The 72,089-nt window shown below is 39.6% G+C and overlaps 1 long non-coding RNA gene across 1 annotated transcript; it reads left to right on the top strand.

Annotated features, from left to right (window-relative positions):
• The first annotated feature begins 30,022 nt into the window (after positions 1–30,022).
• LOC134422088 (uncharacterized) lies at positions 30,023–50,756 on the top strand. The gene is made up of 4 exons (XR_010028727.1): positions 30,023–30,129; positions 33,084–33,242; positions 40,110–40,258; positions 48,356–50,756. It is a non-coding gene; the product is annotated as an uncharacterized LOC134422088 (long non-coding RNA).
• Positions 50,757–72,089: the final 21,333 nt, after the last annotated feature.

The raw sequence follows: 72,089 nt of genomic DNA, 5'->3' as shown, positions 1-72,089 counted from the left end.
ACACAACCATCCATCTTTGGAAGTTACACAGGGTGCCTGCCAGCTTTAAACTGGCCCAAGTTATCTAAACTTCATCTGAAATTGCTGTCATCAGAAGACTTGCTCTCTCTCCACCCTTATCTGCCCAAAACAGGTTCCCCTCATAATCTTATAACATTATAACACTATAAAGTATAAAGTATAACTAGTTCAGGCAATGGTCTTGGTTTCAAATGTTATTTCATTTGAATAGATGACAACTTCAGGGTACAAATAGTTCTCCCTCCTTTCCTTCCCCTTCATTAGACAGACTCTTAAAGTAGATGCTAGGTCTTAAATTAGTAAAATTTGTTTCTCTAGAGATGTAAGTAAAACTACTTTTTGAAACCAGAAGAGTTAAATCAGCAAAACCCCATAAGGATACTTTTGTTTTAAGCCAAATACTTTAGGAACTGTTTCAGCTAAGGTAAAATATATGCTACTCTTACAGCATGATCTAGGGGATATACATCTGTTGAAACAATTCCACAGAAAAACGTAAAATGCAGATGATGAAGCAATAGATGAGTCCTTAGTGCAGTTATTTTCATGACTGCCAATGTTGGTTCAGGTGGTTTCTCACACTGTAACTCTTGTTCCAGAGTACAAAACGATGTAGAAGCTTTTATTGTGGTGATGGGAAACCAAAGGAAAGAAGCCCGCTAAAGAAGATTCACAAGGAAAGAAAATAATTTCAGGAAAAAACTTAGGCTAAGGATTGTGTGGTTGCCCCCATTATGTTTAAACATTTGTCTGCCATGTGGGAATTTGAGAAAAAGGAAGTTTCACTTAGAGCATGAAATAGAAACGTTAATTGTGAACGATGTCCATTGTAAAGTAGGCCCATTCATTACACTTGTGACGATTAACTTTATAAGTGCCAGCAGCACATTGAGAAAATGCATGGAGAGGGATCATTCCCTCCAGAGCTGTGTCTCATGGCTCAGCTGTGAGCTGCTGAGCCCCACCAATCTGACACCTTGACTGAAACAGCTGTGGGTGAGTTTGAGGACTTGCCCTTGCCAACTGGTGCTGGAACTCAGAAATAACACATCAAAAGTATGGGTTGAAAAACTGGAGAAAAAGGAGTAAGAGCAAAGAAAATCCTACTAATATCCTATACTTCTTGCTCATACTTGCAGCATGGTAATAATATTAAATGCTGCAAATTAAGAAAATACATATAAATACATTCATTTGTTTGTGGAGAGAGATATATTTAGTCTAAGTTTTAGGAGGGAAGCCCACAGTCAGGAAAGCACTATAGCTTTTAAGTTTAAATATGTGTTCTAATGATCAATATTTAGCAAAGCTTACTGCAACACACCAGGTGTCCCAGTAGTGTTGACACAGACTTTGTAAGTTTCTGATCTAAGTGTGTGTTTAGCTGACCTGAATGCATAGGAAGATAAAGCTTGTAAACAGGCTTAGGGAACATAACTTTTAGTGGTTTAGTATAAAAGAACACATAGAAATGGAATTAAATTTGTGTTCAGTTTAATTTGGTTTTTGGTGATCTTTACCATAAACCTAAATGCAAGATATGTCCATATACACAAAATAAAACAAAACAAAAACAAAACCACAAAACAAAACCCCCCAAAAAGGTAACATGAATTTGAATTAGAACATTTCTTCCAGACTTCTCTTTGAGGCAGGTTCTTTGCTCGTGCAAATTTCCATAATTTAAATGAGTTACAACTGCTTACACCAGCTAGACTTGGACCCATCTATCACCTCTATTATATAGATAATGTGGAAAATAATCTGTTCAGAGCTTTCATTTTGAAAACAATGTCATGTTACGATTCTCAGCAGAGTCAAAAGGCTCCCCAAAGCCATGCATGAAAAATAAACTGTAACCTTTTAAGATTTCCGAGCTGTATGATAAATAATACTGAACTAATAATAACTCAGAGAGAAAGAGAAGCACTGTTTATCTTATTTTTCTGCTTTAGGGGAAAGAATCTAGGTAGCAGATTTTGTCATGATTTTATTGCTCATTTTCTGTTCTGCAGGTTTCTTTCTTTGTGCTCATAGATGGTAATGACTTTTGCAAGAGAAATAAATTGTATTTCCATGGGAGCCGGGGCGTTAGGCAAATTGCAAAAGATGATGATGAAATTTGGACTAAGCTCACAACACGCTCTAGGTCCTGATGATTTAAAAACATTCCTTTAGCAATAAAAATCAAGTCCTTAAGTGCAATCCTAGCAGCCTGCATGAAAACAAAAACATACACAGGATTATTCTGGTTTGATTTATAGTGCTTTTGCCTACTGGAAAACTTAATGCAAGAAGCTTGCCAAGGTCAGTGCTTCTGCTTTCAGATTTCTTTATGAAAAAGGAGAAAGCAAGCTGCATTTTCAATTTTTTTTAAAGGCTCTGGCACAACGCCAGCCACTAGGCATTCAAGAGGTGTTCTGTAATCCATTCAACTGTAACATAAAGTTTTGTAAAAGGTATGCTAGCATATTCTGCACTGGCTCTGCTAATCAGTAATGTTCCATTAAATTGGCCACTGTCATATTAAAGAAAGATCTACACAGTTTGTGCCCTCTTGTAACAATAATATTTGGCAATAATTATAGTGATACCAAGGTGTAGGTGGTCCAGTTGGCAAGAATAGCACAATATTTCTCTTTAATAGTGACTTGATCAAACATGTGTGGGTGCTTTGTTGAGGCTTGAAGAGGATTATAATAGCTGAAATAAGATGAGATAATTTGCTGACAAAGTTGTTTCTTCTTTAGGAGAACACATCCTTCTGTGCATGTGTGTGTGTACATGAACATCCCCCCACACAACCACCTCCCAGAGAAAATAACCCTTAAGCAGCTGTGCACTGAGAATGCTGATGGGGTGGAGCACTGTGCCAGAGGGAGAAGGGAAAGCATGCCAGGCTTTGTCTGTTTGGGAAGAGGCTTTAACAAACAAGGACACAGCATTTCTGCCCTCAAATGAAGAAATGGTGAGTGTGACATGGCAGATATTGTGCAAGGACAAATTTTGTTTAATACCACAGGGCCACCTCTCCCAGCTCTGGACAGTCGTGTCTGCCACATGCTACAATTTGCCATACATTGACTGCACCAGCACAATAAATGATACGATCCAGAGTGCTGGAATGATCCCCTTTAAGACAGGAACCCTCTCTGTCCTCACTGCTTACAGAACACAGGAGTGAGCCTTCAGCAGAAAGAGCTCCCATGCCAGATGTCCTCCCCCCAAGCATCCAAATTATCCCTTCCTGAAGGGCCACATTATTCACTGGGCCAGGGAGCTCTACAGGGCAGCCCCACCAGAGGCTTGGGGACAGTTCTTACCAACAGCTCAGCTCAGAATTCTTAGTGCTGCTCTTGACAGGCCATTGTGCAACAATGCCCTTCTGCATCTTTAGTCTGCCTTGGCATGACTGGTGAGGCCAGTGAAAAATGGCAAAATGAGACATTGCTGCTGATGCTGGAGTAAGCAGTACTCAGGAAATGGTCAGTGGTGGGAGCTGGAGCAGTGGTTTTGATGTTGCAGATGTGTAAATGTGTGTGCAAAATGAAAGAAGACTCAGGTTTCAGAAATAAGTCTTTGACATGACACAGGAACACAGAATGCTTGGGGTTGGCAGGGACCTTGGGAGATGATCTAGTTCAATGCCCCTGCTCCAGCAGCACCAGCTAGGACTGGTTGCCCAGTACACTGTTATCAGGTTTTGAGTATCTCCACAGCTGGAGACTTCACAACTCCTCTGCCCAACTTCACTGTTCAACCACCTCCACAGTTACTGCTCTTTTGTGTTCTGGTGGAGTTTCACACATGTCAGTTTGTCCCCATTGCCTCTGTCCTGTCTCTGGAACATACAACCTGAGCCAGATGAATGATCTGTCAATTCACACTGAATTCTGAATTCATGGAAGTCTGCATGGACACAGCAATCAGCCTAATCAAGAAACCTGTGCAATCTCTCTGAGGGGAACTGTATTTTTTCCTTCATTTCTCTCTACTCCTTTCCAGTATCCTGTCCAGTTTATCAGGAAAGCTTAATGTGGACATCTGCAAAGATGACAACTTCAATATATTGGAAGAAGAGAAGGGGGGCTGTGGGGTGGTTATTCACTGGTGCAGCATGGTAAGGATGTTACCTGGGATATCTGTGGAAGTATCACATTTTCTTCAGCTGTACATGAAAGGTGAAATAACAAATGCCTCAGATTTGAACTTGCTTAGCCAGTTTACAATCTGGAATTCAATTTTACCATGATGATTTAAATAATTTGGTACTTTCTTCTTTTGCAAGAACAATAAAAATTAGTATTCTGTCAATTTCCAGATGTTTTAGTCCCTTCTTAAAACAATAACATAACTGAAACTGACTGCCCAATTTCAATGAAGCCCTGTATTCAATCCCTGGTAGTGTGTACCCACTGCCTCTAGCATTTTACAATTCAAACCAGTGGTTAGCAATCAGAAAAGAAGCCAGAGCCTGGACTAGTATTTCCCATTGCACTTACTGTGATACCTTATGAGGTTACTATGAGATAATGCACAAGTTCCCTGTGGTTTCCCCTCCTTTGCCTCAATGTCTCTCTTGTGTACCCTTTGTGGTGCTCAGAGGACACCATGCTACCCCAGCAGGAAAGCTGCCCCCACACAGAGTGATGCATTATGACATTGATCTAACACAGATGCAGGGCAGGACAGCAGCTCCGTGCTCCAGCCTGGCCACCAGCCCCTGGGGTCCCAGTCCAGCTGCTGATGTCCTGATGCAGCACACCAGGCCACACAAGATCTCAGCCTGAGCTAATACAGCCACAGGCAGATTTTCTGTGATTGTTTTGTTCCTCACTTCCACCTTCACTTCATGCTGAGAATACTTTAATTTGAGTCACTAGCAAAGACTGGCAGACCCCAGAAATCACCTGTTGCAATTTCTGCTCTGACTTTTCTCAGGGAGGACAAGAAATCCCTTATGGGGTATAGCTCATTGCTCCCCCCTCCTACCCCTTCAAATCTGGAAAACCTCCCTGGATAACTTCCAGCAACTGTCCCATATGTCAGAATAGGCTTTCCTCTTTGTTCCAGAATATGTTGAAAAGAACTGACAACAGCAAATAAAAGAATTAAACAACTAGCAGAGAAACTAGAGAGAGGAAGCAGTTGCTAGTGAAGGATATTGCAAGATGGTCACTAGTTCAAACAAACAGGCCAAGATCTAGTTAGTCTTCAAAAATTTAAAAGAACTGCTTTACAATACTAATACTTTATGGTCAGTAAAATGATTTATGGAATAAATAGATAATTTTGAGATACAAGTTATTGTCCTGTCCTTGATTCATTAATTCTCAATAACCAGGAGGTGTGAGCAGGAATGTTATTAAAGCCACCTGAAAGCACGTAACTGAATTTCAATTAGATGATGTTATAATTGTGTACTAATTCAGACAAATGCTTTGTTGACTTGTCTCTGAAACAAGAATAGAAAAAGAATATTTTGTTTAAATTTTAGTGTTTTGATATAGTTTGTCAGCTCAGTAACCCCAGCTCATGTTCCTGCTCTGTGTATTATCTAGAGATGAGCATAAAAATAAGTGGACATTAATTTCCATAGGTATTACTATAAAATAGTGTGAGAGAGATTTTCATCACATTAAATAAAGTAACTTTCCCTCTTGCAAGACAAAACAAATCAACAAAACAGTTCAATATTTATAATTTGGAAGAAATATTTGGAGAGGAATCTGTTTTAGAATAAAAAGCAGTTGTGAATTCTTTCTTCCTTAAAGGTCATACCTGCTTTAGTAGGCTAATTTTAAATACATCTGAGACACTATTCTAAGTAATGAGACCAGAGCTAATGGGTTCATTCACCCAATCATGAAAATCTCATTTTTCTGTCCTTAATATGCATGCTTGGAAAAAAAAAAAATCAGGGTATTTGTCATCCAAAGAGAAGCTAACAGCGAGGATGACAGAATAAGCAGTTCTCACAGAGGAGCAGATAGTTTGATTTGGCCTATCTGACTGCTCAAGGCATGAGACATCCCCTCAGCTAAAGGATGCTGGAGCCTCCACTCATCACATCACTGGCTATGTTTGCATGGGTGGTTAAGTGCCATGTGAGCATTGAACAGTCAGCAGCCCAGGCACCCAGCAGGTGTGAAGCCTCAGCACAAGCAGGGGAGCACCCTTTATGTGCCAGCAGAATCTGCCTGTGCTGCAAAGTGAGAGCAGCTCAGCAAGTGTAAGGCAAAGCTTCTCGGGAAGTTTACACTGGTTACTTCAAAAAGAGCCAGCTGGCCACCATCACTGGAAGCTGAAGCCAACATGCAATTTAAATCAGACCACAGGCAGAGATTTATCTGAGCTCCATCTGTAATGTGGGGATGAGATCGAACTGTGTAACTTTGTGTTTGCAAGGTACCTTGAGACTGGGTGGAAGGCCAAAGGGAGTGCCAAAGATTCTGTTATGATGAAAAGCCATTCAAAGATAAGCAAATGTTGATGTTAGCAAAAGCATCAACTTCCAAAGCCTTTTTTAATTCTTCTATGAAGTAAATTAATTTACATATGAAATACCCCAAATGTATTTTCTTTGGTAACGGCAAATTATCTTCCTATCAAGTAAGTACAGATTGCAGAAACCTAATTGGACTTTAACAACTTGTGAAAAATTATGGATGTTGTATTTTATACATGTAAATGTTTGATTTTGTTTAAAAAACAGTCCCTTACCAAAGGAAAAAATCAATACATTTCATGTAAATGAAGCTAAACATAAGTGTCCCTATTGTAGCCTCAATTTGTTTATGTAACTCCATTGGCAGCAATGGATGCTGTGTACATATCCAACTGAGTGACATATTGTGTTAGCAAGAATCTCACAATTACAGACAATTACCTTCTTTTTTGCACCTGGTGCTTACAAGCATTCTTTGTTAGCTGGATTTCTTGAAAAAGGAAAGATTTTTATGTAAATTTCTAATGTCTCCTGAAGTTAAATAACCCCCAAACCAACCACCACGACCACCAAAAACCCCAGAACAACCCCAGTAGAACTACAAAATATTACAAACAACTCTTAAAACACCACTATGTGATGATGATGGTTTAAACTACACAAAAGTAAAAAAGCTCTAGGTATAAACAGCTCCTCTGTTCAGAAAGAAACAAAAAAGGAATACTGAAATAATTAGCAGTAGTCTAAGTCTCTGGATTATGCAAACATGTACTGCAAGAAATCCTTTTCCACCCAATCTTCTGCACATGTGCCTCCTGCAGCACTTCATATAAAGTCAAATCTGAGTGCTCAGGTAACACAGGAATTACCCTTGTTCTTCAGAGCATGAAAGAGGAAGATCTGTCAAGAGGTAGAGACCCTTATTCCCCAGATGCTGTTGCACAGAAACAGCAGCAGTCCCAACACCCAGGCTGAATAATAATTTCTGTTGTTAAAGAAATGTGTGGCATTTTTGAAAGGTTGTAACTTCCACTACTGAAGGTAAAATGCTGAAAGCTGACAGTGACAAATACCTATGATTAGAGGCATGTTTTTTGCCTAGATATTCCTCTTTCAGTTTGGATAAGTTATTAACTTCTGAACTTTGCCACTTCCTTTACAGCATTTGCAATATTCCAGAAATGTTGAGTGCTCAGCCAAAACCCTAACAAACATGACAATGTTAGGCTCATACCTCTGCCAAAGCATCAGCAGTGCCACATGGACAGCGATGCAGCAGAGAGAAACAGAGTGAGAAATAGAGAATGTCTCCTCCCCACCAGAGCTTCTGATCACGTCTCTACTCTCTGACACAGCTGAACCTGTGGGCTCTGCTACTGCTATGATGGAGTTCTCTCTCTCCACCCCTCCAACAAAATGAGAAATTTCCTTTGGATTTCCTCAGGGAGCATCCAACACCAGACCCCAATACCAGAAACGAATGGGTCTCTTCAGAATCACAATTTCTTCTGCAAACCAATTTCAGATTAATTGAGCTAATTTCAACTCAATGGAATATTCTCTCTTTGGAAAAGTACAGAACTGCATACACAAATGTATATTTAAAATAACCTTTCTAAAGTAAGTTTAGGTACTTGAAATGCACAGAGTAGCAGATCAGTCTGGCACTTGACCTCAACTCAGACCTCTTGCATGTACAGGGTATGATGCAGTCTTTAATTATATGGTTACATAATTATATTTCCACAGAAACCCAGATTTCTTTGGTGGAGTGGGGTATAGAATGAAAGCATATGGCTTTAAAAATGTATTTATGGTAATTTAAAGAGATTAAAAAACAACCAGTACTGAAAAGATCATTTATCTCAGCAGTAGCAGATGGGGCTCCTGCTGAGATCAGGACTTCATTGTGCTCTGCTCCGTACATGCACATTAGATCAGACAGCAGTTGTTCCAAAGACTTTAGAGTCTAAGTAGGGCAGTCAGGCAAAACTACAGGAAAAGGAATTATTTCCTTCATGTTACTAAGGGGGAAGTGGATGTACTGAAGCACAAATAAGTTAAAGCAAGGTCAAGTGACTGAATTCAGCTTTGCTAAGGTGAAACCAATTCAACCCATTACTACTGGCCTCCTGATCTTATACTGGTTAGTGCTACTGCTCTGTAAGAGGAATATAGTTCTAGACACTCACAGATTTAGAGGTTGGGAAGACTAACCGTGAGCTAGGTTAGTATTAGTAGTTCCCCATTATTCCAGATGTCTCTAAATATCTGAGGGAGGTGTCAGAGATGGAGCCGAGCCCAGCTCGGTGGTGACAAGCAATAAGAGAAGATGAAATGGGCAGAAACTGATGTACAGGAAATTCCACCTGAGCACGAGGAAGAAATTCTTTACTGTACAGTGACCATGCACAGGAAGAGGGTGTCTGAAGAGGCTGTGGAATTTCCCTCACTGGAGATATTCAAGAGCTGTCTGAACACAATCCTGTGCCCTGTGCACTGGGATGGCCCTGCCTGAGGAGAGAGGTGGGGCCAGGCTCACCCCCTGTGGTCCCTTCCAACCTGACCTCTTTCCTGATATGCTGCTGTACTTGTTATCAGTGTTGCAACGGTAACACTTTTGCTTTTCCCTTCATAGTCATGAAAAAAAGCTGCTCATTAGCCTTGCCCTAGTAGTTATATTTGTTATATAAAATTAAAAACTATCAACCAATATTTCCTCTTAAAAGGAAAAGTTCAGAAATGGCTTCACAAAAGAAACTAAGATTAGCAGCCTTAGAATTAGTAACTAACTGGGTAAGCATGTTACACAAGTGTGACTTGTTTTAATTAAATTTACAAGTTATTTGCAAAAGAGAGGCAAAGCACTGCTAACAGAGTGCTGAAGGTCAGGACTAGAGATAATTTGTCTCTTCCAGAATCAATAGTGTCTAATAAAAAAGATGCAGTGGTCTAGACCTAGTACAGAGGATTCAAGAATTTCAAGGTCTGAAAAAATCTGATGAGAAAGGATCACTAAAGTTTTGCTTATCCAGGAAAAGTTTTGTTAAGGAACAGAGATTTCCTTTAGGCTAGTAAAACCCTTCAGCTGACAACTCCTAGACAGCCTGCCTAAAGATTTCTTAGTTCTCCTTCATCTGCTTTCTCTCACCCAAATATGCTGCAGAATAGTTTGTTAAAGGGAGTTCTTTGGAAGGGTGCATGTGGTTTAGGGAAGACTTTGAACAGAAAATCAGTTAATAATGTAAGGTTATTTCAAAAGAATACTATGCAGTATTACAGAAATACAGTGTATTTCTTCTTCTTTAGGAAAGTTAAAACAAATATATTTTTATTACATGCATGTGTGTATAAACTAGTAAGATGCAACACATTATTCAATTAAATTAGTATGGTTAAAAAAGTTTTGTAACACAGACCTCACATTTCCTTTACACATATGAATTTCCAAAAAAAATTTCATCTATAAACCGACATGAACAGCTTCAGTGCTTTTCAGGCCTCAATGATACAGGCAATATAGAGAATATAACTAAACTCATTTGCTGAAGCAGAAGAATCAGCCTCTCCTATTCTGCATGCATTCAACCATCTGTATGACATACCTGAAGAAATCTTGCCATTGTAGTATTCTATAATTTGTAAATGTTACTACATATTTCAAAACTGAAAACCTGTTTTAGTGCATAAGGAAAGCCTTTAGTCTGAACAGACTTACTCAGACTTTTTCTAATCATCTTTATCAGACCTTGACTCAGAAAGAACAGTCCTAATACAAATGTCTTAATGAAACTCTTAGAAGATTCAGGGTCAAGCCTCTGAACCTACAAGGTAATCTTGAAGGCCAACTCTTTTTTCTCACAGCTCTTTGCTATAGTTTATGGCAATAGAAGTGGCAATCTTCTCTTACACTTACCCTGAACAGCTCTGAAAATGAGACTAGGTGGTTTAAATAGAATAGGAAATGACGTGGGGAGTGTAGAAATTCCCAGTGTTGGCAAGATCCCAGCATTTATAGGATGGGTATATAAAATTGTTACTTCTGGTGCAAAGTGTTGCAATCAAAAGCAGATTTCTGAAGGCAAGAAAGGGACAAAACAATGTTTGGCATCTTGCAGCTGATACACAAAGAAAGATTAATATATAAGAATCAGAAAAGGCAGAGACAATTATGATGCATAGTATTTCAAAAGACTTCTAACACTGAGTCATCTTGAAGCAGCATTAAAACAAGCAAAGAAAAAAAAACCTCTCACCACCAAATTAAGTCCCTTATCTGTTTTTTTTATATGTTAAAAAAACCTGAGCCTGGAACTCTTGTAATAAGAGGCCTCCATTGTTACAACAGAAGTTGTAACAATTTTATTTCTTTGTAGAATTGCTGGGCTAGAAATGTCTGTAAAATATTAGAAAATACTGTTCAATTGCTAAAAGTTACAGAGCATTACAGCATAGTATTGTTATGCACAATGCAGTTATATTCTACAAGATATTCTTGAACAAGAGTGGTTGAGCCTATCCCGCAAAACTGAGTTCTCAATGCAAGCTTGAAAAATTTAGCAAGAAAAACACGAACAAAACCTTCAAGAGAAAAGAGATACATCACTGTCTGAAAAAGTTGGTCACATTATTTTACACAGGTGGTTAATTTCCCATCACATAAAAAGAAGAGATAACACATTCTACTTGCAGAGCAGCACAGTGACTGTCTTCAAGTAATTTGGAACTAAATTTAGTTACATGTATATTTACCTATCACAGTGAAACATCATCATGGTACTACTTTGGTTTTTACTTTGAAATTTCTGCTGATTAAAGAACTTGAAAGACTATATTTGTCTTCTCATAGGTTTCTGTCTTTCAGATTAAAAAAAAACAAAATAAAAACTGCTTATGATTCATATGTGTTTGATTCAGAACTATGTTACTCTTTAGCAGGTAATTAGATGTAAAACAATAAAGGCTGCTCATCTGGCTGAAGTGAGGAAAATACTATCCTGAAAAAAAAGCTTGATGAGCTTCTTGAGTAGCAGTACTGGATATGAGCAGAGAAAGTCAGCTTCGCATAAAGAAGCAGAGACAGTATCATCACAGTTAAATCTTCAGAATAAAGAAATAAAAATGCATCATCTATTAGACTGAATATGAATAAAAAAGAACTCTTTTATCCACAGTACAACTTTGGCTGTCTAGATAACCCCCAGCACAGTCTCCTTTACAGTGTATTTAGTCCATATCTGTACCTGTTTGATCAGCCTCTCTACCAGCCAAATGTTTTAGATGGTTTTCAAAGGAACACGTCTGCTCATGGACACAAAGTCACATCTCCTGCTCTGATGAGGACAGTGGTGCTGTTAGAGCCAGCAAGCAAGTGGCAACCCACAGCTGATGCCAGGAACTCTCCCTTGGGGTGGTCACACCAACTCTCTGAAACAGAGAATTGTTTGTTTTGAGGGAAGTCGGGCAGGTGGGGGGCTGATGCAGCAATCCAGAGAGAAAATGATGTGAGTTCATTTGTGATGCCTTAATCCACATTAACTATGCCAAGAGCATAAAATGAAATGGAGTGAACCTTACTTTTAGGATATCTTTTTTTGGTCAGTTTTGCATCCTGCTCTGTTTGTACTATGGGATTTTATTTACTCAGTAATGTGTTGATAGTTGTGCTGGTTTATATAACTGCTGCCCTTAGCTGCTCCTTGCTGCCCCTGTGTTACCCCTCTCTCATGCCAGCATGATCATTTCTGCAGCTGATTTTCTCAGTTCACTTTACTGTGCAATCTGGCTTATAGTTAGCAAGAGAAAATGTGTTTTTTTCATGAACCAGTTTCCTGAACTTTTTCACTATGAATATGCAAAGAAGGAAAATGCTTCTGAATACCTAAATTCTTCATGACTGCAAAGGGAAAGAAAAGCTTTTCTAGTATTATCCTGAAGGAAATATTCCATATTCAAAGTAATAGCCAGCCTGCAGGACTGACTCCTGAAGCACTACTACCTTTAACAGGCACACAGAAATTTTGCCCAGTACAAAGCCATCTGAAGGGGTAATGATTGTCACACCAGTTACAAGGGGAGCAGAGCCCACTCTGTGGAGAAGAGCAGAGCCTCAGTGGAGCTAGGTGCCATGCCACACAGAATGTGATGGGACATCTCGATTTGTACCAGCTCTGGATCCAAGCCTGTATAAGGGAAGGGAAAGTTTATCCTAGGCTGGTTCTAACTTTTATCTGCATGAGATTTCTCAAGTAGAAGAAGAGCCAGCTAAGCAGTGAAACATGACAAAATGCCTAATTCCAAAGCTAGCACTGCTAACCCACCAGCAGAGCACTAGTGAAAACAATCTGCTACACTTGGCTATGTATTCATCCTAATATTTGGAAGACAGCATGCAGGGGGCCTTCAACAGGAATAAGCCCTTTCTGTTTTTTGCCTGTTTCTCATCCCAAGCCTCAGCTCTCAAAGATCTAATTTCTCCTGCTAACATAGCTTAAAAACATGTCTACAGTGTTTTCCTTAAACTAAAATTAATTTTAAAAACAATTTTCTGTCTAAAAGTCAAGGTAGATTTATTTTTCTATTGAAAATTAAAGTTTACTTTTGGCAGATGATGAGGGAGAAATGGGTTAGTGGAAAGCAAAGACATATTCTACCCTTGACTTCTTTTGTCCGGTCATCTTTCCTCCATTTGCCAGAAATTACAAAGCTGTTGAGTTCAAAGGCACCACACATTGGGAGTCAGAGACTGGATTTCCAGCATGTTTATGTTGGATGTATTTGCGTAATGGTTGTAGTGAGCTCTGTGGCCCTACACCAGTCAGACATGCCTGCACTTCCATAGCAGCCTTCCAGCACCTGGGTGAAATAGGAATTCCTTGCTGGGTGGGACTCCCTCACTCCCTGCATATTCGGAAGAAAGCACTTTCATATTGGCATAACAGATTCCTCAATAGTGATTTTTCTTAGCACACGAGACCTGGGCCAGACTCTGGGCTGTTGTCTGTGCTCTGAGCCCATCTCAGGCGGCGGGGCAGCATGGCCGGTGCAGGCAGGCATGGAGCATGGGGCTCCTGTCCCCAGTCCTGCCCCATCTGTGCCAGGACAGGCTGATGGAGCTGTGGAGCTCCTGCCCCATCTGTGTCAGGACAGGCTGATGGAGCTGTGGAGCTCCTGCCCCATCTGTGCCGGGACAGGCTGATGGAGCTGTGGGGCTCCTGTCCCATCAGTGCCAGGACAGGCTGATGGAGCTGTGGGGCTCCTGTCCCCAGTCCTGCCCCATCTGTGCCAGGACAGGCTGATGGAGCTGTGGAGCTCCTGCCCCATCTGTGCCGGGACAGGCTGATGGAGCTGTGGAGCTCCTGCCCCTATTCCTGCCCCATCAGTGCCAGGACAGGCTGACGCTGCACAGCCTCGGCCCAGGACCATCCCAGCTGCTGCCAGGGCCCGGGGGAGCGGTGTGGCAGCAGGACTGTGCCAGGGTGAGATTAAGCCAGACTAACAAGGAGCCTCGCCCTGCTCCCCGCCCCTGGCACATACCTCTGAGCCAAACCTTGCACTCTCTAACCCCACAGTGAACCTGCTCAGAGCACTACACTGGCAGAAAACACCCTACCAAATGAACAAACAAAAACTTGACAACGTTTCTGCCAGATTTCCTCCCTCCACCACTTCAGCCAAGCGCTGGTGCTGCAGCAGCCAGCCAAGGGGCAAGGAATGCAATGTACCATTAGCTGAGTCCCATTCTGATAGCAGCCATCAGCATCATTTTGGTTAACGTGTCTAATCACATCCTGAGGTGACACAGGCGTTCTTAGCCTGCTGTAGGCCTTAATAAGGGGATGGACAAACATAGCCTTGAAAAAGCTGCCCTGACAAGATTTAAACATATAGAGGACATTCAATCTGGTAGATAAGTTCTGCACTTCCTTTCTAAGCAGGGGAAAACCCAAGTTCTTTTGAATAAATCAGAAGGCTACAAATAGAGGGGGTGCTCATACATGACAACAGATGCTATGGCAAGGCCATTTTAAAGAAGCTTTCAAATGTTGAATTTTTACAGTTGTATTTGTGCCCCAAGGATGCTTGAGAGAAACAAGAAGAAACGACAGATGCAAAGAAAACAATAGTCAGAAGTGCAACCCCAGGGAAGGGCAGGGAAGGAGGGCTCTGTAGCATGAAAGTAGCTGAGGAAGTGAACATGGAAGCTGAGAGCACAAGAGTACCCATTTGTGGCACAAGACACTGTTCTTTAGTTTTGGTTGATGAACAGACCCACACAGGAGAGACACATACATTGTGCACACAGAATGCTTCCTCTCTCCATTTAAAAGGCATGCTTAGGTCAGGAGCTCTCTCTGGGCTAATTGCCTGAGAGAGTGGCTAAGTGCCTGAAATGGCACTGCTGATGTCTGGGAAACTGTTTCTATTTATTATAAGCCTGTCTGTTCCCCAGGCTGCACCAGCACAGACTCCACAGGCAGGATCAGACCTTTCAGGAAGGGCATGTCATGCTGCAGTGCTGGGCAACCGATGCCACTGCCTCCTCTGCTTGTCATCCAAGGAAAGCTAAGGCTCTTGTTTCAATTATTCTTCATGCAAGCTGCTTGTGCTAACCGGCTGTCATTATTTCAAGTGGAAAATGTGGTGAGTAGAACAGGTTAGCAACTTGTGTTGTCCTGTTTCTAACTGGTATCATGTTATCACATGCTAGTGTCTGCAAATGTGGACACAAAGGCACCTGATGTCAAAACACTATATTAATATATGAATTCCTGCATGGCAGCAATACTAAAAAATAAAGCTGCTCTGTCTCTTTATAAAAGACAGAAGGAAAAAGAATCAGTGTGGGTCAAAATCCCCCACCTCTAAGGTTTTTCTTTTCTACCCTGATAATATTTGTGTGTGAACTATAGTAGCTTTATGTATTGAAAATTGGCCACTCCTAACAGATGAGCTCACTGCTGTTTGCATCCTGAAGAGACATTAGGGCAGAAACTCAGCAACAGCAAATCAGTTGCTTCACTGAAGAAAAGTGAACAACAGTGATTTATGTCAGCTAAGAGTCAAGATTCATCCTGCTTAAAGACACAGCTTGTTCATGTAAGGAACCTCACTCAGCTTACAGGGGAGGGATGAAGCAGCACTTAACCGGGTCAAAGAGCATGTGGGGAACCACAGATATTTCCAAATGTACAGTGAAATAAAAGCCCCACCACTGGACTTGAAAGATGTGTAGTAAAGAAATCACTGATTTTACCAGTACACTAGTCCTGTAGATTTTTCAGGAGGAGGCTCACACAGGCCAGGGCACATTCGATTACTTCATGTTGCAAGTGCAAAAACACATGTCCAGAAGAAGCAGCAAAGGCACAGCTCCTCAGACAGCAAAATGCCTCCTGGAGTGCCTTGGTACTGGTGGAGTGAGCAGCTCAGGGTGGAGTGACTGCAGATTTCTACATTTACTGAAGGGGTGCAGGGCTTTTTGCCCCACAGGGGCAAAGGAACAGGTGGAGGTAAACTCTTCTCTTATCAGCTGTCTGCTACCCCTCCCCTTTGGAAGTCACACCTTGTTATCAGCTCCATCTCCCCCCTACCCAAAATGCAGATGCTGCAGTTTGTACAGATGCCATGTGGTTCATGGCATAAGACCTTGGGGGAAACAGGAAACAATACATTCCTGTTGTTCACCTGATGTTCACTCTCTGTGCTCACTGCACTCTAAGAATCCTTTCTTGGATCAGTGATGCCATTACTGCAAATATCAGTAGAACTACAATAGACTCTCTCATTCCTTCCTGCACTTGAATTTCATCTTGGATTGGTTGGTGCAACTTTTTCCAGGAGGCCACAGCTAGTTCCCATTGTTTTACTCAATACAGTTATATTGGTATTTCTAACTGTTTCAAGACAGCAAAAACTTGTTGCTTTTATTTCATCCCCCTCTTACTTATGGATGCAGTCATAGGTTTAAATGTGCTATGGCTCACAGTTGACAGCTGTGTAGGTTTCTTTTCCAGTCTTCTAAAAATTACAGTTTGCCTTTCACAATTTCTACTACATGCCACTCCTACTGCTCAGCTGTTAAGCAACAAAGCACACTATAAAAAAAAAAGGGGGGAGTATTAGAGGGTGTCAATTCAGTTTAAAAGAAAAAAATCCACTGAAAAGCCACATCACTTAATTCTGATTCAGAAAAGATGATGTTCATACCTGTGAACAGGTATGAACATTGCTACAGTGTGCAAGGACTCTGTGAACCTACACCACAAATCAATATTTCCTTGCCATGCTTGCAGGGAAATACCACGACATACTGTTAGGCAGTCATGATAAATGTATGTCTTTGAAAAGTTAGTTTCTTTTTGAAAAGTTAGTTAAGTTAGTTTCTTCAGCAAGTAGTTTTCCACTAAAAAAAAAAGCTAAGAATTTGGCATTTTCCCCCACATTCTAGGAATATTTTGATTTTTTTTATTTGACAGTTAATTAGTAATTATTCAAGTCTGACATTATGAAAATTAATGTTATTCCATAGTATAAACTATCTTCAGAGGTAAGGTGGGAAAAGAAGATATAATGGTGTCTTTGAAATACACTATTTATCATTCCAAATTAGAAAAGAAACACAACAATTAAAAACATGAGAGTTCTCAGAGTAACAATTTTGCCTTCTGACTGATAATCTGTTTTTAAGACCTCTGCACTTTTTGCTTTAAGAATGATCTGCTGAATGGCCTTGTACAAGTCACTTATCCTCTTTATGCCTCAGAGCAGATACAGCTGAGAGAGATACACACCTAGCTATAACCATGTGTCATTATGCTGGGGCAATGCAGTGTGTCAGCCTATTATCTTATGCACCTTACATGGGGTGCATCCATGCAGATTTGGCTTACCTAGACAAGTCTCCCATTTGCAATTTCTAATAAATGGGGTAAGGAACATATACTGCAACTGCTCAGAGTTTAGAGAAATAACTCCTCTCTCCCTGCCCCAAACAGCAACAATCATTTTCCCCTCTGTCTCATGTGACTGCAGTTCTTGGAAGCAGAGCTGCATACATGATGCAGCTAAAGGCAATGGGTAGCTGTTTTCAAATATCTGAGGTACTGCTTTCAGCTGCATAAGGTGTTGTGGTCTCCTGTTCCATGACAGCAAGAAAATTCAATGCCTGTTTTTATGCAATGGCAGAGAGATGTGATTGAAATGGCAATAACCTTGAAAAAGAGCAGCCACATCCAAGGAGGGCAGGGGGCACAAGTGTGTGGGCAGCAGCCCTGGGGGTGGGTATCTGAGTGGCAGGACCATGTAAATAACATTTTCAGGTGCATTACTCTCAGCTGCCTCCATGATTGTCAAGTTGTTACACCTCTGGTTGCTGCAGCCAAAATGCACCCTGTAGTTATGATGCTTCCCTTCTGAGGAAGCTGCAGGTTTAGAGGAACTTTCTAGCTTGAGTGAAGACCTTTCCTGCTAACTACAGATCTATATATGTGTTATCAATTGTGCCACCCTGGAAGCACCTAATGTGTTAACAGCAGAGTGCTAGAGGATATTACTGCACACAAATGCAAAGTCAGAAAGATTATATTAAGCACACATTAGGATACCTGACATTAACTACAGCATGTTTACATGGTATATCTTCCCACAGCTTATATGCTTTAAATGCCTTTGCTGAAGTGGCTAGTTTCCATTCCACAGTTACCTGAGAGAGATGTGAGTAGGAGGAAACTCTTGAAGCTGCAGCTCTGTGCTAGCCATATGTTACTTGCAGATGCAGAAGACTTTACCTATTGAAATTCAGAGCAGCTGTGTTCAATGATAAAATGATAACTAGTATCAGCTCTTTCTCCAGGGAGCTGAGCCACCATCGTCTGTGTAAGGGAAAAACAGTAAACTGGATGGAAAGTCATGGAAAGCAAAGGAAGGGCACAGAATCCCAGGAACTGGTTATGTTTACAGTATTTATTCCGGTCAGCTCATGAGGTGAGGAGTCCTTAAAGGACCTGCACACCCCACAAAATCAGACCTATTCTAGTATATCCTTAGCACTTCCTTCACTCTGTTTGCATAGGAAGCTCCTTTTTAAAGTTGTCATTCCTATTAGAAGCACTTTTTATAATCTTATCCTTCTAGTTTCAGCCTCAGCTCAGCACTCACTATTTAACTGGCAGCTGATCCTCTATAGCTGTGTGAGCAGCCAACAAAGGTCTTCCCACTTTTTATCTGCTGCTCTTTATTACAACTGGAGCTGAAAAATGAGATGACACATCAAAAGGATTTGGTCTGGATTTCAAATTTCACACTATTCAGGGTTTTGTTGATTCCTTCATTTTGGATTCAGACCACTTTAAAAAGTCAATCACCAAAAGTCAATCATTTCACCTCCAGATATCTAGTTCCCTCACATAAACTCACAGTACATCTGGCTACACAGCCCTAACCTATTTTACTCTGCATTGCCCCTTACATGCTGCCCCTCACCCTGATGACAGGTCTCTGGTACCATTTGACAGTGATGTCCACTATTTACCCTTACTTTGCTCTCACAATTGCCCTTTCCAAAGCTGGCCTTTCTGTGGCAACAAGAGAGTGTTGCATGGGCCAGCTGATCCTTTTGTGCTGGGCTGCATGCCCTCCACACTTCTGATCCATCTTCTCTTGAATGATGTTGTTTTCATTAAGGATTCAAATCCATTAGTGGAAGGAGGCTAGGGACATAATGCATCTTCAATGTTTCTTTCTTTTTTTTTTTTTTTTTTTGTGAACACTTCTTTTTCCTTCTCTCTTGTAATTCTTACATTTACTTTAATTAAGCCCTGAAACAAAATCACTCAGGCTTACTCAGCAAGTGTGAGTGGTGTTCTCAAGATGAGAGTAAAGCACAGCCAGTAAATCTACAAGCATACAGCCCAGTGGGCACATGTGTCAGCCTCCTGCCAGGGTAGCATGGGCTGTAAGGGTTGGAGGAGTAAGCAACAAATTCCTTTTTTCATAGCACTGCACATAGGTGCACTCTTTCCTCTGAGATTTCTGATGATTTTCTTATTTCTGCCCCTTTTGGGCAGTGAGTCCAGGAAGGGGTAGCAAGAAAGCAGAATGAGTTCTCAGACTTACTCCCTGCTTTGGGCACAGCAGTCTACACTGTCCCAGTGCACAGAACACCTCCATTTAGTTTTCTCCAGGATCCAGACTCCTGCTGGGGGAGGTCTCTGCCACTTGTGTCTCACTGTGAGCTCCAGATCCAATGATGCCCTCAATCAGTGCCTGGGATCATTAAGTCACGATCAACATGATTTTGATCAGTGCTTTATCAAGTGCAAATCTAAAGTCTTGGAAATGAAAGATTTCCCCCGCATGCTGTGCTTTTGCATAAATGCGAAAGGCTTCAAGAAACACAGCTAGGGATGGATGGCTGCAGCACAGACAAAAGTCTGTTCCCACAGATATATTGTATATGCAGGGCTGCTGCTTTTTAAAATTCCCTTCTCGTGTCAGAATAGGATACTTACACGCCTTTTTTAATTTAAATATGTGTTGTTGCCACCAGATTTCTAAATGATAACTTAGACCTTTGCCTATTGATAGTAGCATTCCAACCAAGATGTGAAGGTGACACACTATCCTCTGCACCTCTTTATAGAATATTTTTGTTCATTGGTTTCAGCTGAAAGCTGGTGTGGTCAGGAACCTTGTTTCACTGGTCAGTCAGTACCTCCCAGTGACTGAGAAGTAATTTGTGACTGGGAATAATGACAGTTTTTCTCCATCATGGATTCAGTGGAATTGCAGCATGGTAGAGGCCAGCAAAGATGTTTCAGAGCAAATCAGAGCCATCACAAATAGGGGCATACCAGAAACTCTACCAGAGCCCCAATGCTATCACAACCACAAGCTCTTAGCAGTTCTTACACTTGAAGGCTGTTCAAGCACCCTATGCCAGTTTTGTGCTATAATTTACTAATGTTTTGTTATTATGAAGATCAACAGCTTTTCCTTCATAAAAATATAGACCCTTAAGCTGTTGTCCACACCTACTAGCCTTACTTTTCTCATAACCTAGGTAACAATTACACTTCTTCACTGTTAACCTGGAGACATCCCTAGTTTTTGTTCTTGTAACTGCTCTCTACAATTTGTTCTGTCCCCTCAGAAGCTTCCAACCTACATAATATTTCACTTAACTCCCACCCCCTCCTTGTAAATATGCCTTTCTTCTGTGGTCTTGTGCCAACACACAACCTGAAAAGTCCATGGTTTTTGGTTTTCATAGCAAGTTTTATCACTTCACTCTGCCCTTACCAAACAAGCAGTGCAAGAAAATCTTCATTTGTGCCCTCTGAGACAGGGCTCAGTACTGTTGTCTGTACAGAGTCACTATCTGTACAGACAAGCCATAAAGGAGCAAGACAGAAGGAACCACCGTGTGCATTTAAAACCAGGGGAGGAATGAAAAGGCCAGTGGGGTGAATAGTTAAGGCTATCTTCTTAGTACAGAATCTGACCAGTTTTTCTATTCAGCATTTGTTTCATGTATGCTTAAAAAAAGTATTAATTTCTATTAATCTGAGAAAATTCTAGTAGCTGTTCAATAGTATGTTCAGAAAGTCTTTTGCCTTGCAAGCTTAGAAATGTTCCCTCCTCCTCTCAACACTGAAATATGAAACCTGAGAAATTGCAGATTTTTAGATGCTACTGAATCACTTCAGAGGCAGAGGCACAATGCATCTTGCCTCTGAACAAAGTTGTAATAACCACAAGAAACTCTACAGAATTTAAAACTAACATCTGCAAGAGCAGGCCATTTTTATTATGTTAAATGTATGGGAACTGTTGGTTTTGGTTTTGTTGTTGTCATTTTTAAAAGCAGGTTCCATATAGGAGAAATTCATATTTCCTTCTGAGGCACAACTAATCCAAAAGTTAAACTTAGAGGGCACAGCACACCAAGGAAGATGGGACAGGAGCCTTGCTAAGACCACAGTTACACAGAAGCAAGATGAAAATATGGAGAAAAGGGAAACTCACTAATTATTTCCATTTGCTTTCTCTTTTTCAGGGATAATCATAGAAGATAGTGTTGGAGATGGATACATTTTAAAAATCATAAATGTAAGGTGCAATGAGGCAGCAATCCACAGTTGCAGAACATAATAACACAAACCAAGGAAAACATAAGATAAATTCCTATGCAACCAGTGAAGATAGAAAATATTAAAACTGTAAATAGGACAAAGAGTGGAAGAACATGGATTACTAAATCATTAATGTGGAGTAAAACTAATTTTCATATCAGTTAAAATGAAAGTTGAATTTCTCCAATTGCCATTTTAGTTTTGTGTGTAACTTGATTAGCAGTAGCAATTGCTGCTTTAAAAAACCAAACAAACAGCTGTCCCATCTCCCCCAGAAGAAAAAAAAAACAGACCAAAAAACTCAAACAAGCAAATCTCAACAACCAAAACAAAGAACCCCAAAGGCCATCTAACCCTCTCGTGTTTTAGCATGATCCCATAAAACAGTTAAGTTTTATGATTAGAAATGCAGCCCTTACTTTTGATTATAAGTTCTCTTTCATAAAGTCCATAGAAGACACTTAAAGTCTTGGGAAGGAGAGAAAAAGAACAAATCAGCTATTGGTGTTTCAGAGAGCTCTGGATGTAGTCGAAAGATCTTGCAGTTCAGACACAGAAGAGTTTAGAGGTGAACTTTTTGTTTGCTCCTGGAGATAGTCTGGATTGTTTAGGAGCAGAAATTTATTACTGGCAGTGAGGATGCATCTGATTTTCCATTACCTGCTATTACTGGGCAGAGGAAGGGTCATAAGCAAATAAAAGCTTTCCAGTCTGCCACATCTCAGGTGGGTTAACACCAGCTTGAGTACGTGGATTTTCAAGTTTTGAAGAAGACCAATAGCCTTGTGGCCTCCCCTAGCCCTGCATCTCCACTTCCCTGCTTGTGCGACAAGGGCAAAAATGAAACAATGCATCATTATCACCCAGGGTGAGGAGCAGAGGCTGAGGCTCAGCTACAGAGCAGGAAAGGAGACCCATTTTATGCAACTGGGAAGCCACACACAGTGAGCCCAGGATGCAGCATGAATGATTTTGTTTTCCTTTAAAGAAGCAGCCAAGTTCTTTTATAAAGAACATTTGCATCAGCCAGCAGTAATAAACTCCCAGGCCTCAATGCATGGCTGACACTGTCCTTACCCCTTTAAACAATGGGTCCCACTCCAGATCCTCTGAGGAGAGCAGAACACATTTGGAGAAAGGCACAAGGGCTTGAAGCCACAGGACAGAGCCTATAAACACAGCAGTAGGTGCTAAGGCTGCTGACAAGTGTCCAGGCAGCACTGAGAGCTCTGCTCCCTAAATAGACAAATCTAAGTTACAAGTCTGATGTTTGTGTTTGACAGAGCCCTCGATAAATGGGTCTCTCCCATAAGCAGCACAGTGAAAATCAGAGCACCAGCTGAACACAAAAATTGCTGGTAAGGCAGGAGATTGCAGAGGTTTCTGGGGATATTTTCCAAATGAAATATTTTCATGTCCTCTATGAACCTGGCTCACCTCCCTATCGCTGAACATGAAGACTGGCTTTAGTCATCAGTGACTTATGTGGTTTTAAATTGATCCAAAATCAGTGGCCTGGAGCTTTTCCTGAAAGATCATTTAAGTACCACAACTATGTTTTCATCTCTGCCTTTAGTCTTTGTTCATCTCAGACAGACAGTAAAGGCTTTCAGTAAAATGTCTTCTGGGTAACGGGGAAAGGAGGAAATAAGCTCTGCTATCAAGGACACAATCATCAAGTCATAAAAGCTTTTAGATTGAAAGAGACCTTTAAGATGACTGAGTCCAACCATTAACCCAACATTGCCAAGTCCACCACTAACCCATGTCTCTAAGTGCCACATCTACATTTTTAAGTATTTAAAAAATACTTCCAGGGACAGTGCCTCAGTGAATTTGCCAAGCAGCCTGTTTCAATGTTTGATAAACCTTTTCATACAGAAACTTTCCCTAATATCCAATCCAAACCTTCCCTGGTGCAACTCAAGGCCATTTCCTCTTTCCTTGCGACTTCTTACCTGAGGGAAGAGGCTGACCCTCACCTGGCTACAACCTCTTTTCAGGTAGTTCTAGAGAGCTATGAGGTTCTCCACCTCCCTATACGCCCATAGTAATTACAGCTGATCTCAATTTGTCCAGCTTAAATTAATGAGCTATGTGCATAAAATGTGAAGTTGAACAATTTTGAGTACACTTGTTTACTAACTGAGACAAGCAAGTCAAAGTCCAATAAAGGTCATAACAACTTTATGTTTTAAATATTGAGTTACAACATTTGCATCCATCATGAATTCCATGTCTGTGTTCAAGTACTCATAGGGGGCTGAGATAAAGCTTTTGCATAGGATTTAAAGAAAACCATTTTAAGCTTCCAGACTCTGAGAGCTAAGAAAATTCTCTGCCTCACACTACAACTTGTTATACAATTAATTTGATCTAGGAACAGAGTATTTACAGGGTAATTTGCAATATGTAAACTGTTAAGCACAAAATGGCACTCTTTAAGTCATTAAATACAATTCACCTTCATTACAGGCACAGTTGGGATCCAGGGATTTCTTTTTTTGTGAGTGAGAGCAGAAAAAAGGTTGTTGTCAGAAGGATGTCTTCTGTAGAATTTAATCAGGTCTAATACCAAGTATAAGTGATCACAATTATGTTTGATCAACACAACTCACAAAATATTTCTTCTCAACAAGACTCTGATATTACGTTTATTAATGCACTCAGGAATTCACCTTTAATGTGCAACTCTAGGAGCACAAAGCAGTTAATGTGATCACAGTCAAATTGCAATTAGGTTTCATCAAGACTGATATAATGGTATTTTCCTTCATGCTAGATAAACTGTTAGTTAAGGGACTATATCATTGTTTCACATGCTTTCTGGTTTTAATAAGTATACAGACTTGAAAAAGCCCAATAGTGGCTGCTTTTTAGCATGTTTTAATCATCCCAGTCATTCCTAAACAGAAGTCTACGACTACATACAGATTTAACTGTTTGACTGAGTGGTTTTAAAGATTCAAATTCAGTTTTTCTTCCTGTGATTTATATATCTGTAAGGGCAAATAACATTTTCCTAATGATCCTGGGCCTAATTAAGTATAAATTACCTTTCCTCGTGTGAAATTCATGCTGATTTCTACCAGCAGAAAGTTTGGGTGCAAGAACCAAACACTACAGTCTTGTCTGTAACTTTAAAAAGATGGCAAATGGGCAGGTTCATTCTTGTGTGCAGTTTCCAGGTGCCCTCCCAAACTAGATACATGCAGCCTGGGCATGTGATTGCCCATCTGCATTCACAATCTAAAGAATAAATTCAAAACCACCATTGTTTTGTACAAACAGGAACAACTCCAGTGTCAGTACTTGTGTAGAAAGCAGCTGAGCCGAGTCTTACTCATGTGGATGACAAGAAGAAACAAGAAAAGTGTTTCTGACTAAAGGAAACCCTCAAAAACTAAATTAAAGGAAACCCAGGTCAAGTCAGTCTCCTGCAAGAACTCAACAGACTTTCACACTGGAGTGTAAAAGGTATAACAAGAAAGTAGAATTTTCTTTCCCTGAGAGATGTGAAGCTGGATTCACCATTGTCCTACCATCTTATTTAGATATCATCTAGTGAACCTACAGCACACAACTCAGAGAACTGACAACTGCTAGGGATTTTCATTAAGAGAAAGAAATAACTTATTTCTCAGTATCCAACTGAAATATAATTCTTAGAACCTGGACTTTAAGAAGTAAGAGTAGGTTTCCAATATTCTCCTTGATTATTTTTTAATTTTAGTTGAACTAGATAATGTGTCTTGAGGTGGTATTTCTTAGACTACATGATTATGGCAAGCTTTTAAAAATATTTGTATCCTAGCTCATAGAATTATTCACCTAACATTTTTGTTCGATGTATAAAAATTAATATAATGACCCAGATTTTTTTAGAATTCCATATAAATTAAAATCACAGAAACACAGGACACAAAAAGGATCTCAAGAGAGCACTTAGTCAAACTCTCTGCACGAAGGAACAATCAAGAACACTTAAACATCCTTACCACAGTTAAACTGTTCTTAAAATTGCTGGTTAAAGAGTTTACTAAAATGTCTCCATGTAAACCACTGCAATTTCTGAACACACAGAATTCAGAAGTTAAGCACATTTATTTTTGATATCATTGTAGGCCACTGAGCGTAAATATTCACAAATTAAAAATATCTGGCTTGTACGTGAAAGTTCAATTTTTTTGGTAAATATTTTGCTTTCTGGGATAATTAAGCAGTGTTTATTCAAACTTGCTCATATGCTATGCCTTATAGACATCTTATAATTTTTCTATATGTAGACATCTTCTGTAGGGTGTGGTGTCCAAAATTATTTACCGCCTCAGCCATGCTTATCACAGCGATACAGATACCTCTTATTTCTAATGTGACATTTCTGTTAGTATACCCCAAAAACAGTTCTTTTTTTTGCAACACCATCCCATTCCCTGCTTATAACTTGAATTTTCTACCTGCCCTATTTCTGACTGCACCTATTGATTTTACTTTTGTTGACACCAAACCATTTATCAAGATGTCTTTGAATTACTGTTTTGTCTCTCAAAGTGCTCACGGACAAACCCTTTTGGTGTCACCCCCAAGTCATGTAACTGTATTCTATATTTCATTGTACAAGATATCAGTGAAAATAATATAAGAGCTGAGTGTAGAACTGGTCCCTCTAGATATCCACTTGAAATTTCCTAGTATTTGAGAGAATCTTTTAACAAGCTGTGCATTCCCATTACAGTCATCACATCAGGACTGCCCTTTTGCAATACCCCTTGAGAAAGCAATGTTAGACAACACCAGATTCTTTATGAACGATATATCCTATCTACCATTTTCCTCTGATTCACTTATCACAATCTGATAAAGAAGGGAATTGTATTGCTTTGATATGATTTATTTCCCACAGATATATCCACCTATATTTTAATAATACTATTGTCTTCCAAGAAGAAAATAGCTCCTTATAAGTAGGTAATTCTGGAATATTTGTGGAGATTGATTGGTCTATATCACTCATATCTTCACTTTTCCATTTTTTTATTTTTGAAAGAAAGATTCCATATTTACTCTTTCCTAGTCTCTCATAAACTTGCCAGATTACTCAGAGGTTATTTTGTTTTGCTTTCTTGGGTAGTCTAAAATGAACACACTGGTCCCTCACAAACTAGTGATTACAAGAGTGTCTTTCAATTTTCTTGTCTGGTTCTCTCTGGTCCTGTAGAAATTCACAGTGTAAATAAATATGAAATGGCAAATTGTTTAATACCTATATAATGATATATATTTACACTAATGACTTGTGTGACATGGTGCAGCAACTCATGAAGCAAAATTACTCTTCAATTCCTATTTTACTGATACAACACCACTTGTCTGTGGCTGAGAGACAGTTACAAGAAAGGTAAACTAGAAGTCAGATGTAGATGGAGTGGAACAGAAAATTGTAGATTGTTGTTGCTTTGCACTGCAGTAAGAGCACAATAGAAAACTTAAAACATTACTAGTTGCAAGTCCACTTATCTGCTACTAATAAAATAGTTTCAGCTGATGCATTTGCCCTAGAATTCCTTGACATGTTTTTGTACTGCAACCACATTTTTTTCTCTCTTTGAAACCAATTTTTTCCTCTGTGGTCCTCCTGTCCCCACCTTGAACCAGAGGGAGTACACTCACTGACTGAACACGGAAGGTAGAAAAGGTGGAAAATTTGTCATGCAGCAATTGTATGGAATCTCTTTTTTACCAGCAAGCTAGAAACTTCATTAAAGATCGAAGAACACAGTTTCTATTCCCATTCCCACTTGCAAAAAATCCCCATGGAAATTTCTGGACTTCTGCTTAAAGGAAAATTATTTTAACTCCTCATACTTTTTGTCCTGGAGATATACCCTTGATAACTGAAAGTTTAGTCTGAATGTTAAAATGTTTCTAAGTGTTACAATGTTCCTTATTAAAAGACAGTTAAAGTGCCAGAATTTCTTTGCCCAATGAGTAGAGTACAAATGTGCACAGGTAAGAAGTGGACAGTTTTGTACAAAAAAGATTTCTAGATAGTAGAGTGAAAGGGGAAGGAAAGGCAGGAAGGACTGACACTGCATTGTGCAAATTAAGGAAGATGGACTGACACTGCATTGTGCAAATTGAAAAGAAAAATACTGTCTTCTTCCTTTCAAAACCAACCCAAAGTAAAACCAAAATTCATGACAAAGAAACACTGCCAGAAGTGTTTACCAGCATTTTTAAATACTTGTTTCCCAAAAATTATCTGTTCACTTTTTATATATCTGATTCATAAATCTCTTCTTATACTGTACACAGTATATTCTGAAATCTAGGACCATATGTGGGGCCTAATGATATCAATAAAGCTGTGCTTCCTGTGGAATTACAGTTATACTACATAGACAATAAAACTAGGGATGTTTTTTCAAAGTAACCAGAAAATGTAAGCATAAAGTGTTTGGTCACATACTCATGAAGCTTTGAATGGCATGTTCCTACTTTCAGTCATGTACTCCTCTGTGATTTGCCATAAAATAGCAAGTTTGATAAACCTAGAAGTGGATATATTTCAGATGAAGAAAAAAGCTATACAAATATAATTCTCTAAGAAAAGATGGAATCCTAGGAGTACAGAAAGGGATATCAGCATTAGAAATTATTTCAAGGCCTAACATCAAAATATCACAGATATTTTAGACACTACAGACTTCATAAATTGTTATAATTTCAAAAACCTCCAAATATTTCATGAGTTAAATTGTATAATCTGGCCAACATTTACTGTAAACCAAATAAGTAACTAAGCTGCCCATTAATTCAGAGAGCAGAGTGTGATAATAAAATTGCTCTTAAAAATGGGAGTCGTCATGAATGACTGCTTTTAACGTTTTAATAAGCATCATTAACTTCATATGAAAGGTTTATAAACATTTACTTTGCAAAACTTCTCTACTAGCAATAGGATAGATTTCATTGCTTGTTCTTACAGAGGTTCCTTTCTTAAATCATGAAGTGTAAGCAGGCAATGTGCAGCCCAAAGTTCACTGCAAACCTTCAGACCGTATAAAATATTATAAACCTTCTCCCATTCCTGAGATCTACTTCCAACACATACCATAAGATGGTCACTTATATTCTACAGAGCTCACTTTTCTTTGGATATTTTCCTTCTTTGTCTGTTTCACTTCAGGCAAAACCTCCCTTCTCCCCATATTTAATGGAATAAACCTATTAGCAGTCAATCATTAATTCCTAGGGGCTCAATTCAGTAAAGAAAAAATTACCTCCACAGTTGTCTGCTATGAGATCTCTTGATGGCTGTGCAGATGAAGAGTCTGATCAAAATAGCTTATGTGGAAATAAGAAAATGAATACATTGCAGTTACATGGTACTTTCTGACTTAAGAACCTTCACATATTAATTAGGAAACTTCACAACACGCATGTGAAGCAGGTAAAGACTGTGAATGCTTCACGAAAGGATAACTGAGGTATGATGAGTTGAACAGTACTTCCAAGGGAAAACAGTAAATTGTTGCTATATCAGGGATTAAAGTTACTCAGGAAGTCACTTGGTCTGTCTATGCAGTTTCTCACACAGCACTGCATTTCTGCAGGTAAAAGTTTTAACCACACACAATTCTCCTTTTTTCCCCTCTGCAATGAATGCCAGCTCTTCACTGCTCTTTCCTATGCCCCTCTGTCACCCACGCCCAGCTGAGGGTACGTGCGTTACCCCTGATGAGCAGAGGAATGTCACCAAGTGTGCTTGGTACAGAAGTCTAAATATCATATACTCAGCATTTCCTGACCAGTGTTATGGAAACAGGAAATTTCAAAGAACACTGGGTGCTTTGTGTGCTGGGCTGCACTGGAAACAACTAACACAACTAAGTTTACTGTCAGAGAATTTCTAATGAAGTCATTGCTCTTATTTGTTCCTTACAGCGTGGTCTGTTACTGCTGGGGAGGCATTTTATCTGCTAATTAAAATTTGGCCTGGAGTCCATTTTTACTGGTAGCAAGGACATGATCCTTAAAGAGATGTAAGAAATACTAGCAAAAGTCTAACTGCAGAAAAACAAATATCAAATTAAAGGCACTTTTGTTGGTATAACTTATTTGCTTACACCACCCAGTACCAAGTATACTGTCAAACCCCTTCTTTTCAGCCGGGTTTCTAAGGAAAAGAATAATGAAATCATGCTACCAGCCTGTCAGCCCTGACCCTAATGATCTTGAACATGCCAGCCAATTTCAGCCACATCTGACAATGCCTTCAGGACACAGGTCTCAAAAATCTTCCTCTCCTAGGAGCTTAATGAAAATGGGGCGTTGGTAGAGGAGAGAAAATGGCTGTATTATTCCTTTCTCTGAGGAAAAGACACGGAGAAAGGAGGCTTTCTTTATTCACTTGGCAGCAGCTAGCTGGGCAGCCGCATGTTGTGTGGACTGCCTGATCAGCACAGCTCGCCAGTCAGCACAAATATCTGCGCTCCGGGTCTGCAGAGCAGAGAGAGCCACAAGGTAAATAGAGGGAGGGCAGGGAGAGGGTGGGAGTGGCACAGAACTGCAGGGAGCCAAGCAGAAAACGTGTGACATTGCAATAGGGAGTGCTTTTAGGAACAAGGGATGGAGGAGGGGTACGGACAGGGATTTAGGAAATGGGGGAGGGGTGGGGAGGGGGGCAGATTGTAACCATCTTTGGGAGAGGGGGAGGAAATGGGGCACTGGGTTTGTGGGGGAGACCCGCAGATACTGTAGGCAGGGCTGGCTCACCGAGTGGAAGAGATGTAGGTTAATTAAACCTGCTGCTTCTGGAATCATTTATGAAATTACCTGCAGCTTCTTCACTAGAAAGGTTGCTGCTCTACGCCTGGATAGCATATTGTTTAGGACAGGCCTTACACAGGAGTGGCTTTCAAACACAAGAGGGACATTAAAAGGACTGTGCTTTTTGCTTTTTTCATGGTGGGCAAATAGGCAATGAGTCAGTTCAGCTAAGGGGAATGATTTAGTGATTGATCTAAGTGTCAGGTTTGAAATCACTGCTGTAGACTCCTTGAAGTTACAAGGTCATCTCAGCCCTTCATTGTTCCAAGGAAGAAAAATTAAGTGCCACACAGTTACCACATCTGGCCCTGGCCTTAAAAAATGAAAGCCTATTTGTTCTACACAGATTTGAAAGAATCTGAGGAACCTGCTCATGTTTTCACACCCCCTAGTGCTATGTAGCAACCTGTATAACACAGATTTGTGTGTTTACCTACATCCAGCTGATAAAGTACATTACAGATAGATAAAATATATACATATATATTACAAAAAGACCTCTAATGCAGATTACAATATGAATGAGCATACATTTTGCACTGAAAAATGAAAGAACACTATTAATACCAGTGCTAAGCATCATTCTGTGTGAACAGATTTTTAGATGACTGACAATTCACCCCTGCTATGGTACACACATAAAATTATTCTCTTTTCTTACTTTACTCAAAGTATCAGTATAATGCTGAAGTCAAATACAAAAAAAATTATTTTAGGACAAGCTCCCTGCCACAACGACAATCATAGAGATTCAGCAGAAGTGAACATGCTCACAGGGTGTTTTATTTAAATTTTATCTAGATCCAGATATTTGGGTGTTCATGAACTATCCTGTTCAGGAGAATATCTTGACTGAAAACACCCAAACAGCTCCTCTTCATCAGCTCTGCACTGACTCTGTGACAGCTGAGCTGCACACTGGCCAAACATGGAGCTGAAACCAGACCCTTACTACCAAAGGTTACCTCGCCACTGTCTGTTCTTACTTCTTGTTTGTTCAGCACACAGAGGGCCCTCCCCCATGGCTGAGAGTACAATGTGCTGCAGAAACTGTACCTGCACTACAGTACTGATCACAAACACTGGCCTCTGGAACTGTCAGTGCATCAACTTTCCATCTCAGCTGTACATTGACTACTGCCAGATTCTCAGTTTTAGAGAAAGAAGTCAGATTCAACCATTTCACACTGAAAACTAATAAAAAAGAAATAACCTAAAGTGGAAAAATTAATTTCATGCCACTTTTAAAATAAACTTAACAGAACAGAGAGTAAGCCAGGTAATAGCTACTTGTGTTTTCTGTAAGCTACTTTGACAAGAAATCAAATCAAGTCAGGGAAGCATGTTTCTCCAATATTGAGAATGTAGCTGTAATAACTGTTACATTAGCTAACACAAATTGAGAAAGCCTCCAAATCTGTGACTTGTCTCCACATGTCAAAAGGAGCATCTGGTCCTGTGATTTGCTGAGAATGAAAAATACAGCTCAGTGTAGGGGGAGGGCTGTAAGTGACTTCTGAACAAAGGACACAGCTATCTGAGTGCAGAAGGTGTCTGGTTTAAGTTCAGTTAAATCTTTGCACTTTTGCCTTCTTTGTTTGAATGTATCCCTTCAGATGGGGGAGGGAAAAAACTCTAAATGAAAGGAACATCAGGTACTGTTGAAACTCATTTAAAGTGCAATCTGCAATAGGCACGGACTTAGGCTGCTGACAGAATTATAGTGTCTGAGGGGCCTGGAGAGAGGGGCCTTAGCAAAAATGTGTGTGCTTTCGATCACAGATAAGCCTTGGCTTTTTTCTTACATGGTCTGTGCTCTGTAAGAAGGCCTTGCTCCTGAAAGAGATAAACTCATAATAATGAGCTGGGCAAGGCACAGAGCAGACAAGGAATGTGCAAACTAACCACACACACAGAGGCCTGCAGGGAACCCGAGCTGCTCCCACTCCATTGCAGCCCAAAGGCCCACTGAGCTGCCCTGAGCTCTCCCTCTTAAGGGGATGGGTGACATGAGAACTTTCACACAGTTTTACTCCTGAATAGAGTAAATGTACTTCAGTGTATTGCCAGTTTATCCACAGAGTACTTATTGTCCCTGGATTTCAAAACTCATCTTGAAGTATCTCTCCATATTCTTCCCAGTCTTGTATCACTTAAACCCCACATTTTATTATTGGCCTATAATTTCTTTGCATTTATAGGACTCCCATGAATAATGGTTATTGATCCTACCCTCTTTTTTCCCACTTATCTGCAAAACACCTTCTCCCCTTCCTATTCCAGACCACTGGGCTAGTTCTCATGTAAAACTTTCCTCTTTGCTTTAACCAAGGACTGGCTGATCCTATTCATCTTTCCTTTCTCCTTCCTCTAGCTTGCAGAAATCCTGCTTGCTTGCATTTTTGCTGTTTGAAAACTTATTTTTCTTTCCTCTTCCTTGACTCAACTTTCCTCTTGAGATGTTTCTCTACTTCTGCAAAGTTGAACTATGATGGGATTAGATCTGCAGAAGCAGTTTAATTCACTCACTCATTTTGTGAAGAAACGAGATCTCTGTCCCTTACAAAGTTGGTGGGATAAAAGGTAAAAAACAAGGGACATGTAGAAACACCCCATATGGAATATAAATGAGGAATTCATCTTTCAAGGAAAAGAAGTCTGGAGCGTCTCTGCCAAGAATTCAGAGTATGTGGAAAGCCCCAGAAAGATGGATGCAGTTGATTTCTTCAGTAAAGAACACCTTCAGTTTTACAAACATGGACTCTTCTCATGCTATTTTCTAAGAGAGGAAAAACAAATGTGGCAAGGTATATAATTACTAATTCTCAAAATCCTCAGCATATCACACAACTCCCTATCCCTGCATTTTCCAGCATATCAAATCTCCTCTAATTCCATGTGTTTTTGACTCAAAGCTAAACTCCAAATAAAACAAATCTATGCATTCTTTTTCTGCTGCCCTCATCTGGTTATCTGTCCCTTCCCACAGCCTCTTGGACGTCAGACATCAAGACTTCAAAGTTTAGCTGTAGCTTAGCTTGTGGTAAGTATTTATTCCTCATGGTAAGTGCAAGGGCTAATACTGAAATTCTTTGAGACTGAGACTTGGAAGATGCCAGAAATCCTTCAGTGATTTGTAAGCATTGTTCCACTCAACTTTGCTCCCAATATCCACAATCCTAAACATGCAATTGTTTTTATTAAAAGTGCTTCTGTATTGTTTATCCATGTTGTAATTTCTACTGATTCCAAGTGAGAGATTATAGAAAAAAGGAGAGAGAAAGGAATACACATCAGATCTTGAGCTGGTTTAAATAGCTATTGATTTACTGAACCTTTACTGAAGCTGATGAAGCCCAGCTAATTTACTCCACATCAGGATCTAGACCAAAACTGTGCAGGGCATTCCCCAGCTGAGTGTCACTGAAATCTGGGTGTTTCTGGATGTGTTTTGATATGGACAGGAAAATATTTTATGTGCAGTGAAGATATCACAACTTGAGAAAAACGCACACATAATGATTTTAGAGTTTAGATGTAAAACCACTTTGTGGCCTCATTTAGGTAGATTTATTTCAGTGCTGACTCCCTTCCTGCACATTCAGTCTAATACTATAAAGATCCAACCTGTCTTATGGAAAGATTTGATGTCCTCCAGAAATATCTGAAAAGAAATAAAATTAAAAAGTTCTTCCCTCCTCCTAAAGAAAATAGAAAATGAAGCCTATTTTTAAAGATTATTTTTTACTCAGTTGTAATAATTGTTTTTATAGCATCCCTTGTGAATAGTAAATTTTATAACAGATGGTTGTTAGCCTGTGTCAGTTTTGAGGGGAAAAGATAGTGCAATCTAACCTCCATTAAGTTAGTAAACATCTTTATGCAGAAAAATAAGACAATCAAAAGTAGAAAAATTCAATGGAGTGATGCTTCTTGGTACATTTTGGATATGCATGGTAAATTATGGATATACATTTGGATATTACTTTGTCTATACATTGATTGCCTTGAGCCAGGGCATGAACAATTACCCTGCATCCAAGGCACTGTGAGTAGTTGGTATTCTTACACCAGCATGTTATTAATCAGTCAACATAATTTAGAAATAAGGCTCTTTGTTTGAATATATTCTCTTCTTTTTGGTTCTGCCTGGACAAGCAGCTTCTCACCTAAACAAGTGACCTTGAGACCTCTCCAATAAAATGTGCCCCAAGCCAGGTCCTTCCAGGATGCCACAGGATGCTACATGTGCTGCAGAAAGTGCTCTTCTGGCTGGGGACAACTGGCCAGAGAAGGGGAATTCAGTACTGAAAAGCATCCAAGTGAGACCTGAGACAGACTATTAGTCCTCACCTCAGCTACTTCAGCCCTATGTTCATGACAGCAATTAAGCACAGGAGTAAGGTGAAGGTGAAATTAAGGTGGAATATCTCTCATCTTGAAGTCAGCGTCAGTTTTGCCTTTTCTTGAGTAAAGACACAAGGAAATACTTTTTAGTATACTTTTTTCACCACAAAGTATACTAAAAGTTTAATAGATTCTGAAAGAATTTTCTGAGTACTTGCCTTTTTTGGCAAGTGCAAGCCCTGCTTTTTAGATTTTGGTTGTTTTTTTTTTTTAAATTCCCAATAGGGGATCTATTTCTGAAGCCTCAGATTCATGATACTGCTTTTGTCATTTTCTGGAAAGTTCACATTTATCTGGAACATAGCTAGCACTGAGACTAACGAGAAACATCTGAGAAATGCTGCTTTCTTATCACAGTAGAGCCAAAAAACCTTAAACAAAATAAACTAGCTCCTTTTTTGGGTATGGAGTGTCCTCTTTCATAGGAACTGTTTCCCATTTTATGTGTTGAATGGAGCCAGTCAAAAAATCCAAACAGATAATTCATTTGATAATTTGAGAGAGAGCTAGCAACCACTTTTTAAATATGCAAGTAAAAAGCAAATAGATTTCATATGAATAGTCACTGTAGCTTCCTCATTGCCAGAGCAACAAAATTGATTAAATATCTAAAATAATGGAAGTTAAAGAAAATAAAAAAATGCTATTTCCAATATTTCCACTTACTATTTCCAGCCTACATGTTCCTGCTACCTCAAATCAATTCCTTTATCCTTTAATTCAAATAAAGAGCATTATGCTGTTCCCATACTATTACACAGCCCAAAGTATTCTTTTAAAACCTGAAGTTCCATCAGAACACATGCTAAAATAATCTTAATCAAGAGTAACCCAGCAGGATCTTGTACCCCAGAGGATAGCCAGGCCTGCAGAGCCTTGCCACACATTTTGGAATGCCTTTGATGGGGCTGGAACACCCCAGTGCAGCAGCTCCCACCTTCCCTGCACACCCTGGCTGGGCACAGTGGGGTCTCTGGGCTGCACAGGGAGCAGCCAGGCAGAGGCTCCCTGTGTCCCCAGTCTCTTGCAGGGCCAGGGCTTTCTATGGCTCCTCATTCATTCCCTTTTGCTTCTGACATAGCCAGTAAAACCAGTGAGATCTGTACTTAAAATAATTTTTAAATAGGCTTCAAGACTTTTTCAATTAAAAACTTTGTATTTTTCTATTGCATTCTTTTGGGGAAAAAACCCTACTTTGCTGCTTAAACTGGTTAATGCTAAAACCAGATGAATTTGAAAAAATCAGTGAGGTGTGCTCTGTAGCTTTCAATGCAAAACCAATTAAGTTCCTACTGAGTTCAGTGGAGATTGTGTCTAGCCTACAAAACTTGTCCCCTGCTAACCAGTCTTCTTTCCAATGTGAGCAAGGGCTGCTTTTTAGAAAAAGAGCAGTCTTTTCTTAACTTTAGAAAACGTCCAATATGGTGAAATAATTTATAGTTTTGTTACACTTACTATTAAAATTTCATATTTATAACCACCAACCTTTTCACTCCACAGGAGGTTCAAATTTTTCTGTCCCACATTGTACACACACACACACACATATGTATATATTTCTATGTATGAGCCTAAAAGGTTTCCTTCTGTGCATGGCCTGAGGCCATAGCTGTCTATACAGTGGACTGAAATCAATCAGAGGCTGTGTGATTCTCATTTTTTCAGCAACTGTATTTAATTTCTCTGGAAAATAGAAAATATTTTAATTTTATATCTTCTAGTCTCTGCAGCCATTGATTTGTCAGTAGAATGGAATGAAAAACACTATCAAGCTCTGGCAGCAGAACTGCAGTGGTGATGAAAGGTTGCCCTGCTTTTACTCTTTTATTACACCACTCACTACCTTTCCAGTGATGATTTGTCTGCACTATTGTTTTTATTAGCTTTGGTGCAAAACAACGAATCCTCTTCTCAGGTCATAGTTAGAATGGAGAAAAAAAGTAATCCTTTCATTTCCATCAAGGAGTTTCCATAATAAAAACAGTTGAGAAGGACAATCCTTCCAATTTGACGTCTATTTAATTTCTTCCCTGGCTATACTACACTTAAAATATAAATTATAGCCAACGTTATGGATAAATTAGGCAAGCTGAAAAAAGGGGATGGGGAAAAAAAGCAACTTTTCACCCTGTTCTTATCAATATGTTGTGTCCTCAGACCTTGTGACTATCCCTTAAAACTTAATCAATTTTCAATTAAAAAACCTCACATATCCCAAAACACTCTGTGGTAGAACACTTGCTTATGTATATTTTTCATGCAACAGTAGCAAGAGAAAGAGTTGGGAAATCATTCAGAGTTGTTGCAAGTAGTCCATGTCCATAGGGATCAGTAATAATCTCCCTGCCTGCAGCTTGAGCCAAAGCTGTTCTTTATTTCACTCTGCATCTCTTCCAAATCAGAGTCTCTTACTGAGCATTTCAGGAATGTAGCAAAAACATAGGTTTTGGATTGATTTGTAGACTAAAATTGCTTCCAACTCTGAAAAGGTCTTTATTTCATACCGTATTTATGGACTTTTGGGGTGTGGGCAGGGACATTGTGCTCAGTAGGAGAAGGAGGAGGGGGAAAATCCCCACTCCACATAAAATTATTAACAGAGCCTGATACTCTGGGTCTGTAGCCTGGGTATTTACTGATGCTGGGAAACAAGGAGAAAGGCATAAGGTTTAAGGTCTACTAGGCTAATGTAGATAAAGCACTCAGTCATGTCAGGATGAAGTCATTGGAAACTGTACTCAAGAGAGCAATCCCAGTGAGTGCAATGGACCTGCTCAGAGGAGTAAAGCAACCACAGCTCTGTTTTTGGGCTCAGACCCACACAGGATTCCCACACAGAATAGCTGATAGGACAAAGGCACACGTGCTCAGCAACAACTGATAGTGCTTAATGAACACCAAGTGTATTAATAGGCCTGAGCACAGGAAATGAGAGATTTCCCCCTGCTCTTCTAATGATGTCTAAGAGCAAGTTCTGTGTAAAGAAATATTTCTTTAGGAAATAGCTGACTGGCTGGAATTCTTACGAAAAAAAGAGAGAGATTTCCATTACTTTTTTTCTTGGATTAGAGTTAGTCTTGGTTTATACTCCCTTCCCAGATTTCTTAAAACTGTTTTCCAGACATTCCCACGGTGCTAATGTCAGACCAACATCTAATAACTTTTTCCTGAAGGCTGATACTCTAGCACAGTATCTTTCAGCTCAGAGTGCATAAGCCAATTACGTTACTCTACCAGCCAACACTCAGGACACACAGAAATACCTTCCTGCTTCTGATTAGTAGCAGATATGGTTTTGTAATGGATTGAGACAAAAGTTTCCAAGTGCTAACAAGTTTTCAAGACATGTTACCCATATATATGAGTAAAATAAAAAGTCTGATCCATGCAATTAGTTTATAATGTAAATTCTTGAGCAGTCCAGGTTTAGTACTACCGAAAAATATATTTGTTGTTCTTCACAGTTAATTATTGAACAGAAGTCGGAATGTTTATTCTTCTACAATTGCCTATTATCACAAGTAAAACTTCAAGTGTAGTCATAATCTTTTACTGTTATTTTTTTATTGCTCTATCAACATAACCTGATTTCCTTGAGATGTGTCACTGCACTACCAGGAATTAGATATAATTATATAAGGAAAAAACCCAGCAAGTTATTCCCAATTGCTTATTTATTAGACAGCACATCAAATTTCACTAGCAAATAAGACAACTTATTTTTGTTAAGCAAGGCTGTGCACAATATTTATAATGCCACTACATATGCAATTTTTATGTACCTGCTAATAAAGAGATCTTGAGGGAATCCAAAAGCCTGTGTAGCACATTCTTACATATAAAGTGGCATCTATCTTGGAATACTATTTCCTGTATTAAGATAATCTTATACTTCACACCAGATTAACCAAAATGTGTCTCAGAATAGTTCTAAGAGGTCCAAGAACTTCATATATAATCCTAGCCTAAATCAGGAGTAATGTGGCTTTCTTCTTCAGACTGTTTTTATGGGTCTTTATACTTTACATGTTTAATACATTGTGAATAGCATGAGGCAATTTCTGTGGAAAATGCTATCTTTTCACAGGACTCTTCATAGACCCAATTGCTCCTTAAAGAAGACGTTTTATGTTATCTTCAGGAGCTAGAATAGATATAAAATGTATATTGCAAAATGATGGAATGCAGTTTATTTTAAAATCTGTTAAAAAGCCACCAACTGTCACAATGAAAAGCTAAATCAAACACGGTGATCTCCAATTTTCTGTTGCCAGCCTTTAGAAAAGCACTTTTGAAGCTACTCCATTCAAGTATTTGGCCATGCCAGCCTCAGTCTGTATTGTTATGCAAAATTCCCAATAGTACTTGGCTGATGTGATCGTGATGCTGCCCCAAATAAGTGGTTGCTCATATGTGTTACAGTTCTTAATCTGATTTTTCTTCCCTGCATTAAAAGGAGTATCCAGCCCTTTTTTGATACCTTATTCTCTACACTAGCTCCAGATCTGGGCAGGGAAGATATCCAGTTTTCTTCATAAAACTGAACCTTCAGAAGCATGCAGATTTGTCTTTTTCTGGACAAATCATAATCATTTCCTTAGTAATCTCAAAAGAAAATCTTTGGAATGGTCTGTTGAATATTTTTTAAGAAACTGTTTTCTTAAGAAAGGAAAGAATTTTGTCCAAACTTCTGAACAGCGGTCATTTATGGAACTAACTGGAGGACCTCTGCATTTTTACGATGTTTATGCCACTAATAGGAGGATCTCCATGTTTTTGGGGTGTTGCTGCCAGATAAGCCCAGTTGTTGTTGAATTATTCACCAACACGATTCCCAGGTAGATCCTAGAGGAATTACTTTAGGGACATTTAGCAAATATATTCCATGACTTTGAGATCTGTTCCTGGAAGTGAGCAAGGCTGGAATAAGTAAATCCCCAGTTTTCATGGGATGACCTTGTAGCCTGTCCTCATATTTCTACAAGACTTTAAAAGCAGGAAAATGATGCAATAATGTGTCAAAAGGATCAGAGAAGATAACACCTCAAAATATAGGCAATTTTAAATGAAAGTTCATAAAGAATGAGTTTTCAAGTTTCCTTCTTTTGCAATTCAGTTACAACAAATCTTGTACTGTTTTGAAGATACTTTCATTTTGTATTCTGACCTCTTAAAAAAAAAGTTTTTATGAGGTTGAGATAGATTGATGTGACCTTTATTTCTTATTGTTCCTGCACAGGACAAACCTCTGTGTTTATCTTTTGCAGTGTCCTAATCTATGACTAAGCAAAGCAAGGGAGGGACCCAGGGTCTGAACCCCACAGCCCTGTCACTGCTCTGGACTGCAGGAGCTGGTCCAGGCATTGTGGGGGCCAGCTGGCCCAAGGTGTTGAAGAAGAACCACCAAAGTTCAGTGGTAGGTGTGGCACATTTTTTCAAATATTTTAGGTGCCAGAGATGTGTGTTTGTGTGTGGGTGTGTGTACACACATGGGACACACTAGAGACAACAAGATAGCAGCTGCTCAGAAGCTGAGTCTATGTTGTTTCATTTGCTCTTGCTCAGGAGACCTGGGCTGTTCCTCAAATCCATTGCTGGGTGGAAGGTTAGCCTTCAAGACAAATTCCCTCCAGATGCAGTACATGGAAGGAGAGGTGCACCTTCTTCCATGCATTGACCCCATTTCTCTTGGGAGGAACAGTGCCCTCAGAGAGAGCTCTGCAGAGTCTGTGTCTGACCCCCTCCAAAACCCTTCATCTCATGATGATTTTACTGCAGGAATGCCCAAATAATCTTGAACATGGTAGCAATTCAAAATTACCTCACAGCCTCATCTCAAGTACCTCTTTGCAGTTAGCAAAGGAAACTTACAGTCACTTACTGGTTTCTAAATGAGAAAATACATGGTATGCTAAAACATCCAGCAGGCTGAAATCAATTCGTACTTCTGCAATGTAAGTGAAAAAAAGCCATCCTCAGATCACCACCTCCATGGGCAATAGAGCTCATGCAAAGCCTGGGGCAGAAAAATGCTGCCATTGCATGGACACAGCAAGGAAGGGCCTCAGGACACCAGGTGCCAGTGAGAATGATTTTCAAGTTTAGATTTCAAGAAATCAGCCACTCTATTTTAAGTGGATGACTCTGTCCAGCCTGAAGAATTAAGAAATGTGTCATTCACTGGAAAAAAGGTAGTAGAATATAGAACTAATGAGAAATAATATGAATAATAATATGACTGTGAACTGTGCCATGCACTTGACACGGAACCACTGGGATAAGATCACTTAAAACTGTAGGCAACAGCTTGCTTTCATACCACCAAGGGTTTTACTGCAGCAGAAAGGAAGCGTAAGGGCTGACAGGATAGAGAGGAACATAACCCCAATGAATGCCCTAGCATAGGGCAATTTTGGTGCTGGCTTTTGGGTTCTGCCTCCCACTGTCTACACCCACTTCCAGAAGAATGACTAACTGAAGGAGGCTTTTTGCTGCTTTATACTTCTGAAAAAACTGAAGAATCAGAGTTGAGTGGACAAAGTTTTAATTAATTCTTCCCACTGTGCAGAAGTTTCTCCTGAGATGCCAGTCAACTGGGCTGGCTCTGGGTGATGGCAGAGGGAGGGGCAGAGGAACCTTGCAGCTGGCTCCAGTTGTTTGGAATTGTTGAAAATGCTCAGTGCATTTTCACGACATTTTCCAGGCAGGGCTGCAGCAGGAGGAAAGAAAGCAGAACATGTGCCTGCACATGTGCCACTGCAAAATTCAGCAGCTCCTCAGCATTAGCCTGCCTCAAGCCAACACTTTCAGCTAAGGCCCTGAACTTCCTATTAAAGAGTTAAAGTACAAGCACTAAATTCCTTCTGCTGAAAGGAAGGGGAAGTATCGGGTAGAGAGGCAGACTATAAAACAGAGGTCAATAGACCTTAAAGTTCATTGGCAAGATCTCTCAAAGTGTACTGCCAGACCTAAGGCTAGTCAGACAACAACAAGGCATGGAGCTACATAAAATTCACCTCTAGCATGTTATTTGTACACTCACTGCCTTAATTAAAAAGACAACCCCGCCGCTAGTAGGATGTAATGCTTGGAATTAAAACAGGAATATATATCATGGCTTCACCTTGCAATCTGTTATGGTTCTAAACTAATTAATTAGGCTTCGTACCACAAAGATTAATATTCTCAATGATGTTTTAGATAGTCTGTTTATAAGTGGGCCCAAAAGACAGCTTGACTTTACTTTTTTTGCCAGTAGCTATTAAATGTATAAACTGGCATCCTAGAGACTGGCCTGCAAGTGACTCTGCCTGTACAGCTAAATGGAAAGTATTATTTGTTCTAACTGCTGCTTGCAGATGCTTTCTTTGTGGTTTCACAGCTTGGTCGTAAGGCAAACCTTTTTAATTTTTATTTTTTATTTTTACAGCTGTTTAATTGGGATAGTCCTGCTCTGGTATTTATTTGTGATGTTTATTTACACAGAAGGCTTTGCAAAGGCCAAGTTTTCTGGGAAGGGCCAGGTACAGTGTTTGTGCAGCTGGTCACCAGGTAACCCTCCCAAACACTGCTGGAGACCACTGGAATCAAGCACAAGGATTGGAATGGTGCTCTCCCCAGGATTGTTTTCATTGCAACACAAGCTCTGATGTTTGCTCAGTTTTGTTTGATATCATGCAGACCCATAATTCTACTTTGAAAAGATAAAAACTGTGAAGCAGCAATTAACTTTCTTCAATAAGCACATTTTAAGCAGAATAAAATTAACAGTTTTATTACTGAATGTGTCTTGGGAAAACCATGATGGCTTATTAACAAAATTTCAATACATGGTTAAACCGATGCAGTCAAAAACCCCAAATTAGACCTAGATGCTTAAAAAATAAAAAGTAAGAAAAATCATTCACTCTCAAATAATGAATTTTCAAACATGACTTTTATGTGATATTAGAGAATTCAGGCTTAGATAACAACATGTGTTTGAGTTTTTCTCTCTCTGGTTGAGGCAGTAAAGAACGTGGGCCTGATTCTCAGCACTAGATTTGTTTCCTGTCCCCAGGATTAGGCACAGCATGTGTGCAATTAGCAGCCAGTCCTGCATGAGAACTGAGCTCCTACTGTAAAGCAAGGCCTGGGGGTGCTGGCAGTGCTGGAGGAGCCTTTCTGGAGGGCATTGTTTTAGTTTGAGTACCACTGGCTGTTGATAAAGGTCTCTAAAGCTGGCAGCTCTGCAAACCTATGTGGAGCACTAACAAAAAGGTTTGAAGTTTGTACCAAAGAGTTAGAAAACATCCAGAGAAAACAAACAAACAAAAAAAAACAAACTAAAAACCCCACAACCAATTGCCAAACACAGTTGAACACAATTTAATCTGGTTATGACTGTTCCCAGCTGGACATTCATGACTCTGGACTGTAGTAAAACTCATAAGAGAAATATCCCATACCTTCATGAGTAATTATATAAATAGTCTATAAGGTAATTACGAAATCCTCTTTTTTCTCCCTCCTTTGAGCCTGTTAGAAGACATTCCCTCCCAGAATTACTTGGGTAGTTTGGGTGCATACTGTCGAATAAAACTTGTTGAGATTTTCAGACAGTCACAGGCTTTCAAAAGCTAGAAATTTAGAAGAATATCTCTCACCCTGGTCACCTCTAAGTAGGCTTGAAATCAGTTAAGTAACTGATTTATTTGGAACCACTGGGAAGCAAAATAAATAATAAATAATATTTTCTTTTGTACCTTGTAACAATGAAGAAGCACCGAGACAGTACAATGCACATTTATCAGGCCTCATATTTTTAATTTTGTTAATGTCCTGAATTTCATTGTGCTTGACATGTTTACATTTTATAGTGCATCTGTAGCATTTGTGGTCATCCCTCTCTGAAACCTGAATTGTCACAATCCCACTGCAATTCTGCACTAAGTGCAGGACAGGCAGTCTGCATATGGAAAACTGGCTTAGAACAGAACTTACCCTATTGAACATGTCTGTGGGCACATGTGAGAAGACAAAGGAGCAGGAAGGACCTGCCCTTAAGGAATATGTCAGCCACACCCCTCACCTGGAACAACCTAGATGGTCAAAGTTACTTGGTGTAAATTTCTATTTTCTTTTGCCTGGATCAATCACTGTGAGCCTTTTTCCTTTTTATTTTATAGTCACCTTCTGTCTTTTCATCCAGATACAACTTCAAATAATAGATTCCACCAGGGATTTTTCCTTTCTCCTTTTCAACATTGAGGAGGAAGTAAAACAAGGAAAAAAGGTTCAGAGCAAATCAGCAAATCAATGAGGCTGAGGTTAGTGGCTTTAAAAACAAAACCCCTATAGTACTCATACTAGTGGGTAATGGTAATTTACCAATCTGTTTCCATTCCCATGGTAACTAATCTAAGCACTATGGTAACAAACCTAAACAAACATAAATATTATCTTTCCTCTGGTCTCAAAATTTTTACATTTAATGGTGTTTGATAAATAGCTGCACTAGCAGTTCTTCAACTACTGTTCACAATGACATAGTACAGTAAACAGTCTCTCATCGTGCCTACCAGAATCTGCAAGCAGTTGCACTGCTTAATAAATAACAGGTGATTATACATGCAGAATTGGAGTTTTTAGGTGAAGGTAACAGTGAGTAGCCATATGTCAATGAAACAGCATTTTAAATAAGACAGGCTTCATGAACTTAGTGGCATGGTTTATCAGTTTGTTTGACAGTCTGCAAAACTGAAGCTATTTTCCATGTTCATAATGTCTTTCATAAATATATTATGCGATTAACTTATCATTGTAAGGAGAATAGATGCCTTTAAAATTATTATTCTAGTGGAAATTCATCTCAGAGTTCACATAGGCATTTGGCTATTTTCTTCTTGCTCTGTTTCTCAATGTTCTATACACTATTATTTACCCACAATTCAATTTTTGTTTGGTAGCTTGATCATATCAAATCTGAACTTTCTAATACAAATATACCCTGCTGCTCTCTTCCAAGTGAGCTTTCCAGTACACACATCCTAGAGACTTTGCAGGCAGCTGCCTGAGGAAGCCCGTCCTGTGTCCTGCAGGGACCTGCCTGCCCTGCTGTGGCCCAGCCTTGGGCTGCTCGTGCAGGTGAGCTGGCTCCAAGCAGTGCCTCACCTGCATGTGCTGCACTGCCCTTTCCACACTCCTGGATCAGCACTGCCGGCTTCACACAGCTGCCAGCACACTACAGACACAGCTCATCTGGCATGCAAGTTTCTGCACAGCATTCTGATCACACAGCTTGGGTTTTAAGAAGAGAGAAGACAGCCCAAAATAGTGACTCCTAGAAAAGTCGTTGAAATGCAATAGTTCTCTCACTCATCTTTCCCTCAGAAATGCAGAAAGTTTGACTGTGTTTAAGAAGACACGGATACACCCTCTTTATGAGGGAATATCTCCATCATGAAATAGTAAAAGTGGTTTCCAGAGCTGGGAAGCTCTTGCCCTTTTGTCATTCTGCCATCACATGGGCCTGCTCAGCACCGCAAAGCAAGCACAGACCTGACCCAAAAGCTCAATCTTGTTGAGAAGAAATGTCTTCCCATAAAAATCTCTTTTTCAAGGTAACAGCTTGTCTTTAACTTGATTTCAGTGTTAGTCATCAATTCAGCACTATGAGTTTTCTGTCTCTGGCTTTCAGTATTCCAACACAGAATTCTGACCAGAGTATGAAGAGCTCAAGATTCATGGTGGAGTGTGGAATTTGTTTAAAACTCATGCAGAGACCTTGTAGGCTCAGGCAGATTTACATTGCTTGAAGAAAATCCTAACCTGGCCAAAGGGAAAGGGCAAAAAACACCAACTGAAGTACCTAAGTGCAGGCTCACGTCTGCAATGTTTCCACTAGGATTGCTGAAACTACACTAAACACACCAGCCCTTGATCCTGGGCTTGTTTGGGTTGGAGGTCTAAGGTAAAATCTGTTCTCAGCTCTAGTCAGCTGCTCCTTGGCTTTGGGCATGACCACAGTTTTGCATTACCTCATTTTATCTGGAAAACACTTTGGGTTCTACACAAATACAGTTAGTCTTAAAATGACAGATTTCCTGCTTTAGATTTATATATTTTTCTGCAATGTCTGGTTCACCAAATGTCAGCAGGGAAAACTGATCACCAGGAAAACTGATCTTGTTGCCTGTCTTTCTTGAGCCAGTTCATAGCTATTGGAGTTGCAATGGGAAATACATTTCCAATGAGGCAAACTGTTATTTTTGCATAATGTGAGCTGATAGTCAATGACTGATAGTCAGCTCTCAGTGGTGCTCACAGACACAAGAAGAGGCAATGGGCACAACTTGAGACATGAATTTCCATCTCAATGAAAAACCCAAAATCACAACTTGAGTATAGAACAGGTTGTCTAGAGAGGTTGCAGAGTCTTCATCCCTGGAGAAACTCAAAACCTGACTGGTCACAGTCCCTATTTTGATTAGGTGACCCTGCTTGAATTGGGGGGCTGGACCAAAACTGGATCTCAGAAAGTCCCTGCCAATCTCAAATATTCAGTGATCTCTGTTTCTGGGGCAAATACTGTGCAAAGGTAAACCAGGAAAGGAGTCATCAAAGCTCAGTGAGGCTTTATCCCTTCAATTTTCTGTAGTCAATAGTGATACAAATCATACTATAGCACTTCTCAATCCTATTCTTAATGTGTTGATAGAGAACTCAAAATCCACTGGGACTTCCAAGACAGATGCTTGCACTGAAGACCATATGAGTGTCTCAAGACAACTATTTTCTTTCAAAAAGTTTCTAAATTCCCTGACCTATAATACAGGTATAGTCACCTAAAGACATCTGTTCTTTGCAGATGTTTTCAGACTTAGACCCAGAAGTATGTCTGGAATGTAAAAATTTCTCAATAGCGGATTGCATCTCAAAGGGATACAAGTGGAGACTGTTTGCTTTTCTTTGAAGCAGAAAGCTTGGTTACTTCAACAATACAACTTAGATTGGGAAACTTTCCCTTGGTTTGCCAGCTTTTATTTTTATTAGCATTTTTCTTTGCTGCTCTTTGTTGGCTAACACCTCAAAATGTTTCAACATCCAAACATAAGATTTAGCCTTTTCTCAAATCCAAGTTAATAGCTGCAAAGATAAAATCCTAGGCAGACCAACAGATAGTTGATGAACAATCCATATAAGGTATTTCAATAATTTGCAATCCTTTTTCCCCTTTAATTTGGAAATTTAAAAAAAAATATTTTAAGTGGTCTAATCTTCAGATATTTGGTAGAAAAATGCATATGCTCGATTTGTCTCTAACACAAGCAGGCCTGTTTTTCTGTACATGCACAAGAGTGTGCTCTGATGAGCTTGCAGACAGGAAGTGAGGTATTTGCTTACCAAAATGCTTTAAAACAAACCAGAAAATCTGACACACATGTACAAAAGTTTGTTCTACAAGCATATTGTTCAGGCTCTTAAAAAATAAAACTATCATTACATAGGTATTTAAGTGTCACTACCTGCAGTTTGAGGAAAATAGAAACATCTTTTATGGAGTGAGACACTGTAAAGAACTAAAACGATTTGATTTTTTAAAAAAAATATTATAAACAATCCATACTTTACACAACTTAGCCATAAGAAATTAATTTTTACTAAATTATCAACTGCAATTCAGTGCAGTTTATTCAGATGATTTTTTTACTGTCACTAAGTTGCTACTACAATTATGAAACGAAAAACCTGATCTGAAAAACTTCCCATCAGCTGATGTTAGCAGACAGCAGTAATTGCAACAACTACTGCTTAATTTTACAAAAATCTGACCAAATTCACATTCTTTTGAGCATGTAAGAAGCAGAAACTCCGGTTCCACCCAGGCTGCAAGTAAGTGATGAATAGAAAACAGCCACACATTTCTAAAGCACTGCAGTGTGAAAACAGAACTAACAGTAACCCTGTAATGCCCAATGTGTCAGATTCTCTCTCTTAATAACCTAGTGAACATATTAGAGCTAGTTCTGAGCAATGTACACCACCATTTACTACCTCTGTGCTGCCTTTTGCTCTACACAGATCTATTAGCCATTAATATTTTTACCTAAACTACATGATAACTGAAAAATCAAGAACCATCCTCAAAAATAGTAATAAATGCAAAACCGAGAAATAATTAGCAAATTTGACTTCCTATGAAGGCTGGGTATTAAAGAATTAAGGCATTTTGAACAAAGAAAACCTGAGAATAAGTAAGGAAAAAGTGTTAGAAACACCACTACTAATAATGTAGTCGTCTTACAGACTTACAGAGAAATTAAAACTATTCTCCCAAAAAGAATTCCTAGGACAGAAATTTACTGCAAGAAGGAATTTTTTATGATGGTATTTCAAGGAATGCTCTTTCTTGAAATTCCTAGCTCTGATATTTTTATTTTCAGTCTCCTAGTTACTAAAGTTCAACTTAAGCAAAGTAGCTTTTCCTATGCACCATTATTGTCATTAACTATGGATTTCTATCTATTATCAGGAAATCTGAACCCTGGAAGAAGAGAGGAGGCCCTCCACTCTGGCAGTAGAATTTGTCTCCTGCCGCATGGCACTGTGGGTTCTGGTTTTTCATTCCTCTGTTCTGGGGTTTCTCTTATTGCATAGCTCCTTTCTGTTGCTAGAGCAAGAATGAACAACACTGAAAAGAATCAGTCATTCATTATTTATCTCTTCACCTGTCCCTTTTGGCATTAACATGATATGATACTATGAGGTTTTGGTGAGGGCCCACTGACACAAAGATGCAACACATTGTTTGGAATGGTGGTTTGTATTTTATGTACACATATTACCAGAAGTGGCTTTGTCTTTGTGCCCACCACACCACTGAAAACAAAAAGGACTGTACTCTCTCTTAAGGACTGGATGTATAAAAATATAATGTCCTGTTAGTGGGAGCCTGTGGCACTGAAGTGTTTCTGCTGACAAGGTACAAGGAATTACAGCCTGACCCCCCACAGAAATGCATTTCCACAGCAAATACCCAAACTGTTTACAATGGCAGTGATAAAGAATTTCATGCTTCTCTCCTGTCTTCCTGCTTAGACCAGAAGCCAAAAAAAAAAGGCTGAGACCCCTGGATATTTCACTAACCTGGAAAAAAATGACCAGAGGAGGCAGAGATCCACTTAATTAAACTGAGTCAAAGGCTATGTTGGACACTTTTGCCCTTGTCAAGCTTGCACTTCTTAATAGTTTGTACATTTTGTTTATTCCAGTAAGTGTTTATATCTGGTGATTACTGAAGTGACTGTACTTGGTGCTGCTGGAGAGGACAGAAACCATCAGCCACTTGAGCACTAATTCCCTGCAGGAGGCACACGGTGAGAGCAAGCTCAGCCTCAGAGATCTGAGCAGGCAGGTGTGGGAATAAGAACACTGAAGCACAGAGGAAGACAGCCACATGCCTCTGGTGAGCCAAACACAGAGCCTTGCAAGGAGTAAATAAGAAAATGGACAATATAAGCCCTGGTGCTCAGGGCTCTCTCTCTCTCTGCTGCTCATCCAGCAGCCACAGATCTACATTGCTCAATACTTGAATGAAGGCAAAGGAAAAAGCAGTTTTCATAATTATGAGGCAAACTCTCCCAATTCAGCTAGTTGCCTCCTCTCATCCTGGCTTGGTACCCCAACTTATCACACCCATAAACACACAAAAAAGGAACAGCAGTTGTAGCCGAACATGTTCATATATATTGGTATATTGGAAACTTTCAGCTTTGTTTCTTTTTTTTTTTTTTCTATTTCACATTGCTGCAACAACCCACATCCCTGCTGGGCTTTGATTGCAGCTTTAGCTAATTATATTAGTTGAGACATTTTGTCATACAGTGAATCAGATCCTCAGATCCTCAACTGATCTAAATGAATGCAGCTGCACTGATGTTAGTGGAGATTTTCCTGTTCATACCAATTATTCATTATCTCCCCAAAAATGAAATGCAAACTGCCATACTCTAAAACACAGTTTTTAAAGCAAAGGGGCATACCTTTAGTAGGTCTTTGCAATTTATTTCCTAGAACACTTTGGGAACACTATTTGCACTCTGGAAAGCACCAGAATAGCATGGTGGCTAACAAAGAGAAATGAACTATGCCTTCAGTACATTCTCCTGATGTATTTTCCCATCAAAATAAAACTTTAAGATTATTACAACACCCAAATGTATTACATATATCCAAGAAATAAACAAGCATGGAAGTCTACTAGATGGCTATTTTTATACAGAGTACAGGAGAAACCCAGAATAGGGAAGATTGCCTCACAGTTTTCCTCCTGATATGGATTGTCACATATGGACAACCATAAAAATATTATTTATCTTACACCGTTCTATTTGGTCTGAAAATGGTTGTACTTTCTGGCATGTCAAAGCTAATGAATAAATCCACCTAGGAGCACACTAGCTTTGAAAGGCTCCAGTGTTCTGCAGCTATTGGCATTTAGGGCACTGGATTTGTTTTTTCAAACGGTGTGGCATGAGATAAAAGCAGATTACTTTCCTCCATCAGCTACAGATTTTCTCAGGTTTTTTTGCACAGATGACTGTACACACTCTTCAGCTATCAGCACCTAAGCATTCAAATTCTTCCTGGCAACGTGAACTCTGGGTAAATTTCAGCTGTCATCCTGCCTTGTCCCCGATACCTAGACACATCTCTATAGACCCACTCATCTTCCATAGCCTTAAACCTTCTGGAAAAAAAGAACCTACTCAAAACAACCAAACAAAAAAGGCAGTCTAACAGAGGTTTACTTCTGCTTTGGCATGTATCTTTAAGCTTCATCTATCAGCTATTGAATGGCTTGTTTTCCCCGGCGTTGCTGGCAGCCGCTGTGCCGCCTGTGTTAGCGCAGGGGCTGCTGTGCGCTGGCAGGGCTGCGGGAGGTGGCACTCGGCTCTGCAGGGCAGCGCGGCCGGGCCCGCCCTTGGCGTGAGCGCAGGCTCAGCGTGTGTGTTCCCCGCCGGGAAGGCACAGACAGCCTGCAGGGCCGCTGCGGCTCCTGCGGCCGCGGAGCTGACATTGGGTACACGGGCTGCTGCTGCCGGCAGCCCGCGGTGCCCGGAGAGCCCTGCAGAGGAGCCGGGCCCCGCCGCTCCTGCTCGCTAGCGCAAGGAATCCTCCGTGCTCGGGAACGGAGCCTGCCGCCTGTGCTGGCTCTGCCACTGCCTAGATACAAATAAAAAAACTGCTCTTTGTTCACGTGACCGCTGCATTTGCCCCCCCTTTTCCTTTCAGTTTTGTCAATCCTACTGTTCAAAGTGCTTCACAGGCATAACAAATAAATTAATGACAATCCATAATAATCGTCTATGCCTCTTCCATTTCTCAAGGGAAACCCTTGAACCCAATCCTTCCTGCTATACGTAAACTGAGAAAATGCTTTCCTCTATTCTTTCCTCTGACATTGTTACACTCCACCCCCACTGAGAAAGTCTATATTTATGAGACCACTATTCTTAAATTGGCGATTTTGTTGACTTTTCCATCATAAATGCAGATGATTTTAAACAGTGCATTGTTCAATTGCTTGATTGCAAAACTCTGATGTTAACTGGATTGTTCATGCAAGCACTCTCCATATTACGCAACAATTGCATAATCGCTGCCTGAATATTGCCTTAGGTTCCAGCTCCAGATTCTCCAAAATCTCATCCTCCCACCCTGTTACAAGTTTTTATGCTGCATGCAGCTATGACAAAAACTCCCTCCAGCAAGTATGAAGATAAAGCACTTAAATTTGGATTCCTTCAGCTTTCTAATGTGCATCTTAACTCTACAGCTCTGGAGAAGACTTGATGAGATTTGGAGGATTTTTTCATTTGATTCTGTGTCTGATTTTTTTTGTCTGTTGTTGTTTGCTGAAAGGAACAGAAATGGCAAAGACAAAACAGTTTTCCCCAGTTTCTTCCTACAAGTGAAACAGTTTTGTTTTATAGCAAACACAAATGGAAGTGCAGCTGTTCAAAACGGATTTCTAGACTTTGCCATTCTGAAATGGAAAGAGGAAAACTAGGTGATCATTGCTGCTTTTTCTCAGCCTTTCACATTCAGATTTTCTTTGTAGCCACAGCTCTAAAAATTTTACTACTCTTCTAATAATTACATTGTTTCTGTGTGGTCAAAAGGTGGATAAAAACATTCAGCATTTAGAAGGCACATTGCCCTGTAGGGACCAAAGCTCATCATCCATACTAGAAACAGTGGTAAAATTAGAGACCATCTGGCCTATTTACCTGCTGATGGAGAAGCCACAGGCCCCAGGCCAGCTGGAGCTGTGTTTGCCAACATTTTGGAAGTCCCCAAAGCTGAAATTAATGACCAGATGTTAGTGGAAGCACAGCACCACCACCTCCACTTCAAACATCCTACTCCTTTCAGTCACAGTTTTAGTTGCCTTTGGGTGCAGAGAGCATGGAAAAGCTGGGCTTAGAGCCTCTGAGCCCTGCTTGGAGGATAAGAGTAAGCTGATTGTGCATAGCAGTAGGGAAGGGATGGTGTGTGCCAGTCTGTCCTGGGTTTGGCTGGGACAGAGTTAAATTTCTTCCTAGTAGCTGGTACACTGTCGTGTTTTGGATTCAGCAGGAGAATGCTGATAACTTACCTTGTTTTTTTTTTTTAGTTGGCACTACTTGGCACTGACCCTCAGTCAAGGACTTGCCAGTTTCCCCTGCCTTGCCAGTGAGGAGGTACTCCAGAAGCTGGGAGGCAGTAGAACCAGGACAGATGAGCTGAACTGGCCAAAGGGATATTCCATACTACAGAGCATCGTGCCCAGTGTATAAACTGGGACAGTTGTTTGAGAGGTGCCAGTCATTGCCCAGGGTTGGGTTGAACACTGCTCAGAGAGTCATGAGCACTTTCATTGTGCATTGCCTGTCTTTCTTTCCTTTTATTTATTTCTGGTTTTGTTCCCTCCATTTCCATTATGATTATTTTATTTAAATTATTAAATTGTTTCTATCTCAACCCACAGGTTTTACGTTTTTTCTTCCTATTCTCTTCCCCGCCTCCCTGGTGCATGAGCAAGTGGCTGCATGGTCCTCAGTTGCCAGCTGGGGTTAAACCACACCACCATGAAACAATGTCTGTGACAGTAAATCTAGTCTGAGCCTCATAAATATGCTTGCTACTTTGAGAGCTGCATGTATGAAAAGCTGATCAAAATTCAAATGCTGTATACTCCCAGGCTCTATCTGTACTAACATATTTTCAGTTTTTCTGCACAGTATCATTAGCAAGTGCCCTGAGTCTAGGCTCTCTGGTTTCTTTATACTTCTATGTCTGTTTTTCCCCCCCACCCCTTCTGTCATTATATCACAGAGCTAGGAAAATACAGATCATTGCTGTGTGTGCAGTCAGTATGTGCTGGCTCAGTGACACAGATTCCTTCAAAAGACAATATTATCAAATTTATTTGTGAATGCACTTGGCATGCAGTACAAGCGGTTGAGATATGGAACTTGAAAGATGCTGAAGCCAAATCCCTCAAATCTGCTGATCTTTGGGGAACAGGATGGCAATTGTTGTCTGATATCAGGAAGCTGAAACTACCACACAGTTATGGGCAATCTCAATGGCACATGAAGAACTGGAAGCAGGGTGGCCACATTGCCTTCCCCCAGCAAGACTTTTTTGCCATCTGACATCCAAGTAAAGGTTGGGGAAAACTGAACTGCAGACAATAACAGAGACTGCAGATTAACACTACAGAGGTTCTCCATATTATTTTCTGAACAAACTAGATTTCAAATATTCAGTTATGCTGATTTCACATCTGTGCAGATTTTTTTTCCCCTTCTATCGAGGGGACTTCTATTAAAGTCAGGATAGGAGACATCCACTTCTCTACTAGTCCACAGAACCACTTATTTCATCCCAAGCAAGCCTGCAGATTGTTCAGGCACAGTTTGTTCTTGTCAATCTATTCTGGCTGCTCCCAAGCATCATCTTGTCCTAGATGGAACTGAAGATGGAAAATACAAAATGGCATGCCGGTGACAGCCCACACAGATTCCTGAAGACAACACATAATTATTACAATGGCAAGAGTAAATGTGACAAATGCAAGACATGAAATCACAAGTATAACAATACAAGTGACCCAACACTCCAGTTCCAGGAAGCTGTCAGAATTCAGGCCTATTTTGTATATGTAGGATAGCTCAGAGGATCCTACATTTTCTATAGCAACCACTGTTTGTTAGAGTAATACATTCCCAATCTCAGAAATTCCAACCTAATATAAACCAGACAATGTCAGCAAAAGCCAACAGAAACCCCTCCCTCTCTCCAGTTCAATTGCTACCAAATGTGCATGGTTTATCTGAAGGGACATGGGGCATCTCTGCATCTCCTCATGTGGGTAGTACTTGTGTGAGAAAAATATGAAATGCTGGCAGCTACGTAATTTTATTAGGGAAAACACATTAGTTACTGCAAAGCAGCTTGTCTGTGTTTAAACCTTGCCTTCACTCCCTTCTTGGTGCTTACAGCTTCCTTTGCTCAGGCACACTCCCTGTTAGATTAAGCATGAGAAATTTCAGAAGCTGGCCAGTAACTCAACGAATTGGAAAGCATTCCATGTGACAAGTCATGTTACCCTTTCTCTCCATAACCAACCTAAGGCACTCTTAAAAATATTACAGCTGGTATTTGTGCCTACCTTAGGACTGTCCTAGATTTCTTAGGAATCACTGGCAAGGATTCCATCAACTGGCATTGGACTAAACCCCTTCTGTGCATCACAGGATTTAGACACACCCCAGCTGTGTACATTAAAGGAATGTGTGCAAAACCTTCAGCTGGCTGAAACAGAGAGGTCCCATGGAAGGCAAGTCTATAACAGGGTAGATGAATGACTTTGCCCATCTTCTCACCCACAACTCCAGAAAAAAAAATCTCTATAAAGAAATGTGGGTTTTATTTTCTGTGTGTTAAGAAGCTCTTGAGGGTATTTTATTCTCGTACTTGTTTTTTGTCTCCTGGAAATATTTCTCTCTATACTTGGTCAAAGGGGACTCTGTTCTAAAGAGACTTCAGTTCTGGGGAAAAAACCAGCATGCTGAGGTGGAAAAGCAAAGGAGGACAGCAAAAATTACGCAGAAAAAAATAATTTAAAAAATCATGCTTATAGCTGTAAGGGAAACTAGTCAAAAAGTACTTTACCATTCCCAGGAACTATGCCTGCTCTAGAGCTCAGGTTTGGACAAATTTGAGTTGACAGCAAGACATTGTCAAACCCACATTTTTTCCACAGAAAATAAGTTCTCAGGACCCTGCATCTGCACTGACTGACTCATTTTCTGTGAGCCTTACAATTCTCAAAACTGATGGATTCTGCACAGACCTACTGGAAGTGCAGCCCTGGAGTCACAGGACACCTATTCCCATGTTTTCACCCAAATTTTCAGCCGTGCTTCACAGCAGGAAGTGGCAGAAGGGCAGAGCCAGGGCTCCAGCTGGATGTGCCACCAGATGCGGCTACAGGGCCACCCTGCTGGGGCTGCTGTGGGGGCTCCCTCCTCAGGACACAGCTCGCAGTTTCTGCCACAACCGCAGAGACAAATTTTGCAGGACTGTGCCCGGCTCTGGGGTGACTTGCTTAGGCTCCACAGTTGCCTTCACTCCTGGGGCAAATCTCAGGACAGCCAGTTTCCCCAAGCTAAGTATCAAATCCTTTCAAGGTTGCTGGTCCTGAATAAACCAGATAGGGCACCTCAGCTTCTGTGGTCCTTACTTTGGAAAGGTTTTGTTAGATGCAGAAACAACTGGGCAACCTTTGTGAGCATGAGGAGTGTTTGAGTTTCCACAAACTGCCCTTTGGCATTTTTACATATAAGAAAATTCATTTGCCTGAAAGACCTTCAGCTTTAGTTCGTAGCTTCCTTCATGGGCCAGGTATTCACAAGTTAAGCTTTACCTACAGTCCTTGTCAACTGATGGATCCCAAACAAAAACTACATGCAACTAATTTAAGATCTGTTCCATTAGTTCTAGTACAATTGTTTAGTCTTTTACTTATGTATTGTACTGCATTTATATTAAATTTCTTTCATTTCATGAAATGAATTCATGAGACATCTACTGCTCCCAAGATTTAATTAAGACCTGATCAGATAAGCAGGTTGTACCTTCCACACAAATATAACTACAGACCAGCAAACTAATTTATGAATATAAATGCCTCTTTCTACCAAAATATGTCCTATCTAGCAGGTCTCTCAAAGCCAGTTAATAAATATGCCATGAGATGCTATCTCCACTTTACACATACAAGTTTGTGACAGTACTCTTGTGTGTTAGTAGCAAAGCCATAAAAAGCAAAGCATTGGAAAGTTTATACATATATGAAATGCTTTGCCAGGAACAGATGGGGAAATGGAATCAGAAGGAAAGTTTTTAGTATAAACAAAATACTTAAAGGAAGAAAAAGTCATGTGAAATGTTGAATTATTTTTTCCAAAAAAATATTTGGTCCTGTGCAAAATGTAGTATGTATTGTAACTGGTAATTTCAAAGCACAGAAACCTGTTGTTTCTCAAAATTTCATCTCTGATGCTTTTTACTTATTTAGTTCACACCAAAACCCATGATGAATTTTCCAAAGGGGAAACCTTAACTTCTGTCTCACCGTGATATTCCATTCCTTTAATAAATCCAAGCACAAAACTTCTATAGGCTATAAAGGCTTTAATGAAGCTACTGCAGTGCCATCATGCTTTTTCACAGACAACACAGAGATATTCTCTAACTAAACAAAGATGAAACATGGATGAAAAATACTAGAAGCCTTCAAAGCAACTCTGCTTTACTGAAGTGACCAGGACACCCCACAACTGCACAACTGTTTTCCATAGTACACTGCAAAAATCTTGCAATGATTCTGATAGGTACTGTGTGACTAGAAGCTCCCCTTGTCACAAAAAGCCCGAGTTTGTTCCTAGTTTATTTTTAAAATAAATTAGTTTAGTTTCTTTCAAATATAAAATACCACAAAATTAAAAAAAAAAAAGAAAAAACAAAGGAAATAAAATTATTCCTCTCCATTGATTTTCAATTAATTTTTGTTAATAAATGTTCTTTTTTTCAGGATTGCATAACCCAGAACCCATAATATAGCCACAGATACTTCTCAGTCTCCGCAACAGAGTGGAGAGCACAGAGTGGAAATGTGAAATACCCCAGTGCTGAGGCTGATGGCACACCCCACTTACAAGTAGTTTCAAAACTGCTTTAACTGCACTGCTGGAAGGATTTGCCTGCCTCCTTACAGCATAGAGCTGGGAAGTAGTGAACAGCACTGAATATCTCAGAAGATTCAATCTATCCCCCTTTTTCTGTGTGTAAAGCATCTAGAGAATCTAATCCATTGTCTTTCCACTGCAAAAATCAATTTTAATTGGTAGCTCTTTTGCCATACCTAAACCCTCACAGTTTTACACTTCAATTTATAATTTTGACTAGATATTTTAGTTTTCCCTAGTTTGAAACCTCTAGGACAGAAACAGTAGTTCCAGATCTGCCTCTCTTTAACTATCAAACTAGCTAAACCATCAGCTAGTGGTGCAGCTTAGGAGTTTGACACATTTCCAGTGTAGACAGTGGTTAAAAATGGATTTAAATTCAGCTTAGCAATATAGACTATCATGCACTCCTCAGTTTATATCTAAATAAGAATAAAATGGTCAGAGAAAAGCCTGATGTGGCTTGGTTTGAGAATGTAGACACATATCCAAAATGCATACCTTTATGCAGAATGCACCATTAGTCCCAGTGCCTGAAAGTTGTAGCTTATTATCTTAGAAAGTGGCCAGTCTGGACAAGAAAGTTTATTTCTTTAAGTAAATAAATAGGAAAACAGTGGATTGACCTCAGCGCAACTGAGCCATAATATACAGTCATCTCCAGAAATTTAGTGAACCTGGTAAATGTTTGGTCACTAAGAGGATGGACATTAAAAATTGAACCGTATGAACAAAATGAAATAAAAAAGCTTTTACTTTTAATGGAATACCCTTTTGTCAATTATATAAGCAAGGTCAGCATGTAATAGGATAAAACCCTAGATACACAGGAAAGAATAAAATTTTTTACCGTCAGGATAACAGTTATGTACTACAATTTAGCAAAATTGAATGAGTGCTTAAAGTTTAATTCCAGCCTTCATAGGGTGTAGCCACTACTGACTTCATCTCACAAAATTTGGCTTGTAAAGGCCTTCTTCCTTCACACACACCTGCTGTTGCTGTGATGTGAGACTGCAGTGACATACTGCAGATGCTACTACAGCATGAGCCATGGAGTGTGGAACTGCACTGGGATCACTGTTTTCTCTGTGGCAGGTTACTCAGAAAATAACTTTTTCTCTTGCATATTCCAGGTGTTTGCTGCTATTCATGCAGTGATTGACATTCAGATATTCAGGTAAATTACCTGACTCAGTGGTATAATTTAGTAAAGTCTTTCTCCAAAACAAAACAAAACCCAAGAAAGATTAAAAAAAAAAAAAAGGAACACACCCCTAGGTATCCCTCCAAAAATACATTTTCTGCTCTTCTCTGTTCATGAAGGTTTTATTCTGCTCCAGCACTATTACAATTCATTGTACTGTTTACCATCTCTAAAAGAAGTGTCTAAACCTTTCTGTTTAGATAACCACGGGAAAGATCCATATTTTTTTTCAGTTTGTAAAGTTAGAATGATTGGTTTGAGGTTGAAATGTTCTATATCCTCTATCATTTGCATTTTATTGACCTTAAACAAAAAAAAATCCCCATTTCATCCAGGTCATTTCAAAGAGTGAAAGAGGAACCTCATCACGTTTATATGTTTAACCTCCTTGCTTTTAAAGTAACGTGGAATCCTTCCTTGGGATTTGTTACAAGCACTATGCACAAAGGCATGTTAATTATCTGATCTAAGTTTACATTTGCTTTATATTCCTTTTGTGCAGATTGTAGCATATTAATTTCATGCTGCCTTCTTAAAAATGGTTATTAGAGCAGCAACTGGCATTCAACCCAGCTCAAGGCAGCTTTACCCTGGACACGTGCCTTAACAGCGCAGCACTGTCCACCACACTCATATGAAAGAAAGATGAGCCTTGTGATGAACAAGAAAGAAATCAACTCATCTGATGTTGAAGATTTCTTTGACTGTAATTCCTAATATGTGTCTGCAGTAATTTTCCAAGAAGAAAATTTTCTACTGAGTACAAATGTTGATTTTCACTAAGATCTTTGTGCATGGCTCCCTGGGGTGTTTTGCAAATTATTCATTTCAGTGTCAGTAAAAAACCTTGTACCTTTTCTGTTAGTCTAAATAGTAAACTTTGTTTAAAGGGGTAATGGGCTTAATAGAAACTTAAAGTGATCATCCTTGTACTCCCAGTGTCCAGACATTACAGTGCCAAGTGCAGAAGGTAAGTGGCCTTGTCAGCAGGTTTTCAGGTATTAGTCTACCTCTGAGAAAAATTATTGCATTGCAGGACACAGGAGACAGCTGTGAATGTTTTCCTTCATATGAGGTAAGGACAACTGAGGAAAATGGATGAGATTTTTCTTCATTTCTGTCAAATTCCATACACAGAGAAAACATTTCATTCCTGAACAGGGTACGAAGAAACCTGACTAAAATAAACAAGTATAGCTTAAAAAAAAAATCAGGTATGAGATGGCAAGGACTGCTGCCAGCATCTATAAGAAATGATTCCATAGAGTGGGGTAAGGTACATCTGAAATGACAGGACAAGATAAATATAGCTGTGTGTTACCAACTTCCAGTGACTCACAGAATATAAAATCTAAGAGTAATGGTTTCTTCTGCTGCAGTTGGTCTACAACAAGGCCTTCTATGATCAAATATTTAGAGGAAAAGGCTAGGAAAAACATGTAATTCTACTTGTGAATAAGTCACTTGTTTTTCAGCCTTGGTGATCTCAATTAAAATTCCTGCCTTATGAATGAGGTAATTGTTTTAACTTTCACGACCAAAACACCAAACCTTCACCTTAAGATTTCTAAGGCAAGGAACACTTATTTCAGGGTTAATGGAAAATACACACAAAAACAAGTACCCTCACACATCAGGAGGGCAGCAGATTCCTTCTAGGAATCCTTGGTGTGCTGTTGCATATAGGTGCTGCCACAGGAAACCAGTGTTTTTGTGGCAGCTGGACTTCCTGTTCTGACAATGCCAAACGTTTTGCACATTTTCAACAGAGATGAACATCCAAATTCCAACAGCTGTGATCTGGAACTTTGCAGCTCAAAAGCAATCCTTAAGCACAAAATCTTGTTTTAGGGTAGTGAACCATCTTAGCCAAAAGCTTGCTGATAGTGATGCCTTAAGTTTTAGCTTTCCTATTTTCCAGATTCTGCACTGCATTAGTGTGTAACTCTGAACTTCATATAAAGTGTTAGCAAGTTCTCCTCACAGTTTTCTTAGTCAAAACAATCCTTCTCCAGCCTGGGAACCAAGGACACCATTGCAGCTTCAGGCCCCAAAAATTGGAACAACCGCAAATTGAGGAGAGCAATCTAGAGGATGGCACTTCATAACCTGAAGCTGCAATTGGACAATTAACCGCAATATGTAAATGGAAAAAACTTACAAAAGTGTGAAAACTCAGGACACCTCATCCATTTTGGGTGGAGCCATGGCTGGCCTCTTGTACTGCCCAAGGTGTCTCCTTTGAAGGCCTTTTAATAAATCCCTGCTTTATTCATTTAACACTGTCTAGCCTCTGTTGCAGGTAGCCTCTCAAGGCAGCAGTAGCACAGTGGAATTCACGTCTGTTTGCTTAAGCTACAGCCACATGTAAAGAGCTTATGAAAAGGAAAAAGCCTGATAATTATAGAAGCATTATGGTCTTGCAACAACTGTATTGTCTATTTTAAAGACTATACCAGAAATTTCTGTGAAAATGAGCTGAAGTTTCAGCTCTCAAGGAATTTCTAGGTGGAATCGCATTTCCACAGCTCTTGGAATTCCAAACTTAATTAAGCAGGGAGCTTAGAAACCTGAAAAGTTAACTACATTGGCTAAGTACCTACACAAATAAAAGTCTCTGAGGCAACAAACAAAAGCACAATAAAATCTACTGCAAAACATCCTGGAGGCAGAGTTCCATTTGTGTTGAAATAGCACAAGTTTCCCCTACAGGTAGCAAAACCAAGGAGTGCTGAAAGATATCCCAAAATGGATAAGGTTGCAAGAGACCAATGTGCCTGCTCAAGCAGGTCCATCTCAATCACACAGCACAAGATTGTGTCCAGACAATTTTGGTGTATCTCCAGGGGGGGAGACTCCACAACATCTCTGGACAACCTGTTCCAGTGCTTGGCCACCCCCAAAGTAAAGTAGTTCTTCCTCATCTTCAGATGGAACTTCCTGCACATCAGGTTCTGTCTGTAACATGAGAATCTTCTAACAAACAGCACCACACCAGCCTTAGACTAGCAACAACAACTGGAAAGCAATGCTACAATTTAAGGCCCTATTCTACATAGCAATTTAGGAAATAGCTCAATCCCTATTTATTCCAAACTTGAGGATGATTTGCTTTGTACAAGAGTTGCCCTGAAGTCTGGGGAGTGTGTGAACAAGTTGTTTGAAACAGCACAATGATTAGAGGGGACAGCTCACATCTGGGGAAGAAATTACAAGGATCTGCAGAGAAATTGTTCCATGAGCAGTGGAGCTAACTACATCTGGTTTCCACTGGACAAGTGACTTCTTGTTGATTAACTTTTAACTGAATGTGTGAGGTCACCCTAACTAAAGATCCAGTAGGTATTAGATAGAAAAAATAAATCTTTTCCTGTTGCTTTGTGCTTGAAAACTGGTAATTCACACAGGAAAGTAGCTTTCATTGAGGAGGGGACTCTCTAATGTCTGGAACAGAAAACACTCCAAAAGCTGCTTTTTTTCAAGCAGCTAAGCATCAATTACATACTATTCCGTGTAGGTTTTTTCGCTTCAGTAAGTATTTTAGTGATTCTTATTTTTCACCCTTTCCAATGGACATATTAAAAAGATATTTGCTTTCCAGGAGAGGTATTTAGTTATTAGGTTTAGTTATTAGGAATTTAATGTGATTAAGAACTTTATTCACAAATATGTCTGATTGAAAATGCAAGATAGGTAAAGATGTTCTCATAAATTTTATTTCCTTAGGAAATGAGGATTCAAATAAATCAGACATGCAGAGAGGGGGAAACAACCTGGGGGACTGGGTAAAGTAGGAATTCATAGTGGTTTCCCTGTTGATTAGTAAATCTTATTCAACATTCCTCACAGTGGAAGAACAAATGTCCTGGGAAAACCCTAGCACTTCTGTGATTACCAGACCTCCATCTACTCCTGAAGGAGTCTGATCCATGCAAAGAAAGGAGGGAACAGTTTTGCTGTTTTACAAACAGGAAAACCTAATGCTGTTGCAATTTTTGATATTGATTTCTCTGCATGTTCAGGGACATGTAGCTGAATCTCAGAGTTTGGATTTCCACACTGCCATTCCAAGGCCTTGAGCACAGACCTGCTTATGCTCCTGGACACACAAACTCTTCCATATGAGTAATCTCAGTGGGAAAGGAGAGGTCCATGCAGTAGAACATGGTGTCAGGCAGGCTGCCAGCAAACCCAGCACTGCTGATTCTGGATGTAATTTATAAAAGGGAACTTAGGCTGCCTCATTAGGTTCCAGATTTTTCTCATTATGGAGTGCAACAAAATAGAGAGACTAAGCAAAGACATTGCTACAGAAGATCAGGAATATTGGGTGACAGATAAACGGCTCAAACACTCCTTGCATGCTTGAAACAGTGCTCCACTACATGGATAATGACAGGGAAAAACCATCGAAGGAAAAATTTGCTATATTCACATTTTAATTTATGGAACTGTCAACAAAATTAACTTAAGGCTTTACTATGGGCATATTCAGAAGAGTAGTAATGTGTTTTTCTTTTTTTTTTTTTTAAATATGTGGCAACTACTGGGATCTATTTCAGAGAAAGAGTTGGTTTGGAGATAAACTGAGGGCATGTTTCTAACTGCTGCCCTTCTCTTCAAGTAAAAGCCCCTCTTAGCACCAACTCCTGGCCACATAGCATTTCCACTATACTTGGGTTTGGTTTTTTTGTCCAACTTACAAGTGATTTTGTTTCTTTTAAAATGAGTACAAGTGATAAATCTACTATGAAACTACAAAGCCTACTGAAAGGCATGCATTTATTTAACAGGGAACCAAATTAGACCCAACTTGGCTACCAGGCAAAATGTACTTTACTATTTACACTAGAGAATACAAATAAAAATGAACTAACCACTAGAAAAAAGTTTCCTGTCCTGCCTTGAACACAGTCAGAGAATGTGTAAACAGAAAAGAAAAAGGAAGGTGTTACCCTATTCAGAATGGAAAAAAAGCAGAATTAACTCAGGGTGCTCCACTAATTATCTGCTTCAAAAAGAGTGGGAATTATATAGCCCTAGGAACTTTCCAAGGTATGAGCTCTAGAAAAAGCAGTAGTTCATTTGCCAATCCCATGGCTGGAACCAACAATAAGCTGGAATCAAGAATGTCTAAATTTAAAGTTAAGGACTGATTTTGTTGCTTCTCTCTTTTCATCACTTGACTGCATTAACATTAACCTGTTTGCAAGCAAACATGTCCTAAAAATGGCTCCTAAATGCTCTATCCCAGCACAGAGCACCTCAAAGACAACAGGCAGCTGGACACTGACTACCTCTACCCTTCAAATGCTGTGCATCCTGCCTTAAGGTACAGGGAAGAAGAAAAAGTAATTTGGTAACTCTCCTGAAAGCTTAACAGGCAGCTTTGGAGATTAGAGACAATACTGGATGTCTGCTTGGAACTACTGCCTGGGTGATAGTGAGGGAACATTTCACTAATCACAAGCACAACCCAACTGCATGGAACACTGCAGTCCCTCACCTTCACTCATGGGGGGTAAGCTGCTTTCCAGGGCACTGAGCCAGAGCAAAGGCAGTCCTTTGTTTCCCAGTGCTGCTGTTGTGATTAAAAGCAAGAAACTTATTATTACAATGTAATATCAATTACATGGAGCACTTGCACAGGTTCAAGAACAAGAGCTCTAAATAGCATAGAGAGCAAGGAACACTTAGTGCAGCCCTGATCATATTGCAATTTCTACTCAATGTTTCCTCATTGAAAAAGGGCTTTCTTAGTTCCAGTTCTAGGCAGAATGAATAATATTTTTTGTAAAAAATATTATTTTTATGAAGAGATAGCACATTCAAATACTACTTCCAGGTCCTTAAATGCATTGCTCTGTAATGGGAAAGAGTGAAATCAGGCAGTTGGCCCTATAAGGACCACCATGGGAGACTGCAGAGCAAAAATGAAAAAAAAAAACCTTTACCTGCTTTTCCCATTTCTGAAGTCACATTGGCTATTTTCCATCACATTAGTAACAGCAAGAGGTGATGTCATTTTGCACTGCCTCCACCCTATCCTACTTCTCAGGGAGGATGCTCTGCCACTGAGAATTCAGACCAGTTTTAGAAGCTGCCATTCCCAAGAACTAAACCCCACAACATTCTGTGTTTATCTCTTTTTTGTCTGGAAGAGGAGAAAGATTCAGATGCCTTCAGTATTTAAAGATGCCTTTCCATGCAGTCTGCCAAAACTCCTCTAAGGATTCCCCCCTCTCTGACACAAATAACTTCCATAGGTCCAGAAAGAAGTTGATGCACATTTTCTGTCTGTTCCACACAATCCTTGTAACAACTGCTGCTTTTCAGTGGAAACAAAAGGGCAGTAGGTATCACTCACTAAAATAGGGAAATCCCAGAGCCCATCTTCAACAAGACATTTTACACAAGGCTGATTGTGCTCTCTGGAAGCTATATAAGCAAATAAATATGTACAAAACAACAGGCTGAGCATTCGATCCTCTTTGCATACTTCTGCTTTTACACATTTTAGGCAAAACTCCAGAAAGTATCTGTGGGAGTCACAATCTTGAATCCTTTCTACGTTCCTGTGACAGTATATTGGTTTTGAGCCTGTCTTTACTCAGTTTTAGAGGATCCTAAAAGAAATTGCAATCAAATGATGCCACTATGGAATGAGGAGACAATACAGCGGCACTTGATCCAGCTATGAGTGTATCAAGTGACTTGGCAAACTTATTTAAATCCTCTAATGGAAGCTCTTTTTCTGCAGTCACACCTAGAATATTTTATTTCTGTAAGTGAAGTGTTCTGGGACAGAGTTTTGCATGAAGGCATCCATTTTTATGCCTGACTGAAACAGCTGGCTGTCCTTTTTAAATATCATCTCATTCCTGCCTCAGGACAAGTGCCACCTACTGACAGCCAGAGCTGCTTCTGCTTGCTTAACTAAATTCATCAAGAATTCTAACCATAGCTCCTGTTGTTTTAGCCAGCTTTGCTTCAAGTCCAAATGGTGAACAGAGGCCTCCAAGATGAAGGAATATTTCAAAAATCTGGAATGGTATGTGCCTGATTCCATTTAAAACCTGCCTGTCCAAGACAGTGATGACTGATAAAGAATTCTCTAACAGCACCATCACCAGTCACTCTACCAAAAACAAAAAAGCAAGTCCAACAAAAACATTCATATTCTACAGATTACTGAGTATTTATTCAAAGGGCAAATCAGAAGAGCCAAAATCAGTAGAAATACATGTCTAAGCCCGGACAAAGACAACAAAGCTCTATAGAAAGCAGACTGAGTACTACAAGAATAATAAAAATACCGCTGCATAGTAAAAATCAGCTGCATGGCTTCATTTAAAAGTGTTCTGGAAAAAATTTGCTATCAATTACGCCTCTCCTCTACATACAAGCTTCATAAATGAAGTATGGGGTTTTAAGAGACATTTTCTCTTTCTTTTGTCAGGTCTGGAGTCATTAAACAGAGATTAGCTGGATAAATAGAGGAAGTGATTTTTAAACTGTTTGCAAACTTAATGTGAAGAGCCCAGCCTTGCAAATTATCACATCTAATCAGAGATGCACGCTTCACTGCTCCAGTAATTGTACTAGTATTAGTCAAATTCTTGTTGTCTCCTCATTAGCCATGAAAAGGAGACTCAAGATGTACTTCATTAGAGTATCCTGAATATAAATTTTTAGTGTAAGGAGAAAGAGATGTGTTACATACTGTACTTTACATAGGAAGAAAAAATATTAAGAACATAAACCATGTTGAATCATTCTGGTTTTTGACTGAATATATGTCTTTAACAATCAAACCCCTCTTTTCATTTTTACTGTCTTGATCCCTTCTTTTATTTGCAGTGAGACTATAGCACTTGAAAATGTAATTTACAACCAATGTCATGAAAATATATTAAGAAATGTGCTGTATTATGCAGCCCTTCCCATTTCCATAGCCAGAAGAACACAGCTTAATCACAAGCTGTCTCTAGTAGAGACTTTCAGTAAATTCTTGACTACTGGATAGGTGATCTAACTTGCATTAAATGTAGATCAAATCAAAAGGTTTGCTCCTTTGATCAGCAAAGCATTTAAGTACACGCTCATGCCCTTCTCTATTTAGCAATGCCCTTAAGTATATTACACTAAATCAAGAGAATTTAAACACATGCCTAACACGTGAAGCATGTGCTTAAGGGAATTGGGGTTTAAAACACCCAGCTTGAATAGGATTTCCAAACAGGTCTATTAGAAGGCTAAAAGCAAAAACATTCCCAAGAATTTCAGTAGAAGGAGAGGCAATGCAAATTTTCACATTTGTTTTTTCCCAGTTATTTTTTTTGTTGCAAATCCCAGTCTGAAATAATTGTATTACTCAACAACAGTTAAGGGAAGCTGAAAAGGAACTAGGCAGGTCACCAAAATGCTACCAAGAGAGGTCTTCTACCTCTCTGCTTTATGACAATTAAAAAGAACCAGAAAGCAAATAACATGCAAAAATGTGCCCTTTCACCCCTGGAGCTACTGCCCTAGATCACCAAAAAGTCAGATTTGTGCAAACTAGAATCTAAACCAAATATGGTGTAGCATTTATTTTTGTGGAACACTAGGAATTAGGACTGGAACAATTCCAAAGGGGAGGTAAATCCATAATGCATTGTCCAGCAACTCCATGTACTGCAAGAAAGTGAACTGGATGTGGAACTTCTAGGCCTGAGGTTTTGCTCCCCAAGTTGTCTCTTGTCAGAACACAGAAATAGCCTCACCCAACTTCAGCTCTATCTCTCAATAAAACTCTAGAAAATTCAGTGCATTATTATTTACTAATTTATACAGCATGCAGGAACTCATCATGGAAAGGGTGATGCTTACTTGGTCAAAGCATCCTGGACTTGAAAAAAAAAAACTGAAATACTTCCAGGTGCCTCTTTGAACAATATTAAAACACTTCAGAAACCTTTCATTCAGAATTAATTAACATAAAAAACAGTCTCCACAATACGGCAGAGCCCTAAAGTGGTTTGTGGAATTTAATTAGACTAACCTTCTTTTTACTACACTGGTACCACTCTATAAGAAGTACAAATCATTATTAAATCCTTTGGTGTTCACTGTAATAACATTAAACATGATGAACTCTTTTAGTAGTAAAGTGTATGTAGTATGTGAGTCTACAATTTAGCATTAACTTGAAATTAATTTATAAAATATACTATTTGTCACCATATGCTGAACACTTGAAAAAATTCCTCCTCACCCTAGTATTAGGATAACAGGATGATATTGAAGATCTCATCCAACCTAAACTATTCTGTGATATGGTTCTGTGAATAGTTCAGTAATTTGTAATTTTGGAAAGAGGAGGCATGTCAGTGCAGCAAAAAGAAAATCAAAGCAAGGCCAAGTCCAGTTGGAGTGACTGTTGGTACTGGACCCCCAAGAGATCTGTGATACAGAGGGTTCTTTGGTCTAACCCTGGTTGAAAAAAAACTAAGGAAAAATTTTTTACCAGTTTTTCTGGTTTCTCTGGAATTTGAAATAAATCCAATATGTTTGTATTTTTAAAGAAACAATGTACTGTCAGAAAAATTCACCTGCTCATCAATTGCATCATTGTGTGAAAAATACAGCACAGACTTTGAAACTCAGGAAAAAGAAAGAAAAAGAGGCAGATACAGAGCACAAGTGCTTGTCAAGTGACATATCTTGTCACTGGAAATGGTTAAATGATTAAGTTTAAGATGATATCAGACACCAAACATATACAAACATCCTCAGTGAATGATACTAATGGAAAACAGTTTTGTCTTTCCACAGACGATTTGTTTTCATCACTGGACAATGCAAAATCTTTTATTAAAAATTCACAAAGGATGCATTTGGAATCCTTTTATCTGTCTGTCTAAAGTATTTCTAAGGTGCCAATCACTACTTTATCTCAACACCTTAACAGAATGGCTGGATTTTACTAAATACAAAAAGAGACTCGAAAAGAATTCAAGATGAAAACACCTTATCCAGCTGCAGAAAGCCCTTCTTGGTGCTGGGAAAGGCTCTGAGGCTGTGCCTTTGGCTGAGTGAGGACATGAGCAGCGCTGCACCCCATGCACAGGGCCCAGAAGCTGATGAGAGCACATTTACTCCCACAGCCTACAGCTCTGAATTCCTTCTGAAATTACGGATATTACAGCTTTGGGACTATGCTATAGCTGACATAAACAGTGTGAGGGTGGAGCAATAGCCCATGTAAGCATAAGCTAGGAGTGGGAATGAATTTTAGCATGTGTTTGCACACTTGGCTGAACCACACCCCTCACCACTCGGGCAGACCTTCAGTGGATTTTGCATCAGCATTGCCTCAGCAGTTGCCTCTCCCTTAAATTGGTACAAGTGAAATATTTCCCATAATTTGGGGTGTTGAGAAGTATTTCCCACCTTATATAAAAAAATACTTCACATATATTTTACTCTAAGTGATTACTTTCCCAAAACACTAGGTTTACATAAAAAATGATTTTTTAAACAATTTCTTCCAGCCTTCTATTTAAAACTGTACTTGGCTCTTAAAAAAGTATTAAGCTAATTCACACAAAACAAGACTCTTCTTTGGAAAAAGTCAAGGATCCTTTGCCTCACCTATTTCCTTCCATGATTTAAGGATGGATAAAATAGACCAGAAGGTCACATCTCCCAGTATAAATAGTTAGCTGCAGACCTTACATAATAAATACCTTCCTCTTTTGTACAATTGATAACGTTAATTACAGGAGACCCTGTAAAGAAGAATCAGCCATGATCCTGTGGTATAGCCTGCTCTAAGCTTCCTATTTAGAATGTACCTTCAGCTATTTAGTAACACAAAAAATTCAGTTCATTTGCCCCCAAATCATAACATTTCATTTTTGTATGCAGAAAAAATTTAATAATTTATATATGAATATCCAAATTACTTACATTTAAGTAGTGTCCTCAGACCCAGTGCTTAAAGTTGGAACTTGACTGAATTCCATTTGTGTTCCATGTCAGTGATAATTCACTGTGTGCTGCAAAGAAAAAAAAAACAACAGTTTGAAAAATTATATTCTTTTCCTTTTATATTTGGGATTACAAGTGTGTTCCTAGTCATGCTGGAGAGCTCTTCCTCATTCTGCATTTTTCTGTGTGCTTCTCCCACCGAGTCTGCCATTTACCCAACAGAACTGGAGAGGGACAAATTTCAATTAGCCTGTCCCTCATTACAAGAGCTGTCAGGGTCCTATTGTGAACTGCCACAGTCCAGCACTGGCCTAATTCCAGCACTGCTTCAATACTCTTTCTCCTCCTGACTCTGCTCTTTTTCTTAATCTTACTCTCCATTTTTTGATATGCTGTTTTCTGCCTCATTTTTCTTTCCCCAAGGCACATTGTTTTTATATCCTTCCTCTATCCTTCTCTTTCCTCAATCCAGTATCTAGCCTTCAAAACTCAAACACTTGCCCTTCTTATTTTTCTTTTCTCTTCAAGTTTTCCCCTTTGATGACGGCTCCTCTTGTCTTCCAATCATCATTTCGAAAAGAATTCCCAGCAAATTTCCTCTCTGTACAAACTGAGACTTTCTCTAAAGAGACCATTTTTATCACAACTCAAAACGCACTTCTGCTGATACTACAACTTCACTCAACTCAAGGTCATAAAAAGTAGCTTATATATTTTACCAGCCTAGTGATTTCAAGTGTTTATTCTCAACATATGTGAGGCCGAATTAAAATTTCCAGCACATGCCAGAAGTCATAGGTACTGCTCCAAACAAATTACTACTAAGATGACTTCATGACACTGTCATTCTAGGAAAGGTATCCTAGACATTCTATTGAAGGCAGAGCCAAGCACCATTTAGACACATACACACAATATTTATGCACTCTACAAAGTTCCTGTCATCCCTAAGTGTTCTTTTATTTTTTTTATGAACTACCCCTATGTAGATGTCTCTGGGCTGTGTTTGTTGGACCAAAGTATCCCAAGAAGTTTTAGTAAAGTATACAGGGTTAGATTCTTATAGAACAAATTGTGTAGAATGTCTGGTATTTCTGGAACAAACAGAAAGCTTGGGACTAGAAGGCTCAGTAGAGAAATACCATCTTGCTTGCTTGAAAACTTTACAATTTTATAATGGGAGAATAAAAGAACACAGATTATTTAGGACTTTTTTTTTAAATAAAAGACTCCTTGAAAGTGTTCTCAGCAATTGGCTGTGATTTAAAACATCCTTTTGTGTGTGGAATTGCATGCAGAGAAAAAAGCTAAGTCAATTAACTACACACAGAAATTGGGCCAGGTAACATTCATGCCACAGTCTCTTTGCATAACACAGAACTCTCATGAACATAAAAGAAACAGGAAGTCTTCCCAAAATTATTATATCAAATTCTTGGATGGAATAAATGAGCACAGCTCTTTTGTGCCTCAAAAGTGGGAGGAATTTGTATGGCTAAATTGTTATTTAATCATTGATTAATAACAAGAATCATGTCTCAGCAATAAGATTTTATAGTCCTGTCTAATATGCCCCTGCAGGTTTTAGCTCTGCCTTCAAAGCAGAGGTTATCCAGCCATTTCCTAGAGCTTCTACTTCTCTTCCATGTTCAGAAGCAGAAGACTCTCCACACAACACAAGGCATTGTAGCTGGAGCCATTTATTTCCCTGGGATAAAAGGTACTTCCATGCTCCCACACCAATAAAATACCACAAGGAGCTCGTTGCCTCCTTTTCCCCATCACACAGCAGAGGGACAGCTAGGCTCTGCATTAGCCCAGTGGTAGAGCCTGGTGCTAAGAGTGCCAAGGTTGAGAGTGTGACCCATGTGCAGGCCATTCACTTAAGAGTCAGAGTCAATGAGCCTTGTGGGTTCCTTCCAATTCAGAATATTTGGTGTGAGTCTGGGGTTTTCTCTACTCAAGCATTAGTTCCTCTTCTCCAAGGTCAAGGGGGCAATTGCAAGGCTCTGCCACTATGTAAGACTGGCTCAGCTCTCCAGAGCAATGCAGTCCTTCAGCAAAGTGACTCAGTGCTATTTGTGCCCAGGACATGCTTCCCACGGCAGACTGTGCCCCACACCTGCCCTGCTAGAGAAGCTTGCCTGCAATTTGCAGTTACTGCTGGCAGGGTAAACACTCCTGCCAGCAAGTCTGCATGGTGTGACTCGGTAAGCACACACTGCTCCCTGCTCTTCAACAACATAGGGATGTTTTTTACAGACCTCTGTGATTGTGTGCCTAAGCTTCTTTGAGCATTACATATACTAATTCATTAGCAGCATTTTCAGGTAATCCCCATCTATTTACACGTTCCCAGCTACACCAAAAGGAAACTTCGCGTGCTGTTAGCTAAAAATCATCTAAAAAAGTAAATGGATTGCTTTCAGTGGCAGGGAGATGAGGGAGGGGGAACATTAGGGAGGGGTTTGGTAGTGGTCTTTGCTCATCTTCTAATAATAAACTAACTCAAATAGTGAGTATACTGAGATTAGAGATGAAGCTGGAGTAGCTGGTGAGTAGCAAAGATCAATGCAAGTCACTTTGATGCTGTCAACTCACATCTTTTAAAGAACTGTGATGAAACCAAGGGCATAGAGCTACTTGCTGTTCACTCGTGCAAAACCAGCTCAAAACCTCATGGATGCTGCGCAGGTCCCCTGGTGATGACTTTTTCAAACTGAAAAAGAAGCTTCACCTCTATTCTAGTGAAACACCACCCACATCTATAAAGTTCATGGCAA

Source organism: Melospiza melodia, chromosome 9 (genome assembly GCF_035770615.1).
Source record: "Melospiza melodia melodia isolate bMelMel2 chromosome 9, bMelMel2.pri, whole genome shotgun sequence".
NCBI classification, from domain to species: domain Eukaryota; kingdom Metazoa; phylum Chordata; class Aves; order Passeriformes; family Passerellidae; genus Melospiza; species Melospiza melodia.
This window is presented reverse-complemented; position numbering and strand designations above follow the sequence as displayed.